General features: G+C 35.3%; 4 protein-coding genes across 4 annotated transcripts; 2 read left to right on the top strand and 2 right to left on the bottom strand.

The window, feature by feature from the left end:
- Positions 1–9867: 9867 nt before the first annotated feature.
- LOC139870635 (uncharacterized) lies at positions 9868–10501 on the bottom strand. The gene is made up of 2 exons (XM_071858416.1): positions 10443–10501; positions 9868–10291 (listed from the first exon to the last, which is right to left on the bottom strand). Exons 1-2 carry the CDS (start codon positions 10499–10501, stop codon positions 9868–9870), a joined length of 483 nt encoding a protein of 160 aa, XP_071714517.1.
- A 36275-nt stretch (positions 10502–46776) lies between these two features.
- LOC139870634 (uncharacterized) lies at positions 46777–47791 on the top strand. Its single transcript, XM_071858414.1, has 2 exons — positions 46777–46855; positions 46956–47791. Exons 1-2 carry the CDS (start codon positions 46777–46779, stop codon positions 47789–47791), a joined length of 915 nt encoding a protein of 304 aa, XP_071714515.1.
- Positions 47792–53275: 5484 nt separating this feature from the next.
- On the bottom strand, positions 53276–54669 carry LOC139872978 (extracellular ribonuclease LE-like). Its single transcript, XM_071860908.1, has 4 exons — positions 54559–54669; positions 54094–54249; positions 53624–53822; positions 53276–53511 (listed from the first exon to the last, which is right to left on the bottom strand). Exons 1-4 carry the CDS (start codon positions 54667–54669, stop codon positions 53288–53290), a joined length of 690 nt encoding a protein of 229 aa, XP_071717009.1. The 3' UTR covers positions 53276–53287.
- Positions 54670–63600: 8931 nt separating this feature from the next.
- On the top strand, positions 63601–65472 carry LOC139870633 (uncharacterized). Its single transcript, XM_071858413.1, has one exon. It carries the CDS (start codon positions 63601–63603, stop codon positions 65470–65472), a length of 1872 nt encoding a protein of 623 aa, XP_071714514.1.
- Positions 65473–72089: the final 6617 nt, after the last annotated feature.

Genomic DNA, 72089 nt, shown 5'->3' with positions numbered 1-72089 from the left:
TCTTTACAGCTGAGGAGATCTTCCATCCGAGGTTTCCACAGCGTGTAGTTTGTGGCTGTGAGCATAATTATAGCTCCAGAAGATGATGTTGACTCTTCTGTGGACATTATCACCTTACAATTGATTTTTCAACACTAACGGGGTTGAATTTTAGAAAACAGATATCACCGTTACGTCCGGAACGGTTGAAAATGGTGGAATAGACACTTCGCGGCTCAAATTTCACTTACGGGGCAAAATTATAATTTGTTATAAACTTCAGGGACCAAAAATGAAATTCTGAAAATTTCAGGGACCAAATTGTAAAATTTCAGAATTGCTACAGTACTACTACAGTACTTGCTACAGTACTGCTACATGAACTTGCTACAGTGCCGCCAGCTGCTACAGTGAATTGCTACATGACTGCTACAGTGAATTGCTACATGACTTTCTTCTCCGGCGAAAATTCCGGCACCGGTCGTCTTCTCCGGCGAGTTGACCAAACTTTGACCGCGTTTTCTGGGCTCGTTATAACTTCGTTTAAGTCACCGTTTTTTGCGTTGGACTCGGTTCGACGAGACGAATCCAATGGTACACTCAAAATTGGATTTTGAGGAAACTTCAGAAGACTCAAAAACTCAACCAATGTCTCTAGCCAAGCTCTTGATACCACTTGTTAGGAAGAGAGGATCGCCTGGACGTCGGGAGATACAAATTTGAGAGAAAATAACTCTATTACTCACAAGAATAGATTACACGAGTATTACAAAACTCTAAAAAAAAAACTCTCAAACTCACACACACTCTCTAGGTTGTGATTACACTTCTCTGAGTGATTTTGGGATGATTTACAACTGAGGTTTGCACCTCTATTTATTGCTAAGATCTTATAGCGGTAAATAGGTGTGAACGAGGAAGGTTGGCGGAAGTTGGCGGCCGTCATCGTGTTCAAGTTTGCTTCTTCTTCATGAGTTGTTCAAAGATGTCCTACTTTGAACATCTAGAAAGATTAGGCTGGAAACCACTGGAAACCATCAGTTTGTTCTTTTAAAATTGTTAGTTTTAGTTAGCAGGTACATAATAAAATTGAATAGCATAATGGCAAGTAAAAGATGCGAAGAAAACGTGTAATGATGAATGTGCTCGAGGTGATGCTTTTGTTGTAAACGATGTTGGTTTTGTACCAACCTCAAGGTTGCCGACAGAATTGGCTAGAAGAAAAGTGTTTTGAGGGATGTTAATTATCTGAACCGGGTACCTTCTTGCTCATGTCGCTTTTGAAACTTATGCAACATTCTCTACGAGTGTATTTTTTTTCACTTGAATATCAGTCGCCTACAAGAGGTACTTTTTTAGTGTGCCCTGCACCTGTGCTATAGATGTTGTGGGAGAAGCTATTGATTAGGAAGATGCGGGTATCTTTAAATATTATGTATATATATGCAATTTTATTGAGTTGTGTTCAACGCTGACATTAAATGGGTTTCTAAAATGATGAAGAGAAACTTTACAAGGTGATCTTGATGCAGTTAATGAGAGTGATGATGATGTTGATAACAACTATGTTGATGAAAATGTTGATGGAAAAATGTATGTTCAATTATTTGTTAACATTTAATCGTAGGTGTTTGAAGACGACATGCTTACTATAACTTTTGGTTTAGTATCATGATCATGCAGGCGTTTAAAAACGAAGATGGTGATACGAGTAAAGCTGAATAGCAGAGCTAGAAACAAAGAAAAATTGAAGCTGTAAGTAGAAGAAAAATAATGGAGTAATTAACTATATCTACTCTTACCCGTATTACTATCCCATGTGTGCTATTTATAAGAAGGTTTTTCCACTATGCTTTTCTCCAAGAATTTACTCGAAACGGATAACTTAGATCATTTTTTATTTTGTATGTACAGATTTACGAGATTCTACGTAAACAAGGAACCACGATTCATAAAGTTCTCGATTTGGCAATTGATGACCCCAAGGTTCCCGACATTGATGACGTAAGTAAGCTACAAATTTTGACATCTCACAAGGTTTAAAACCTCATATTGTAACAAAAGTATGCATGATTGTAAAGATGTTGAATTTAACAGAATACTGAACTATATGCAAGTGTTTTGAAAATGAATATACAATGTATATTAATGAACCATTAGATGCAATGCAGCAGCTTCCCTACAGAGGATCCCATTTGATGAGTTATGTCGGCAATCTTGTTAACAATTGATATGCGGAATATATTTGATTATTGATATTGGATGAATGTTTACTGATCTAATTAATAAATTAAAAGAAGATAAAAAGAGTACAAGAGACTTTAAACTTCAAGGACTACATTGTGACTAGATTGGTTAGTTTGTACATGAGATGGCTAAACTATTTATACAAACAAGTGTTAACAGCTACTTCTAAATCTAGCATGGAGCCTTTCATGAAATGTAAACAAAAGAGAATTATCTCTATTTTGAGTATGCCTTGTTTCTTGTGGCTGCCATTATATCCGTTGCTAAGTAAGTTGACATGTAATCTCCTATTTATGAAAATGATGAGGATTACTTTTCTCTGATCCTAGGTTGAGTTACCATTTAAGGTAATATTCCTTTGACTTTAATATTTATACTTTAACACTCCCCCTCAAGTTGAATAGTGGAATTTCCACAATTCAACTTGCACAACACATCGTTGAGGAGTCTTCTGTTGACAAATTTCCGGTCAATCGTGTTTAGTCTATTCTTGACTTGAACTTCTTTGATTTTCCTCCCGACATGAACCTAATTCAATCTTGAATCTTCACTGGTTCGCGTGGAGTATTCAACTTCCCGACATGAATCCAGTCCAACTTGGACCTTCACTGATTCGTCAAGGAATATTCAACTTTTCTAGACATGAACCCAGTCCAACTTGGACCTTTAATAGTTCGCCTATGAATATTTAAGTTTTTAGACATGAACCCAGTCTAACTTGGACCTTGTTTGGTTCGCCTGGGATATTTAGATTCCAAACATGAACCCGGTTTATTTTTAAACCTTGTTTGGTTCGCTTGGAATATTTAAGTTTTCTTTTCCTGACATGAATCCAGTTCAAGGTGACGTGAACCTTGTTTGGTTCACCAGAAGTATTTAAGTTTCCCGTCATGAACCCATCTCCACTTAAACCTTGTTTGGCTCGCCTGATATTAACCCAGTTCAACATAAGTCTTGTTTGGTTCGTCCGGAGTGTTTTGCTTTATTCCGTTAGATGTGGTAATCAACTCACGGTGTCGCTAGAATTAATCTCCCCCTCACCGTGTGTTGGATATGTACCGAAAACATCATAAAAGCAAAGATTAGTGACCTCGTCATCATATATTTTTTTTTTAACAACTCAATAGTGACATTCCACGAGTCCTCTTAATTTTTTTTTTTTTTCGATTTAAAATTTTTGTCAAAAAAGTTTGACACTTTAAAACCTTGGTGTGAGATTGTTTTTGACGTGAAACGTTTTGAAGGTTTATTATGAAACAAAAACATTTGATTGGTTCTACTTCTAACAGATTTTTATTTTAAAAACAAAACTTCTTGATTTTTACTTTTTATTACTCCGTATTTGACAAAAAAGAGTTTGGAATGGTTGTCCGACATATTAAAAACGTTTTTATTGGCCTGGTCCAATTTATTTTTCCTTTTAACCATGCTTGGCCCAACATCCCTTTTAATAATTTTCGACCCAATTTCCCTTCTAATAATATTCGGTCCTTTATTATAAACTATTAATTTTTCTGATCTGATGTTATTCCCCAGATTAAACCCGTGACCCTCTTTCCTGTTTCCCAGATTCATCTCGTGACTACCCTTCATCTTCCCTAGATTTGTCTTGGGAATTATCTTATTGGAGTAAGGTTCAGTCTTATCTTTCTTAAAGTTAAATAAATCTGCAAAAGAAATAGGAAAAAGGAGAAGTATCGTTACCAGTATCGTTTGCAGCTACTCCTCCAAACCCTAATTCGGTTTCGGTGGTGGTTGTTGGTGGTTCAGCTGCCACGGCCGCAGCTTTTCCTGGTTTACTCCATCATTCTTCGATGGCAGAACCCTTAAACCGACGTGATACCGCAAATTGAAGAAGGCTGGTTGGTATGACCGATGGTGGTTCGTTCGTTCGTTCGCAAATTGAACAGCCGCCGCCGCCGATTCCCAATTGCTGTTGCCGGTGACCTCGTCGTTGCCCACAGCCACCGCCACCGCCACTTGCAGTTTCCTTCACTGTCGTTCAGGTTGTTGATTTCTTTTCCCTTTTTCTGGTGCCAGGTAAACACCTATGGCCGCCATTAACTATTGATGGTTGGTGGTGGTCACTGTTGTTGGTAACTCTTGGTTACCCACGACTGCAAAAAACCCACTCTTTCTTTGTTCTAAAGCCGTAATATAATCACCACGGCAACCGCAACTATTCTTTGTTGCTTGGTGGCCGGTGATTTTGTGGCTTAAGTTGATTGTTGAGTCGAGCTACCGTCCTCGGACATGGCAGCTAGATTTATGAAGCTTATTTGCTTCGGTATTTCCAAGCTACAGTCAATTCTTTGACATGGCAGCTTGTTTCAGGCATTTTTGAGCTACCGTCACGTATATGACATATATGGTGGCTTAATTTCGGTAAATGATTGAAGCTAAATACGAGTGTCTTGATCCAAGATCGACACCGTTAGCTCTGATACCATGTTAACAATTGGTATGCGGAATATATTTGATTATTGATATTGGATGAATGTTTACTGATCTAATTAATAAATTAAAAGAAGATAAAAAGAGTACAAGAGACTTTAAACTTCAAGGACTACATTGTGACTAGATTGGTTAGTTTGTACATGAGATGGCTAAACTATTTATACAAACAAGTGTTAACAGCTACTTCTAAATCTGGCATGGAGCCTTTCATGAAATGTAAACAAAAGAGAATCATCTCTATTTTGAGTATGCCTTGTTTCTTGTGGCTGCCATTATATCCGTTGCTAAGTAAGTTGACATGTAATCTCCCATTTATGAAAATGATGAGGATTACTTTTCTCTGATCCAAGGTTGAGTTACCATTTAAGGTAATATTCCTTTGACTTTAATATTTATACTTTAACAAATCTATCCAAAAGCTTCATATTTTCCTAGGTGATCTCTTTTTTGCACACTCTTTAAATATGCTAATCATTTAGGACAGTCTGGCTTTGTATTGTATTAGTTTGGATACAAATTGTCCCATGGTAGCATGTATCACTATGCTGATCATATTGCAAGCAGTTTCCACCACCAGCTATCAATATATTTTCACCTTATATCATATAGTTGTGTACAAGGCAATCTAATGCTTTTCAAGGTGGCCGCCGCAACGCGCGGCTGGCCATCAGCTTGTTAGTATCGGTACAAACACCTAGCCGAGTCAACACAGGAACTTCACTCCTATTTACATGGTCAAGTTAGCATATTCTAGATCCACATTTATAGCTATAATTGTTGTAACTCAATCTCTATCTAATCGTATATATATACATGTACTGTAACATTATGAAATATAATTCAATTCTTTATCATCTTCACTGCTCTTATATGGTCAAGTTAGCATATTCTAGATCCACATTTATAGCTATAATTGTTGTAACTCAATTCTTTATCATCTTCAATTCTTTATGAACGAGGATGATCTCGTTCTACACATACTTCATGGTCTCGGGAATAGTTTTAAGGAAATATGTGCAGCGGTGCGTGCTCGAGCCACCTCAATTTCTTTCGATGAATTACATGACATGTTGGTTGACTATGAAATGCAACAAAAGAAAACTGTTCAGCCTGATGCACCGGTCATTCCCACCGCTAACTATACTCAACGTGGTTATCGGAATAATTCAAATCGTGGTCAACGCACTCATGCACACAACAACTCATATGGTCGAGGTCGTGGCAAATCAACACCTAGATACAACAATGCTCCAGTTTCATCTCGAGGTCAGGGAGTCTCGTCTTCCTTCAATGAAGATGCCTATTGCAACTTTTGTCTACGCAATGGTCATTTTATCAAGGAGTGTCGAACTTTTGCTCGTTTTCTAAAGGAAAATGAAATCAGTCCAGTGGCAAACTTTGCATCCACAAATAGGGCTGCCACTCCCTCATGGATACTAGACACGGGGGCATCCCATCACGTTGCATCGGATACGAGTCATCTACAACAATATTCTGACTATGGTGGCCCCGAAGAAATCGTTCTAGGTGATGGTTCAGGTTTACCGATTACTCACCTTGGACATACTACTATTAATACACCTAATCAGACTTTTAAATTACATGATATTTTATGTGTTCCAAATTCACGCAAAAATCTTATTTCCGTTGGTCGCTTTTGTCGTACTAACAAAGTTTCCATGGAATTTTTTCCATTTCATTTTCTTGTGAAGGATCTGAAAACGGGGGCACATCTACTTCGGGGTGCAAGCAGTAATGATCTTTATCACCTACATCAGCCAAGTCTTCCACAAATAAACTCTGTGACGATCAATAACATGTGGCATCACCGTTTAGGTCATCCGTCGTTACGTGTTTTAAATTATGTTCTTAAAAATTCTAAACTAGCATCCATTTCATCTACAGATGTTAGTTCCTTTTGTCATGCTTGTTTATGCAATAAAAGTACCAAGTTATCATTTGGTGAATCTTCACTTGTTAGTACGCGTCCATTACAGATTATTTATTCTGACGTATGGGGTCCTGTAACTGACTCGATTGACAAATCACGTTATTATGTAATATTTGTAGATCATTTTACTAAATACACTTGGCTATATCCAATTCAAAAAAAGTTTGATGTTGCTGCGCTTTTTCCTCAGTTTCACAAATTGGTGGAATCACTTTGTCAACAAAACCTATCAGCTATATACTCAGACAATGGTGGAGAGTTTATTGGCCTCACTAATTATCTCACAAAAAATGGTATTTCACATTATACCACTCCTCCGCATACGCCTGAACACAATGGTTTTGCGGAACGAAGACATCGGACTGTCATCACAACAGCCCTATCACTTTTGCAACATGCTGGCTTACCTCCTAAATTTTGGTCATATGCCGTTTCTACTGCGACTTATCTAATTAATCGGCTCCCTACACCAACACTAGATCACAAAACACCATTGGAGGTTCTCTTTAAACGGAAACCAAATTATAATCGGTTAAAAGTTTTTGGGTGTTTATGTTATCCGTGGCTTAAGCCTTACAATACGAGTAAACTTCAACCCCGTTCGAAGGCCTGCGTGTTTCTCGGCTATTCGCTATCTCAGTCAGCATACAAATGCTTTGATCCAACATCCAACAAATTATTTATTTCACGACATGTAAAATTTTGTGAGTCTGAGTTCCCTCACAAACAATCTCAAGTTGACTACACACCTCCTTTTCAATTAAGCTCTACCACTAGCCCATCTAGTGTCTCACAACCTGAAGCATTTGATCAGAACATTAATACCACCATTCCTACGCCAACTACTCTACCTACACCAACTACATCATCCCTTAATCCCACTTTAGAAACTTCCTCATCACCCTCCATACCGATCGATCCACATGTTCACATCCAACCTACTGCACAAGAACCCACTGTGCACGAAACAGGCACATCTGCCCCAACCTCAGCACTTGATCAGAATACATCCAACCCTACCTCTACATCTGATCAGAATACACCACCAGACCCATCCACCTCTCGCACCACTAGTAATCGTAAACCAAATGCCAAATACTTCAACTCTATGTACGTTAATCATGTGACAGTCCATCCGATTCCTTCTTCACTTGCACCAACGTGTGTATCTCAAGCACTCAAACACTCCGAATGGAGGGACGCTATGTCAGTTGAATTCAATGCTTTGCTACAAAATCGTACATGGGACTTAGTACCTCGAGAAAATCAAAATATTCTTGGGAACAAATGGGTTTTTCGCATCAAACGAAAACCCGATGGAACGATCCAAAAATACAAGGCACGATTAGTTGCCAAAGGGTTTCATCAGCAGCCCGGGATTGACTATCATGAAACATTTAGTCCCGTTACAAAGCCAGTCACGATTCGCGTCATCATGAGTCTTGCTCTCTCGAATAAATGGCCACTCAGACAGATCGACATTAACAATGCCTTTTTAAACGGCTCTCTAACCGAAGATGTTTACATGGAGCAACCTGTTGGTTTTATTCATCCCCAATATCCAACACATGTATGCAAACTCCGCAAAGCTCTCTACGGGCTTAAGCAAGCACCACGTGCTTGGTATTTAGAGCTAAAAAGATTTTTACTTGCAGCTGGTTTCACCAATTCGGTAGCTGACACATCACTATTCATTTACAAGTTGAATAATATCACTGTTTATTTTCTCGTGTATGTAGATGATATTATCATCACCGGTAACAACTCTGCCGTTATCGATAAGTTCGTCCAGCAGCTTTACGATAAGTTTGCACTAAAGGATCTGGGAGACTTACATCATTTCCTAGGTGTTGAGGTAATTTCCACATCACAAGGTATGTTTCTATCACAACAGCAACATATACATGACATTCTGCGCAATCATAAAATGGATGGTGCCAAAATTGTTTCTACTCCAATGAGCTCATCCACACCTCTCACTCCTAATGATACAGATAAACCAATAGACCCACAGTCCTTTCGCAGAGCAATAGGGCAGCTGCGATACTTGTCAATGACACGTCCCGACATTGCATTCGTCACAAATAAACTTTCTCAATACATGCACAATCCCTCTGAACTACATTGGCAAGCGTTAAAACGGTTGCTTCGATATCTCAAAGGCACAATACATCATGGTTTGTTTCTTAAACGTGGTCAATCCAATATTCTAAGTGTCTTTAGTGACTCCGATTGGGGAGGCACCAAAGAAAATGGTCGATCAACTACGGGATACCTTGTCTATCTTGGTGGAAATCTAGTTTCATGGAAATCCAGTAGGCAAAAATCAGTTTCACGATCCTCCACCGAGGCCGAATACAAGGCAGTGGCGAATGCAACTTCAGAACTCATTTGGTTGCGTAACCTGTTATCCGAGCTTGGTGTCTCATCTACTTCTCCACCTGTCCTACATTGTGACAATATTGGTGCGACTTACCTATGCGCAAACCCGGTCTTCCACAGCAAAATGAAACACATTGCTCTCGATTACCACTTCGTACGTGAGCAGATTCAAACTGGCATCCTTAAAGTGCAGCACATAAGTTCATCGGACCAACTGGCAGACACACTTACTAAACCATTGTCTCGGATTCCTTTTCTCAAATTTCGATCCAAGATTGGAGTCACAAATGGCGCCTCCATCTTGCGGGGGCATATCGGTACAAACACCTAGCCGAGTCAACACAGGAACTTCACTCCTATTTACATGGTCAAGTTAGCATATTCTAGATCCACATTTATAGCTATAATTGTTGTAACTCAATCTCTATCTAATCGTATATATATACATGTACTGTAACATTATGAAATATAATTCAATTCTTTATCATCTTCACTGCTCTTATAGTTAGGACTCAAACGCGAGATGAAAACATGAAACTAGAGATTACCAGCTGAAACTCGAAATCATTTTTTTTCTTTTTGCTCGCTTGTCGTTTGTCTTCGTCTCAATGTCGATTTTGCGTTAAATCCTAATAAATTCATGAGATTTTATCACATATACCCTTGTTAAACACTAAATTTACATATTTCCCCAACTAAGTACAATAATATCATATATCACCAAACTAAACTTTAAATCCCTCAAATTTACCCATTTTCTAATATTTTTTTTTGAACAACGAAATTTTATTAAACAACCACCTCGCTAGTGAGACCCACTAAGGAGTAAGGAGTGGCGCAAAAATAAAAAATTACAAAGGCTTAATTAGCCAATCGGTCCAAGAAATACAATCTTTTCCTCTATCTTTACACCAATTATAAGAGTATAATCGAATTAAATCATATAACTCTTGTTTCTTCATCTTGCCCGGATCGAAGAGGAACGCGTTCCGATATCTCCAAAGAATCCAAGATAAAGTCGCGACTATGGCATATAATCTCATCTTCTGTCTCGAAGAACCGGTCCATCCTTGATGCCAACTTAACCATTCGAGCCAATTTTCAAAAAAAGGGATTGGAATGTCAACCCAAATCCTAACCATGCTCCATATCTCCAATGCAATCTCACATGAAAAAAGAGTATGATTCAACGACTCCACGCGATACGAACATAAAAGGCACCTAATGTCATTAAGCTTCAAACCACGGGCCAACAAATTAAGATGAGAAGGTAACCTATTCAAAGTGGTTCCCCAAATAAAAACATCTACCTTACAGGGCAAAGATTTCTCCCATTTTCTAATTTGATTATAAAAGCTTTTTAATATTCTACTCTTTTTCTTTATAAATTAAAGAATCTAAAAATTAAACAGTACCTCTACTGAACTTTTCCCCATCTGGTTCCTCAATACGTATAGCAAAATGACATGAATTCATCCACGCCATTATTAGAATTTTCAACAATTAATAGTATTTAATCTAATTAAACGTGGATCTAAACAAGTTAAAATAACGAGTTTGACTTCGGAGTTTGACATCGCTTCCAATAATTCCTCGCTGGAGACGTACATTAGAATCACCGATCGTGCGCTGAACTTAAACGATGGTCACCTACATTCACGGTTGTATAAACTCAAGGTGTTTGTGGTGTATGAATTTTCAATTTATTAGGGGTGTTCATCGGTTCGGTTTTCGGTTTGTTCGGCATATTCGGTTCGGTGTATTCGGTTTTGAATTTTTTTTTAGCAAAACCGAAAACCGAACCGAAAATCGAATTCAAAGTTAAAACCGAATTCAAATTCGGATTCGGTCCAGTTTTCGGTTAAAACCGAATATTATGTAAAAAATGAGAACGACGGTAGTTAAATTGTGGCGTTACTGATGTCTTAGTTATTTATATCCCAAAACAATGACGTACTATTAAATTATCAAGAATTCGATAATTTATTAATATTTACAGCGTAATTATGACGTTTACCGCTTCTTTTATTAAGAAGAAGAACATAATAATTTGAATAACATAATTATAATTGAGTTACCAAATCGTCATATGGGTGAGAACATATTTTATTGATTAGATTCCAAATTATAATGACATTAAAACATAAATACACAAATTAAATATATAAAAATTTTGAATTCGGTTTTCGGTTAAACCGAATTCGGAATTTTCAAAACCGAAAACCGAACCGAAAACTGAATTCAAATTCGGTTTCGGTTTGACTCGATCCGAAAACCATTTTTCAAATTCGGTTTGGTTTTTTTCCGGTTTGATTTCGGTTCGGTTTTCGAGTTCCACGGTTTCAAATCAAATACTGACCACCCCTACAATTTATGAATATTAATGATGCTTGACACTGAATTTACAAAAATCATAGCGTTAAATCCATGCTTATTTAAATGAAGTTTAAATTTTTCCTCTTTTTCTTAACAATAACCAACAATTTAATTGCTGAAAATCAAATACTATTAATTGTTAGGGATTCTAATAATGGTATGATTGAATTCATGTGATTTTGCTCTACATTGACGAACCAGACGGATGGAGTTTAGTAGAGATATTGTTTAATTTTTGGATTTGTTAATTTATAAAGAAAAAAGGTAGAATCGTAAGAAGCTTTATTAATTGTATTATATTTATATAACTATTAATTTCAATTAAATTAAAAAATGGGTAAATTTGAGATATTTGAGTTTTAAATTGGGAAATATGATATTATGGAGTTTAGTTAAGGAAATATGAAATTTTAGTGTTTAGGAATGATATATATGATAAAAACTCAAATGATTATAATTAACTAGAAAATTATTTTTCTGAAAACCTTAAATCCCCAGCACAATTTACTGCACAACTTGACAACGACATTTGAAAGTAATTGGACGGTCGACGGTCAGTGGCGGATTTAGGAATTGTAGTCACTGGTATCACCGGTTAAAAATCCAAAACAATTTCTACTAAATAACTTATTTTAATGGTGTCACTCAAAAAAATTAACACTATCCAGTGATGTCACTAGTTAAAAATCTAAAAAAAAAAATTCACTACATCGCGTATTTTTGTGGTGTTCCGTGCAACCACTCCTTCCATATTAGATTCGCCCCTACTGCCGGTGGTTGCTCAGATCTGAAAATGAAGAACAAATCCAACTAGAAAACGAGATTTGAATGAAGGTATCGGAAGTTTAAACCACACGGAAACGGAATCTGATGATGTTGTTACGTCTAAAACGTTCGTCGGAAGGTTCGTCGAAAGGTTCGCCGGATGGTACTGAAATCTGCTGGTGTTGTTACGCCGAAGGTATGGAGTTTAAATTGAAATGTATGCTTGTTCACGTGCTGGTATTGTTGTTCCGATGTTGTTCTACGCTTGTTATTTTTGTTGATACAATGGAAATGAAGTTTCTAAAATCTAATGAGAACATTATTAGATACGAAAAGATTTGTGGTAGAAAGCGTTGCGGGGAATGAGTTCTACTTAGAGATTCAAGGTAAATGGTTTGGCACGGGGTTTGAATCAATAATTGTGAACGTTTACGGCCCTCATAATGATAATGATAAAAAGAGAATGTGGGAGCCTCTTGATAGTCTTATGGGAAACCATGATGTTGGTTGGGTTGTATGCGTTGATTTCAATGAGGTTAGAGAACAATCGGATCGTCTTAATTGTGTTTTCCATCAAAATCGAGCTAGAAGATTCAACGAATTCATCATTAGGAATAACTTGATTGAGATACCTATAAATGGAAGAAAATATACTCGGGTTAGTGATGATGGCTTAAAATTTAGTAAATTGGATCGTTTTCTTGTTTCGGATTCTTTCATTAATAAGTGGCAAGATCTCTCCATTTTGGCTTTGCATAGAAAGGAGTCGGATCATTGTCCTCTCATCCGTAGGGATAAGATAATTGACTTTGGTCTGAAAGCTTTCAAGGTTTTTGAGGAATGGCTTAATAAATACGGTATTGATCGGGTGATTCAAAAAGGTTGGGGTAAGGTTACTCATGGATCGAGAAAGGATCCTTAAAATTAAAAAACTTAAAAAGTGAATTGAAGATTTAGAGTAAAAAAGAATTTGGTGGCATTGATGAAGAAATAACTAATTTAAAAAATAGTGCAATGATTTGGGAAATTAAGGCCAAGAATGGTGGGTTAACGGAGGCAGAACGATTATGTTGGTTGGAGGAACGAAAGAATTGGATGTTGAAAGAAAAAAACAAAGCGAATATGTTGAAACAAAAAGCCCTTATACGGTGGATTTTAGAAGGTGATGAGAACTCCAAATATTTTCATGCATCCTTGAAGCGGAGGTACAACAAATGTAATATACGGGGTTTGAATATCAATGGAAGTTGGTGTAATGACCCATCAAAATCACCATTGACGCGGTACGTTATTCATTGATTTCATAGTGAGGTTTTGTCCTCTACATGATACGTTTTGTAAACATTGCATTCTTTTGAAAAGGCACACCATAAATGAATATCTAATTTCAAGGTTTTTGACATCTGATAATTTCTACATATAGACAATCACCGTAAATAATAGTTTACAATAATACATCCGTTGACAATGCAGTCAAAATAAGATACATGGTGATAATTTTGTGAATGCAAAGTTTTCTCGAATAAAGCATGTATGACTCCATGCACATAGCTTGTATGACATATAAGCAAACAGCGGAAGACTTCTAGGGACCTGAGAATAAACATGCTTAAAAGTGTCAACACAAAGGTTGGTGAGTTCGTAGTTTTAATATTGCGCATACTCTGTATATAAAGGTGGATCACAAGATTTCAATTACTTCATCCAAAACGTTTATCAAAATATCCTACGAAATTGAGCACTTGGTAACTAAACTTAACGTATATATAATAAGTACCCCTGTTTTAACATACATACAACCAACATGTACAATACACGCAAACCAACGTGTACTAAACTCAAATAGCATACGTCCGCTTTATAGTTCAGACTAGGGTCTCTATACCTGGAACGGACGGGGATGTCAAGCCCTATAGATCCATAAACAACTACTCGCGCCCACCAGTTCTTATAACTGGCAGTTACTAGTTACCAAAGCTAAGGGATTTTCGGTTCAAACTCAGTGTAGAATTTAGTATGTACTTGTGTCCACTGCGTTTAAAATAAAGTGCATGTATTCTCAGCCCAAAAATATTTAAAGTATTTAAAAAAGGATCTATAAACTTACGTATCAATATTGTGGTTCAATATTGTAGGAAAAGCATGCAGACGCAACGGAGATGATTAGACTCACGATCATAACCCCTGAGCAATACCCATAACCTCCTTCGTTATAACCCATAATTTTCTTAGCTCTATCCCGCTCGAAAAACCCGTTTTGAAATAACTTGCTCGTGACCTCATCGTAGTATTTTATGTATAATACTAATTATAATAATACTAATAATAATACTTCTTATAATACGATTAATAATAATAGTATTAATCTTAATAATATATATATATATATATATATATATATATATATATATATATATATATATATATATATATATTATTAAGATTAATATTATTATTATTAATATATATATATATATTATTAATATTATATATATATATATATATATATATATATATATATATATATATATATATATATTATTAAGATTAATATTATTATTATTAATATATATATATATTATTAATATTATATATATATATATATATATATATATATTGAGAACTCGAGAGAAAGATAGATGAATTCGTCGATCGAAAAAGTTGAGCTTTATAGGCCAGGTCTGGAATCCCAAGCTCCGCGATCGCGGAGTGTTTGTGAGTACCTGGGCCGCGATCGCGGCACTCTAGCCTCCCGCTCTCACTTGTTTTGTTATTTAGTTTGTCGACATAATATTATAATTATATATAATATATATAATTTATATTAATTAATTATATATTATATTATATTCTCGTGCATAGTTGATTTATAATTTTTGTTCTGATGACTTGTACATTGTCACTCGACTTATGTCCCGGTTCCGGTTTTTCGAACGTTACTTCGTAAGCTTTAATAACTTGCATTCTACGTTTCGTGACTCGTACCTTTGTCAAAATATAGACTTACATTACAAATAACTATATTACCCGAAGTGTATCTTGTACGTTTGAGTGTTTTGGTCATATGCTTCTTTAAATTACCTTCTCGTTATTTATTAAAATATAATTAATAGTATTTTTAAATCAAGACGTTTTATATCTAAGTTATTATTATATTTTATAACATTGTAAAAATATACATATATATTCGTTTAGAAATATATTAATTTGTACATCTTATGATATATATATATATATATATATATATATATATATATATATATATATATATATATATATATATATATATATATATTTTATTGAAATCTTTATTTAATGATATAATATTTAGTTTTTCAAAACTAATTATATTCGAAGTTCATTATATATAATTAAAAATCATTTTAAATAATAGAAATTTATTATATCATATAACGTTTATATTTTTAAACTTAAAATTGATATAATCCATTTATGTACCAATGTTTATTTTTAATATTATATAAGTTCAGATTGCTTATTTAAATATCAATCGAATCATTAAACGAATGTTACTATCGTTTATAAAATATACGTTTTATTTTAATGCAAATTATTTATATTAACAATAAATATTCTGACTTATTGTACAAATATACATCCATATATTTATATACATGTTTATTTACAAATAATTTTTCGTGAATCGTCGAGAACAGTCGAAGTTAAATGAATGTATGAAAACATTTCAAAAATTTTGAGACACAACATTACAGTCTTTGCTTATCGTGTCGAAATCATATAAAGATTAAGTTTAAATTTGATCGGAAATTTCTGGGTCATCACAGGCGGAATGAAGATCCGAAAGTTATTAAGGATACTGTGTTTGATTATTATAAAAAGGTATTTAGTGAAAATGTCAGTAGCAGGCCACAATTAAAAAATTACTCCACAAGTGGGCCTGCTGTTATTCTTACTGGGCCTGCTGATGGTAACAGTGTTAACTGCACTGTTTCTGCCCCATCATCGCAGTCCAGACCCACTGTTTCTTCTAATCCTAGCCCAAATCTGTATACTAGGCTTGATGCTAATGGGCTTGGAATTACGAGGGGTTCTTGTATCAGTTATTTATCTAACGAGGAGGCGATTAAACTAGAATCTCCTTTCCCTGAATCCGAGGTATGGGATGCGATAAAAGATTGTGGAAGTTCCAAAGCCCCTGGACCGGATGGGTGCAATATGAGGTACTACAAAAAATTTTGGTATGTTATTAAGGATGACTTGTTGAAAGCAATTGAGGAATTTTGGTTCTCGGGTACGATTGCGAATAGGTGTGCTTCTTTTATCACCTTGGTCTCTAAAAAATCGGATCCACTTTGCTTAAGTGACTATCGCCCAATTAGCTTAATTGGTAGTTACTACAAAGTGGTTTCGAAATTAATATCCAATAGATTAGAGAAGGTGATTCCGAATCTTGTGGGATATGAACAAAGCGCTTTCATCAAAGGGCGAAATATTCTTGATGGTGCGCTTATCGCGAATGAAACTTTGGATTACTTGAAGCATAAAAAGATCAAAAGTTTAATTTTCAAGGTAGATTTTGAGAAAGCATTTGATTGTCTAAATTGGGACTTCCAAATGGAAATTATGGAGATTATGGGGTTTGGCTCAAAATGGAGGAAATGGATTCTCTCTTTCCTTCAATCGGCCTCCATTTCTGTTCTTTTCAATGGTTCTCCAACAAATGAATTTAAATTGAAAAGGGGTGTTAGCCAAGTAGACATGCTTTCGGATTTTTTGTTCATTTTGGCGGTCGAAGGGTTAAATGTGATTACTAAAGGGCCGTGAGTTGTAATATGTTTAAGCGGTGGAAGTAGGATCCGAGAAAATTCCTATTTCAAATCTTCAATATGTGGATGATACTATCTTCTTTGGTGAATGGAGTAAGAGTAATCTATGAAATCTTATGAAACTTTTAAAATGCTTCGAGTTAACTTCGGGCCTTAACGTAAACTACAACAAAATCAATCTTTTTGGCGTTGGTGTGGAAAACTGGGTAATGGAGAATATGGCCCATTTGTATAAATGTAAGGTGGGCTCTTTCCCGTTTATATATCTCGGGCTCCCGCTTGGTGGAAGGATGAATAAGTTGGAGAATTGGAACCCGGTAATTGATAAATTCATGAAACGACTCTCGGATTGGAAGGCTAGATCGATGTCTTTTGGTGGGCGCTTGACTTTTGTTAAATCGGTGTTAAATAGTCTTCCATTGTACTACTCCTCGCTCTTCCGTGCTCTGTCATGTGTGGTAAAAAATCTTGAGTGTGTAAGACGTTTTTTTTTTTGGGTGGGTCAGGAAATAATCATAAAATTGCTTAGGTAAAGTTGGATGAGACCCTTCTTCCTTTCAAGAATGGAGGGTTAAATATTGGCTCTTTAACATGTAAAAACTTAGCTTTTTATCGGCAAGTGGTGGTGGAGGTTTAAAACCGAAACTAACTCCTTGTGGGTCAAGGTCATATCGAGTATTTATGGTCATATGGGTGGGCTTTGTGTTGAAAACTTCTATGCAAAGTTCCCTTATAGTTCGGTTTGGTCTAACATTATAAAAACGGAAAAAAGTATTGATGCACTTGGTGTAAATTTTAGAAGCTCCTCTGTCAAACAAATTGGCGATGGTGCTTCTACGTCTTTTTGGAATGATGTTTGGCTTGGTTCTTCTTCTTTAAAAAAGAGGTTCAAGAGACTTTATCATTTAGAGACGGATGCGGATGCCACAGTTAGAGATATGGTCATTTGGAATGGGTCAAATTGGGTTGGGAATTGGGAGTGGTCTCGCGATATTCTGGGCCGTGCAAAGGGTGAGCTGGACGATCTTATTGGGCTGCTGTCACACGCGAAATTCAGCCCAGATTCAAATGATAGCTGGCCCTGGTCTCCAGGCTCGATGGGGTATTATACAGTGAAGAAAATGACAGAGCTGCTGGAGGTAAAAACTCTGCCTTCTATTACGGTTAACTGTGGTACTATACGTAACAATTTAGTGCCAAAAAAGGTGGAAATATTTGTGTGGTGAGCGAGAAACGGTAGGCTTCCGACGCTACCCGAACTTGACAAAAAATGGATTGATTTAAACTCGAAGTGTTGTCCGATTTGCAATGATGACATCGCGTCTTTAGATCATTTCCTCCTCTCGTGAAATCTTACAATGGGCATTTGGGTTGAAATCTTTGATTGGTTGGGTTTGGGAAACGTTAACTACATTAGTGTTCGAGATCTTCTAAAGGTGGATTCGGGTCAAAACTTTTCGGATTTGGGAAAAAGCATATTTCAAGGGGTAGTTTGGACGAGTGCGTACTTGATGTGAAAAAATCGCAACGACAAAGTATTCAAAGGAAAATGTTGGAACGTTCCCGTTGCGGTTAGTGACATTCAAGTGAAAAGCTATGAATGGATTGCGAAGAGATGCAAAATGAAGAATATCGAGTGGCATAATTGGTTATATAATCCGACACTTTATTTTACCTAGTTTGTTTGTTGAGTTGCTACCTTGGCATGTTAACAAATCTTAGTTTCTTGTATGTTTTTGTCGATTATTGAGTTGTATCCTTCAGATTGTAATACTTGTGAGTTATTAATAAAATCCTTATTGCTTTAAAAAAATGAAAACATTATTAAATCTGTAGAAATTTATACACTGAAATGTTTGATCAAGGTTTGATGGTGAAACTAAACTAATACTATTTCAACATCGATTTGTTATAAATTGTAAAGAGCAATTTAAGTGAATTAGTAAAGTGGACATGTTTTAGTTGATTGAAATTCTCGTTTGCTTTACTTGCTAGTTGCAAGATTAGCTGAATATCAAAATTATCACAAAACCTCCATTTTCTTAGGATAATTATTAGTTTTCATAATCCATCAAAACACGCTCTCTGTGGAACGAACTTATTTGAATGCTTACTACTTCTATGATGATCGGTTAAATGTTTCCCATGATTTGTGTGTCTAATTGTTTAAGTATTCAATTCAGGTTAAGTTTTAAATCAAATCCATCAACATGTTAAATCGCAATTCCTTTAAAAAAATCATCTTCGTAACAATGTGCATATTGATGAAATCGAACATTTAATAAGACTACTCATGCATTACGTACGTCTTCACAACTACACTGTGTCACATTATCGTAATATGACGACCCAGAAATTTCCGATCAAATTTAAACTTAAATCTTATATGATTTCGACAAGATAAGCAAAGTCTATTATATTGAGTTACAAAATTTTGAAACTGTTTACATGATTTCATTTAACCTTTGACTATTCCCGACAACTCACGATACGATTTCTTGTAAATGGATATGCATATATTTAAAATATAAATATATTTGTATATAATAATATGAAATAGTATATATAGTAATTGTTATAATTAATTTTGTAAAAATAATAATAATATATAAAAAGTATCTATATATAAATAAAATATATATATATATATATATATATATATATATATATATATATATATATATATATATATTTTGTAATTTCGAAGTTATATAGTAAGCAAAGGTAAAGCTCAATTTTCATTCGATTGATAGTAAGCGAGTTAAAAAGGAACTTATGTGATTTTAAAATAAACGGTGATCCAAAAATGAGTTTTATAAATTATAAGCTTATTAATAATACATTTAGAAGTTATTTGATAAATTTTAAAATTTTTTATATTTTACATGGGGTTGGGAGTGAATAATTAATGTAAAATTTATTTAATAATTAATGATCAAATTTTATACCATAATAACCAAAATAAATAAATATAGTTAATTTAAAAAGATGGGATTTTTCTGAACACTTTTATCCGCCACAAATTTCGCACGATACACAGTCCGTAAAAATTGTCGGCAGATAATTACAATATATGAGGTTGCTTTACTGTTTTTAAAGTTTAATACCATTTGCACATTTCAATCATTTACTTTATTCTATTACGATATGAATTAGTAAGATTAATATTGATTTACTGTGTTCGTTTTCTTCCTCTCACATATTAAACTTACGGAGTAATATATATATCCTTAGACCCACATAAATGGAAGATACACTAACAATTAATCTTCCTTCTTCTTCTCCAAACCATTATGATCAGACGCCACCATCTTTGAAGACCACCCTCACTTCCACCACCACTCGCCACTCCAACACTGTCTTTATCGTTGCTTCCCATCGATCACCAACAAGGGACCACATCATTACATGCTAACTTACAGCTGCCACTGATCTGTTTCGGTTCTCCACAAACACCAAACGCCATCAGCTTGTCACCATCAATACACTATTAACCTTGTTAGTTGCTGTATATGTTTTTGCTATTGAACCGTAAACACCCTACCCATCAAACCATATTAGCCACTGCAATTTGAGTTGTAACTCCTTCTTGTTCGTCACTTCTACCCACCACCAAGACCGTCATGAACATCCCTACCATATTTGTTCAAATAGTCACGTAAACCACCTGCGTCTTTTCTTCTGTCCCGTTCGAACCACAAACCCACAATTAATCCACCACTTCACCAACTAAATATTTCTAACTTCCTGTTTCTTTTCGATCTATCCCCATCGAACACCATCAAATAACCATCACTATCCCCACAATTTGTTTTTTCGTCAATGTATTGCTACAAATGCTACTGCTATCCGTCGTGAAAACCAACCACAAATCACCATTTAATTCTGTTCGATTAAACCCTTTATCACCATCACTGGCTGCTGCTGCTACACTATTAACTGCCATACTATTTCTACTTCAATCGAAACCACCAAACAAATTGTCACCGCTACCGTAGTGTTCCTATTACGATTGTCTTCATGTATCTGTTACAGTCACGATTGAAGATGATGATGATGTCTGTTAAATATGATGACCGAGGATGATGAAGAGAGTGGTTTGTTCCAGTTATAACCAAACTAGTATCTGGTTTTGTATACTTCTATTATGGCCGACATTTACCAACCATAACCCCATTTGTTTATAAAAAAAATAATAAAAAGAGAAAAGAAAAGAGACTGTCATATTCAGTTTTTAATATGGGCCGTACACTAGTTGCACTATTGGGCTCGTGAACTGATTGGGCTGATTAAGTGAAGTTGGGCCGAAGACCCAACTAAATTAAGGTTGGGCTGAAACAGTTACTGATGAGTAATATGGGTTAAATAAATTAAAACGTGATATCGTTTAGAAAAGCAGGAACAAAGAGACTGGTTAAGGTGTTTGTGGGTATTTGAGAGGTCTTGGGTTCCAGCCCGGTCTCTGCCATTTTTTTTAGGAAAGCTTTAAGGTAGTTTTATCTATTATTATTATTATTATTATTATTATTATTATTATTATTATTATTATTATTATTATTATTATTATTATTATTATTATTATTATTATTATTATTATTACTAATTATTGTTATTACTATGATAATTGTTATTATTTCCTAGCATTTAAAAAAAATATGATTTAATAGTATTATCATTATTGTTATTACTAATATTATCATTAAGAATTAATTTTTTTTTAATATTACTAGTTATTATGATTATAATTGTTAATTTTATTATAATTATTATTATGATTGTTATTGTTATTATTAGCATTCTAACCATTATTATTAATATTATTATAAATTTTATCATTTTAGTATTATTATTATAATTACTAATATGATAATAATTATTAGTATTATAATTTTTATTATAAGTAACATAATTATTATTATTATTATTATTATTATTATCATAATTATAAGTATTATATCTATTATTATTATTATTATTATTATTATTATTATTATTATTATTATTATTATTATGAGTATTAGTTATGATATTATTAATAATTTTAAAAATTTAATATTATTATCATTATGATGAAAAGGTTTATTATCATTATCATTATGAAAATAATACAAATTATTATTATTTTCTTAAATATTAGTATTAGTATCTTTTTACAAATAATAGAATTGTTATTATTAACATAAGTATTATTATTTATATTATCACGGGTATTATTATTATTATGTAATTACTAAAAATCAATATCATAACTATCATCAACAGTAAAATTAATATTTTTACAAGTATTATTATTAATATCATTGTTATTATCACTAATAGAGTTATTACTAAAATAAGTATATTATTAATGTTATTATCATTATTTTTACTAATATTAACTTAGTATAATTTGAAATACTGTTTTGATAAACAAATGAAATACATAAATATATATATTTAGCACATATAACATAACAAAATATTTTATTATATGAAATGAATATATGAAATATAAATATATTATTAATGTAAAAATAATAACATAAAAGGTTATATATATAAACTTATTCGATTACGATTATGTGTATTAATATATATACACAAATGATATAGGTTCGTGAATCCGAGGCCAACCCTGCATTGTTCAATGTTGTCATATGTATTTTTACTACAAAATACATTATTGTGAGTTTCATTACTACCTTTTTATATATATTTTTGGGACTGAGAATACATGCGCTGATTTTACTAATGTTTTACGAAATAGACACAAGTGATCAAAAACTACATTCTATGGCTGGATTATGAATATTGAATATCACCCCTTTTTAGCTTGGTAACCTAATAATTAGGAAACGGGTATGGCCCCTAATTGACGCGAATCCTAAAGATAGATCTATGGACCTCGACAAGTCTCATCCGGGGTACGGATGCTTTAGTACTTCGAGATTATTATTATTATACAGACGAGAGGTTCTGTTTGGGGATATTCTATGCATTAAAGTTAAGTCGGTTATCAAGCGTTCACCATATAAATGATTTTTAATTCGCGGGTTACGCGTGTTATTTTGTACTCGGGTTACGTGTACAATTAAATATCTGAAATCTTGTGGTCTATTAAAATGATGAAAATGAATGTTTTTGATAAACTAATGAACTCACCAACCTTTTGGTTGACACTTGAAAGCATGTTTATTCTCAGGTATGAAAGAAATCTTCCACTGTGCATTTGCTCATTTTAGAGATATTACTTGGAGTCATTCATGACATATTTTAAAAGACGTTGCATTTGAGTCATTGAGTTCATCAAGATTATTATTAAGTCAATTATAGTTGGATGTATTATGAAATGGTATGCATGCCGTCAACTTTCATTGTAATGAAAGTTTGTCTTTTAAAAATGAATGCAATGTTTGTAAAATGTATCATATAGAGGTTAAGTACCTCACGATGTAACCAAATGTAATGTATTCATCCAGATGGATTAGGACGGGTCATCACATGTGGTATCAGAGCGGTGGTCTTAGCGAACCAGGTCTTGCATTAGTGTGTCTAACTGATAGTTGTTTAGATTCATTAGTGGGTCTGGACTTCGACCGTGTCTGCATGTCAAAAGTTTTGCTTATCATTTAGTGTCAAAAGTTATTTGCTTATCATCCTTAAAGTCTAGACACGTCTTACTGCCTCTATTGCATAGACAGTGTATAGATAAATTTATATCTTAGCGTATCTGTTATTGTTAACTTTTCCTGAAAGCTTCCGTAGATTCCTCCGTAACTTATGGGATTTTAGTATTATATATGCATATGTAAATTATGTATTGCAGGGTACTAATCTACATCCTATAATCTATTTCTTATCGAAAATCTTTCATCTGATCGTACGAGATGAATCCCTCAACCAGTTCGAATTCCTCGGATTTCGACAGCTATTCCGATATGGAGTTTCACCTAAGCTCCGAAAGCAGTGTCACCAGAATAAATCAACCATTTCATCTGATGGGTTCGTAGCCTACTTAATCATTGGAGACAAAAAGAAGGTGATCCCTTCCACCAACCGAAATTACCTCTTGGCAATGAACCTGAAGCACTTACCGGCGTACCTATCTGAAACACCATTTTCAGCCTCATTTCCAGGGTAGCTCGACACGATTATATTCTGTCCACTATTCTAAACCTTATTCATCCGCTCGTTCCGACCGACAATCATCCCGAAATAATAGAAGAAGTCAACGAACTTCACGCTCGAGTAATCAATTTGGAGAATATGGTGCAAAATTTACCAGCCTCAGCAACATCACCGACACCAACAGTACCATCAGTAACAGCACCAGTACCATCAACAATCCATGCCTCAACATCTCATTCTGTACCTCATGTATAATCATCGTTCTACGTATCGTTCTACATCAATTATCTTCGTTCTACATGACGATTATGTAAATTCTAATGTTTTAGAGATTATGTATCATAGTTCTAATCTTAAATCTGATGAGTTTAATATCACATTGACTCATTAAATCCATGATTACGTCTGAAGAAAATATATATGTATATATGTTTTCATAAAGATTGTAATTAAAATTCTTTTGTACAAACTGTTAATGGTGAAAATATTTTAACGGGTAGGTAATACCCGAGGAATATTTAGATTTCACATTAATAAGTTACACTATACATTCTTTCAATCTGATTCAACAGTCATTTACTATACTACTTACATCCACAGATATACGAATCCGTTCACCGCAGAATAACTATTTTCATTCAATTTCATATTTGGATTTTGACCTATCAGAATCCAACAAGTGGCATAATGAAGAAAATATTGGACAAAAATAAAATTTGTTAGAAACAAACAAATTAACTATGAGAAATTTTGTTAAGAATTCACGCTAACAAAATCCTAGCTAACTATTCCTAGCTACCTGTTAATTCCCTATTACATTATCGCAATTTTAATTATCACAATTTAATTATAGCAATTTATTATCGCAATTTTTATTCTCGCAATTTATTTATCGTCATTTAATTTCTATTATTTATTTTACGCACTTTAAATATCGGGACACGTATACAAGGTTTTGACATATCACATCAACGCATCTATATATATTATTTGGAATAACCATAGACACTCTATATGCAGTAATGCTAGAGTTAGCTATACAGGGTTGAGGTTGATTCTAAATAATATATATACTTTGAGTTGTGATCGAGTCTGAGACATGTATATAATGGGTCACGACACGTATTAATTAATTCGAATATTATATATTAAACTATATATGAATTATTGAACTACTAATTGTGGACTGCTAACTGTGGACTAATAACATTAGACAATTAAAATGAATTAAAATATTGATTATAACATATGAAACTAAACATTTCTTCAAGTTTGACACTTGATTTCATCTTAAACTTCAATTGTATCTTGATGATTACCATCTGCGTTCAAACCTTTCATGATTCTTGAAAACACCCCAATCTAGATGATGATCCAACCACATGTTACCCACAGTTATGTACCTGAAAAACTCTTGAAATCAAAGTCATAGTTCAACCCGTATCCGTGTCAGAACCTTTGGCATTTATTAGCTAAAATAACTTTTCAATTCCCTTCCAAAGTAGACAGTTTTGTCACAGCTCCAACAAGTCAACTTCGACTTCTCAGTCGAAACTGTCTTATTATAACCTCAATATAAACGTTGCCCTTTCGCCAACGTTACCGGGGAACCATTTATGTCCACCACATTAGCAATAAACTTACCAACAACTCCACTGATCTTTGACTTTCCGAAAAATCATTATTTTAACCCCATCATTTACTCATCCGTATCTTGTAACAAGAATGGTCATACCAATTACTGAGAATCAGCAATCAGTATTTTGAAATCTCGCAGCATGTCTATGCCAACAGTTATAGGTGTACATATAACATCTATCTCCTAGACTTACATACTTCGAATGTGAAGTTTCTGAAAAACACCCTAATCTACAATTTAATTCTCTGAAGTTTTGGAAAAGCTGAATGAAGCAGCAGAAACTGTAGACAACCGTAATAGTCATAAGTTTGATGATAAAGAATAGTGTGTTGGCAAAGCCTAAAAAAAGAAGGTTTGGAACTGGAAAACGGATTGAGCAAACTATGAAGGAGGCTGTGGACAAGTCACAAGGACTAAATCTGCCTTCAAAGAATCCAAATGATTCAGTATCTGCTGAAGTCATTAACGAATACCTTGCTCCTGACTCTAAACCCCTGCGGACAATGTTCTTCATCATCCTCTGATATTAGAAATTCTAAGATATCATCGTATCTTTCATTATAAATATCCTCCATATTTCTGAAGATATTTCCATAATTATTCTTATCTGAAATCATTTACCTCTTCGCGTTATCGATATTACATCATAAAAGAAACTATTTTAGTTTCTAAGTTCTGAAACCTTCGAGTTTAAAATAAGAATGTTTTTGAAGTAGTGTTGGGAACTGAAGCATGAGTTAGTATAATATAATGACACTTGATCAACGTGATTATATTACAGTAAGTCATGTTGAGTTTCTAATGAAACATGATGATTCACAGACCATAACGTCATCATGTGCCATATTACACGACTCTTACATTCTATCTAATCTATAAACATATCAAGAACATATTTTCTTGATAGTCCTATCTTTTCCCTTGAATTCTGATAATCTGACAAGTCAAATTGTGCTATTACCGTTTCTTTCTTAGAACATTAGTCATGTTCATTCGAAACTTCATATCTACGAATTCTGGACCATTATTCGCTTGACTTAAAATCGAGAAGAGGAAACAAAAGTATGAATTGAGGGAGAAAGAATAAAAAGTGTGAGTTGTGGGAATAAGGAAACGAAGAGGGTGGATATATAGTAAAAATATCCGACAGAGCAATCGTGACAGATCATCGCATTTAATCAAAGAAGATCCTAATTTCCTTAATATTCGAAGAATCAAATCTTTTATAGATTTCAAATATTTTCTCTAAATTCCTTGAATTCTGGAAATCAACCATATCTACGTCAAATATTAAGACGAACTTTTATTACCTCATCTCACTCTTTTGAGATAGCTTCACTCGTACTCTTCACATAGACAAATTATTTTATCCATATTACTCGTTGATGATAAAACTCTAATTTTCAGCTCGTATTCGTCATGAAACATACTTATTGTCAGCTATGACCATCCCAATCAAATTTTGGGACTAAATTTCTTTAACGGGTAGGTACTGTGACGACCCGGAAATTTTCGGTCAAATTTAAACTTAAATCTTATATGATTTCGACAAGATAAGCAAAGTCTATAATATTGAGTTACAAAACTTTGGAACTTTTTACATGAATTCATTTAACCTTTGACTATTCCCGAAGACTCACGATACGATTGCTTGTAAATTGATATGCATATATTTAAAATATAAATATATTTGTATATAATAATATGAAATAGTATATATAGTAATTGTTATAATTAATATTGTAAAAATAATAATAATATATAAAAAGTATCTATATATAAATAAAATATATATAATATATATATTTTGTAATTTCGAAGTTATTTAGTAAGCAAAGGTAACGCTCAATTTTCATTCGATTGATAGTAAGCGAGTTAAAAAGGAACTTATGTGATTTTAAAATAATCGGTGATCCAAAAATGAGTTTTATAAATTATAAGCTTATTAATAATACATTTAAAAGTTATTTGATAAATTTCAAAATTTTTTATATTTTACGTGGGGTTGGGAGTGAATAATTAATGTAAAATTTATTTAATAATTATTGATCGAATTTTATACCATAATAACCAAAATAAATAAATATAGTTAATTTAAAAAGATGGGATTTTTCTGAACACTTTTATCCGCCACAAATTTCGCACGATACACAGTCCGTAAAAATTGTAAGCAGATAATTACAATATATGAGGTTGCTTTACTGTTTTTAAAGTTTAATATCATTTGCACATTTCAATCATTTACTTTATTCTATTATGATATGAATTAGTGAGATTCATATTGATTTACTGTGTTCGTTTTCTTCCTCTCACATATTAAACTTACGGAGTAATATATATATCCTTAGACCCACATAAATGGAAGATACACTAACAATTAATCTTCCTTCTTCTTCTCCAAACCATTATGATCAGACGCCACCATCTTTGAAGACCACCCTCACTTCCACCACCACTCGCCACTCCAATACTGTCTTTATCGTTGCTTCCCGTCAATCACCAACAAGGGACCACATCATTACATGCTAACTTACAGCTGCCACTGATCTGTTTCGGTTCTCTACGAACACCAAACGCCATCAGCTTGTCACCATCAATACACTATTAACCTTGTTAGTTGCTGCATATGTTTTTGCTATTGAACCGTAAACACCCTACCCATCAAACCATATTAACCAACTGCAATTTGAGTTGTAACTCCTTCTTGTTCGTCACTTCTACCCACCACCGAGACCGTCATGAATATCCCTACCATATTTGTTCAAATAGTCACGTAAACCACCTGCGTCTTTTCTTCTGTCCCGTTCGAACCACAAACCCACCATTAATCCCCCACTTCACCAACTAAATATTTCAAACTTCCTGTTTCTTTTCGATCTATCCCCATCGAACACCATCAAATAACCATCACTATCCCCACAATTTTTTTTTGTCAATGTATTGCTATAACTACTACTGCTATCCGCCGTGAAAACCAACCACAAATCACCATTTAATTTTGTTCGATTAAACCCTTTATCACCATCACCGGCTGCTGCTGCTACACTATTAACTGCCATACTATTTCTATTTCAATCGAAACCACCAAACAAACTGTCATCGCTGTCGTAGTGTTCCTATTACGATTGTCTTCATGTATCTGTTACAGTCACGAATGAAGATGATGATGATGTCTGTTAAATATGATGACCAAGGATGATGAAGAGAGTGGTTTGTTCCAGTTATAACCGAACTAGTATCTGCTTTTGTATACTTCTATTATGGCTGACATTTACCAACCATAACCCCATTTGTTTATAAAAAAAATTATAAAAAGAGAAAAGAAAAGAGACTGCCATATTCAGTATTGTAATCTGGGCCATACACTAGTTGCACTATTGGGCTAGTAGTAGTGACCCGAAATTTTCCATGATTATATATTAAATGAAAACTATATTTGCATGATTAAATGTTTCCAACATGTTAAGCAATCAAACTTGTTAAGACTTGATTATTTGAAATGAGTTTCATGTAGACAATTGACCACCCAAGTTGACCGGCGATTCACGAACGTTAAAACTTGTAAAACCGACATGATGATATATATATATGGAAATATATATGGTTAACATGAGATTATGATAAGTAAGTATCTCACTAAGTATATTAACAATGTGTGATATACATGAAAAATGAGAATATTGAATTATGAAGCTCGAAACGATATACATAACGATTATCGTTATAACAACGTCTTACTAAATACATATGTATTGTATTAATATATTGATATACTATATTTAACATGATAAAATGATAATTAAGTATATCATTGAGTGTATTAACAATGAACTATACAAGTAAGATGAGACTACTAACTTAAGGATTTCGAAACAATATATATATGTAACGATTATCGTTGTAATAGTATTTTAACATATATATATATGATGTTAAGATATATTCATACACCATGTTATCATGTTAACATAACAATTTAACATCTCATTTAAGTATAATAACAATGAATTAATTACATTTAACAAGATCGTTAACTTAAAGGTTTCAAAACAACACTTACATGTAACGACTAACGATGACTTAACGACTCAGTTAAAATGTATATACATGTAGTGTATTTAGATGTATTAGTACACTTTTGAAAGACTTCAAGAAATGTATCAAAGTACTTCTACTTAACAAAAATGCTTACAATTACATCCTCATTCATTTTCATCAACAATTCTACTCATATGTAACCGTATTCGTACTCGTACAATACCCAACTCCTAGATGTACACACTATTGGTATATACACATATAAATCTGCTCCTTAGCAGCCTTAAATAATTAAGGAACATGTGGAACCAACCATTTGTCAACTTGCATGAATTATTTAGCAACAAAAACAAACTTAAGAATCTTTTCTTTCTTTATAATGAGTAAAAACATTTTTATGATTTCACCTCATTTTTTCATTCCATTTTCTCATACTTACACTCCAAATTCTCTCTCAAAATACTCCTAACATCATACTTGATCATCTCCAAGCATTTTCAACATCTTTTATCTTCAATTACAAGCTTTAATCATCATAAAAACAACCATTCAAGAACACTTCAATAAATCTTTCAAACTTGCTAGATTACTTCCAAGCTTTCAAATCCATTCCAAGTAATCATCCAAGATCAAGAAACTTTTGTTAATCTCAGTAGGTTTTCATCCTAAATCAAAGGTAAGAATCATATTCAAGCTTTGGTTCAATTTCTATAAACATAACTATCTTAATTCAAGTAGTAATCTTACTTGAACTTATTTTCGTGTCATGATTCTACTTCAAGAACTTCCAAGCCATCGAAGATCCTTTGAAGCTCAAGTTTATTTTTCATCATTTCTAGTAGGTTTACCTACTACACTCGAGTTAGTAATGATGTTCATAACATCATTCGATTCATATATATAAAACTATCTTATTCGAAGATTTGAACATGTAATCACTAGAACATAGTTTAGTTAATTCTAAACTTGTTCGCAAACAAAGTTAATCCTTCTAACTTGACTTTTAAAATCAACTAAACACATTTTATATATCTATATGATATGCTAACTTAATGATTTAAAACCTGGAAACACGAAAAACACCGTAAAACCGGACATACGCCGTCGTAGTGAAACCGGGGGCTGTTTTGGGTTAGAAAAATAAAAACTATCTTAATCTTTGAATTGGAAGTTTGTTTTCTGGAAAAATAATATTTCATATGAATATGATACTATATCCAAAAATCATGGTTAAACACAAAGTTGAAGTATGTTTTTCAATATGGTCATCAAGATGTCGTTTTTTTCGACGGAAATGACTACCTGTTTAAAAAATGACTTGTAACCTGTATTTTCGACTATAAACTTATACTTTTTCTGTTTAGTTTCATAAATTTCAGTTCATTATGAAACCATAGCAACTTGAATCACTCAAAACGGATTTGAAACGAAGAAATGACGGGTAATGGATAAATTTGCTAGTTTTAGCTACGAATTTTTTTTTAACAAATCTAGACTAACCATAACTTAAATAACTTATATATTATTATACATATATTCTAACATATATTATGTAATCTTGGGATACCATAGACACGAATACAATGTTTTGACATATCATATCGACCCATCTATATATATATTTCGGAACAACTATAGACACTTTATATGCAGTAATGCTTGAGTTAGCTATACAGGGTTGAGGTTGATTCCAAAATAATATATATACTTTGAGTTGTGATCGAGTCTGAGACTTGTAGACACTGGGTCGTGGATTGATTCGAGATAATATATATTGCTTTATTTCTGTACATCTAACTGTGGACAACTAGTTGTAGGTTACTAACGAGGACTGCTGACTTAACAAACTCAAATCATTAAAACGTAATAAAAATATTGTAAATATATTTTGAACATACTTTGATATATATGTACATATTTGTTATATGTTCGTGAATCGACCAGTGGCCAAGTCTTATTTTCGGCAAAGTAAAAATCTGTGAAAGTGAGTTATAGTCCCACTTTTAAAATCTAATATTTTTGGGATGAGAATACATGCAGTTTTATAAATGTTTTACAAAATACACACAAGTACGCGAAACTACATTTTATGGTTGAATGATCAAAATCGAATATGCCCCTTTTAGCTTGTTAGCCTAAGAATCAGGGAACTGGCCCCTAATTGACGCGAATCCTAAAGGTAGATTTACGGGAACTAACAACCCCCATTCTGGAATTTGGAATGCTTTAGTACTTCGAGTTTATCATGTCCGATGGGTGTCCCTGAATGATGGGGATATTCTATATGCATCTTGTTAATGTCGGTTACCAGGTGTTCACCATATGAATGATTTTTATGCAGATTGCATGTTATTGAAAAATAAAAATGAAAATCTTGTGGTCTATTATTATGATTTGATAAATATATAGATTAAACCTATAACTCACCAACATTTTTGTTGACGTTTAAATCATGTTTATTCTCAGGTGATTATTAAGAACTTCCGCTGTTGCATGCTAATTTATGGACAAGAGTTGGAGTCAGCATGCTTTGTATAATATTGTTTAAAAACTGCATTCGAAGACTTAAATTGATGTGTAATATTATTGTAAACCATTATGTAATAATCGTGTGAAAACACTATATTTTAGATTATCATTATTTGATAATCGTCGTAATATTTTTAAACCTTTATCGATAAAATAAAGGTTATGGTTTGTTTTAAAATCGAATGCAGTCTTTGAAAAACGTCTCATATAGAGGTCAAAACCTCGCAACGAAATCAATTAATATGGAACGTTTATAATAGATATGAATAATAGATATGAACGGGACATTTCATTTGGTATCCGAGCGTTGGTCTTAGAGAACCAGAAATTTACATTAGTGTGTCTTATCGAGTTTGTAGGATGCATTAGTGAGTCTGGACTTCGACCGTATATTTTTCTTTAAAAACGATTGCTTAACACTTTTTGTTGAAAACTATATATTATTAACATATAAATATTATGTGATATATTAATCTCTTAATGTGTTTGATATTGTGTGATAGATGTCTACCTCTAGTACAAATCTCATTGACTCACCTAATAATAATGAAGAGTCGAATATATATTGGGAAGATTCACAAATTCCCGAAGAGGAACCGGAAGAAGAGGAACCCGAAGAAGAAGAGGTTCCGGGGGAGGAAATATTAGAAACCACTGAAAAACAGATAAATAAAAGAAAACCCTCAACCAATGGACCAAAATTAATAATGGTCAATGGTGTTTCCGTCGAGGAAGCAAAATATTGGGAAGATTATCAATTTTCCGATGAATCGGATCCCGATGAGGATTCCGATGATGTTATAGAAATTACCCCGACACAATTTGAAAAGGCATAAGAAAATAATAAAGGAAAAGGCATAAAAATAGGAAAACCCGAGTCCAACCCCGATGACCTCTATGTTAACATGAAATGTCCCGATGGAAAATACCGTCAACACCCGTATTTCTTAAGTTTTAGCTATAACCCGGGAACATCTAAGCCACCAGGTTTTTCTAGACAATTTGTGAAAAGAGTGGCTCATATTAGGGGAGCACCATATATCCCTAGAAAATTAGTGAAACAAAGCAAGTCCGAAGAAGAAGAAACAAGTGAGTCGGAATAAAGAGTTGTAATCATGCGATGTAATATATGTAATATAGTGTGCTTGTGCTTTTATGATAAATGTAAAAATTGCTTGTATTGTTTGTTAAGTATCTTTTATAAATCTAACCCTCGTCTATTATTACAGTATAAAAACACAAAATGGATGTTAAGGATAGACAACCAAAAATTTTAGAAGACCTACCTGGGGACATGATTGATGAAATATTGTATAGAGTTGGTCAGAATTCGTCGGCACAATTGTTTACGGCAAAATTAGTTTGTAGAACATTTGAAGAATGTTCCAGGCATGCCTTATTTATAAAAGGCTTTCTTTTGAAAGATGGGGTATATCACATTGGGGAGACCTTAAGTTACGCCGTATTTTCTTTAAAGCGTTAAATGTGGGGAACCCAAGTGCAATTTTACGCTACGGGTTAAGAACCTATTTTGACTCAACATATCCCAACATAGGACTTCGTACTTTAGAAAGAGCTTCTAACATGCAACATAAAGAAGCATGTTATGCTTACGGGTTAGTGATGTTTGCTTCTCACCAAAGTGAAAAAAGAACATCGGATTACAACTTTTAAATAAAACCTTTCCACAAGTGACGGATTCGGTAGTTGGGGTGAGAAACAAGGTTTTTAGATTGTTACGGGGCTGTTGGGCATTACGAAACCCTCGTCCTTTTGACGACGTTACAACATGCTGCCTAGCTAACTGTCACAATGGTTATCTGCCACATAACCAAGGATGGGAAATAATATTAGTACAACCAGAATGCATGACTTGTTTCTGGACTTATGAATTACGTGTTTTTATTGCCTTTGTTGAACAACTTGCGTATTAACTAGGATTATTGTCACAACTGTTTTGTATCAAAGTTATTGTGTACTATATTTTATGCTATATGTAAAATAGCGGTAATGTAAATTTGTAAAATACTGTAAAAAAGTTTGAACGTGAAATTTATTGTAATCAGTTTTTCATATAGAATTGTAGTAGTTGAATTGTATGTTAGCTACTAAGTATGAACTTAACGGGTAGGTACTACCCAAATTAAAACTTATAAAACGCTAATATGAAGAAAAAGCTTTTATAAATAAGTTCATATTATGCTACGAAATACTATTGACTACTCTTAATATTCTATATGGTTAACTTAATTCTTTTGACTATTTTTGAAGGAAATGGCACCGACTACTCGTCAGAACTTGAACATGAGCGAGGAAGACTTCCGTGTTTTCCTTGCTGCGAACATAGCCGCAGTGCAGGACGCAATGCAAAATAACAACAATAACTCTGGTTCTAGCAGTGAAACTAATTCCACAAGAAATCGTGTAGGATGCTCCTACAAAGAATTCACTGCCTACAAACCTTTGAAATTTGATGGAACCGGGGGTCCAATCGGATTGAAACGGTGGACCGAGAAGGTTGAATCGGTGTTTGCCATAAGTAAATGTACTGAAGAAGACAAAGTAAAGTACGCTACGCATACCTTCACAGGTACTGCGTTAACATGGTGGAATACCTATCTCGAGCAGGTAGGACAAGATGCTGCTTACGCACTACCGTGGTCAGCATTCAAGCACTTGATGAACGAGTAGTATCGTCCCAGAAACGAGGTCAATAAGCTCAAGGTAGAGCTTAGAGGATTACAAATGCAAGGTTTTGATATCACCACGTACGAACAATGATTCACAGAGTTGTGCCTATTGTGTCCCAGAACGTTCGAAGACGAAGAAGAGAAGATCGACGCATTTATAAAAGGGTTACCGGAAAGGATTCAAGAAGATGTGAGTTCACACGAGCCCGCATCCATACAAAAGGCAAGCCGTATGGCTCACAAACTAGTAAACCAGATTGAGGGAAGGATTAAGGAGCAGGCGGTCGAAGAGGCCAACATGAAACAGGTCAAGAGAAAGTGGGAAGAAACCAGAGACAAGGGTCACCAATACAACAACAATAATCACAACAACAATCACAATAACAATCATAACAACCGCAACAACAATCGTAACAATAACCGCAATCCTAACAATAACTTCAACAAATGTCCCAACAACAACAACAACTACAACAATCATTTCAACAACAATAAAAATCCCAACAACCATCTCAACAACAAGAATGGCAACAAAAACCAAAAATGCCAAAAGTGTGAAGAGTACCACCAGAATGAGTTCTGCACGACATTTTGTACCAAGTGTAAAAGAACTGGCCATAGTGCGAGAAAGTGTGAGGTCTACGGCCCAATAAATAACATAAATAAAAGAACAGATAATGTCGAAACAAGTAATGCTGCCTTTGTTTTTATGGATGTGGAAAACCGGGTCATATTAGGAGTAATTGCCTGAACCCAGGGAAAAATAATGGGCAAAGTCGTGGAAGAGTTTTCAATATTAATGCGGCAGAAGCGCAAGAAGACCCGGAGCTTGTTACGGTACGTTTCTCATTGACAATAAATCTGCTTATGTTTTATTTGATTCGGGTGCGAATAGAAGCTATATGAGTAGAGATTTTTGTGCTAAATTAAGTTGTCCATTGACGCCTTTGGATAGTAAATTTTTACTCGAATTAACAAACGGTAAATTAACTTCAGCAGATAATATATGTCAGAATCGAGAAATTAAACTGGTTAGCGAAACGTTTAAGATTGATTTGATACCAGTAGAGTTAGGGAGTTTTGATATGATAATCGGCATGGACTGGTTGAAAGAGGTGAAAGCAGAGATCGTTTGTTATAAAAATGCGATTCGCATCATGCGCGAAAAAGGAAAACCCTTAATGGTGTACGGAGAAAAGAGCAACGCGAAGTTAAATCTTATTAGTAACCCGAAGGCACAAAAACTAATAAGAAAAGGTTGCTATGCCATTCTAGCACACGTCGAGAAAGTTAATACCGAAGAAAAGAACATCAATGATGTTCCCGTCACAAAAGAATTTCCCGATGTATTTCCGAAAGAATTACCGGGACTACCTCCACACCGATCTGTTGAATTTCAAATAGATCTTGTGCCAGGAGCTGCACTAATAGCTCGTGCTCCATACAGACTCGCACCTAGCAAAATGAAGGAACTCCAAAGCCAATTACAAGAACTTTTAGAGCGTGGTTTCATATGACCAAGCACATCACCATGGGGAGCTCCTGTTTTGTTTGTCAAAAAGAAGGATGGTACATTCAGGTTGTGTATCGACTACTGAGAGTTGAACAAACTTACCATCAAGAACCGTTACCCACTACCGAGAATCGATGACTTATTTGATCAACTACAAGGCTCGTCGGTTTATTCGAAGATCGATTTACGTTCTGAATATCATCAAATGCGGGTGAAGGAGGATGATATTCCGAAAATAGCTTTTAGGACGCGTTACGGTCATTACGAGTTTATGGTTATGCCATTTGGTTTGACTAACGCACCAGCTGTGTTCATGGACCTTATAAACCGAGTGTGTGGACCATATCTTAACAAGTTTGTCATTATTTTCATTGATGATATACTTATCTACTCAAAGAATGATCAAGAGCACGAAGAACATTTGAGAAAAGTGCTAGATTTGTTGAGGAAAGAAAAACTGTACGCTAAGTTTTCAAAGTGTGCATTTTGGTTGGAAGAAGTTCAATTCCTCGGACACATAGTGAACAAAGAAGGTATTCAGGTGGATCCAGCAAATATTGAAACTGTTGAAAAGTGGGAAACCCCGTAAACTCTGAAGCATATACGCCAATTTTTAGGACTGGCTGGTTACTACAGAAGGTTCATCTAAGATTTTTCCAAAATAGCAAAACCCTTGACTGCATTAACGCATAAAGGGAAGAAATTTGAATGGAAGGATGAGCAAGAGAAAGCGTTTCAATTATTGAAGAAAAAGTTAACTACGGCACCTATATTGTCATTGCCTAAAGGGAATGATGATTTTGTGATATATTGTGACGCCTCAAAGCAAGGCCTCAGCTGTGTATTAATGCAACGAATGAAGGTAATTGCTTATGCGTCCAGACAATTGAAGATTCACGAGCAAAATTATACGACTCATGATTTGGAATTGGGCGCTGTTGTTTTTGCATTAAAGACTTGGAGGCACTACTTATATGGGGTCAAAAGTATTATATATACCGACCACAAAAGTCTCCAACATATATTTAATCAGAAACAACTGAACATGAGACAGCGTAGGTGGATTGAACTGTTGAATGATTACGACTTTTAGATTCGTTACCACCCGGGGAAGGCAAATGTGGTAGCCGACGCCTTGAGCAGAAAGGATAGAGAACCTATACAAGTAAAAGCTATGAATATAATTATTCATACTAACCTTACTACCCAAATAAAGGAGGAGCAACAGGGAGTTTTAAAAGAGGGAAATTTGAAGAATGAAATACCCAAAGGATCGAAGAAACATCTTAATATTCGGGAAGATGGAACCCGGTATAGGGCTGAAAGAATTTGGGTACCAAAGTTTGGAGATGTGAGAGAAATGGTACTTAAGGAAGCACATAAAACCATATACTCAATACATCCCGGAGCGGGAAAGATGTACAAAGATCTCAAGAAGCACTTTTGGTGGCCAGGTATGAAAGCCGGTATTGCTAGATATGTGGGATAATGTTTGACGTGTTCTAAGGTCAAAGCTGAACATCAAAAACCATCAGGTCTACTTCAACAACCTGAAATCCCGGAATGGAAATGGGAAAACATTACCATGGATTTCATTACTAAATTGCCAAGGACTGCAAGTGGTTATGATACTATTTGGGTAACACTCAATCGTCTCACCAAATGAGCACATTTTCTGTCAATGAGAGAAGATGACAAAATGGAGAAGTTGGTACGATTATACTTGAAAGAAGTTGTCTCCAGACATGGAATACCAATCTCTATTATCTCTAATAGGGATGGCAGATTTGTTTCAAGGTTTTGGCAGACATTACAACAAGCATTAGGAACTCGTCTAGACATGAGTACTGTCTATCATCCATAGACTGATGGGCAGAGCAAAAGGACGATACAAACGCTTGAAGACATGCTACGAGCATGTGTTATTGATTTTGGAAACAGTTAGGATCGACACCTACCGTTAGCAGAGTTTTCCTACAACAACAGTTACCACTCGAGTATTGAGATCGCACCGTTTGAGGCACTTTATGGTATAAAGTGCAGGTCTCCGATTTGTTGGAGTGAAGTTGGAGATAGACAAATTACAGGTCCGGAGATAATTCAAGAAACTACCAAGAAGATCATCCAGATTCAACAACGGTTAAAAACCGCCCAAAGTCGACAAAAGAGCTACGCGGACATTAAAAGAAAAGATATAGAATTTGAAATTGGAGAGATGGTCATGCTTAAGGTTTCACCTTGGAAAGGTGTTGTTCGATTTGGTAAACGGGGGAAACTAAATCCAAGATACATAGGGCCATTCAAGATTATAGATCGTGTCGGACCAGTAGCTTACCGACTTGAGTTACCTCAACAACTCGCGGCTGTACATAACACTTTCCACGTCTCGAATTTGAAGAAATGTTTTGCTAAAGAAGATCTCACTATTCCGCTAGACGAAATCCAAATCAATGAAAAACTTCAATTCATCGAAGAACCCGTCGAAATAATGGATCGTAAGGTTAAAAGGCTTAAATAAAACAAGATACCAATTGTTAAGGTTCGATGGAATACTCGTAGAGGACCTGATTTCACCCGGGAACATGAAGACCAGATAAAGAAGAAATACCTGCACTTATTTCCAGAAGATGTGTCAACACCTTCAACCGCTTAAAATTTCGGGCCTAAATTTATTTAACGGCTAGGTACTGTAGTGACCCGAACTTTTCCATGATTATTCCATGATTATATATTAAATGAAAACTATATTTGCATGATTAAATGTTTCTAACATGTTAACCAATCAAACTTGTTAAGACATGATTATTTGAAATGAGTTTCATGTAGACAATTGACCACCCAAGTTGACCAGCGATTCACGAACGTTAAAACTTGTAAAAACGACATGATGATATATATATATGGACATATATATGGTTAACATAAGATTATGATAAGTAAGTATCTCACTAAGTATATTAACAATGTGTGATATACATAAAAAATGAGAATATTGAATTATGAAGCTCGAAACGATATACATAACGATTATCGTTATAACAACGTCTTACTAAATACATATGTATTGTATTAAGATATTGATATACTATATTTAACATGATAAAATGATAATTAAGTATATCATTGAGTGTATTAACAATGAACTATACAAGTAAGATGAGACTACTAACTTAAGGATTTCGAAACAATATATATATGTAACGATTATCGTTGTAATAGTATTTTAACATATATATATATATGATGTTAAGATATATTCATACACCATGTTATCATGTTAACATAACAATTTAACATCTCATTTAAGTATAATAACAATGAATTAATTACATTTAACAAGATCGTTAACTTAAAGGTTTCAAAACAACACTTACATGTAACGACTAACGATGACTTAACGACTCAGTTAAAATGTATATACATGTAGTGTATTTAGATGTATTAGTACACTTTTGAAGGACTTCAAGACACATATCAAAGTACTTCTACTTAACAAAAATGCTTACAATTACATCCTCATTCATTTTCATCAACAATTCTACTCATATGCAACCGTATTAGTACTCGTACAATACCCAACTCCTAGATGTACACACTATTGGTATATACACATACAAATCTGCTCCTTTGTAGCCTTAAATGATTAAGGAACATGTGGAACCAACCATTTGTCAACTTGCATGAATTATTTAGCAAGAAAACAAACTTAATAATCTTTTCTTTCTTTATAATGAGTAAAAACGTTTTTATGATTTCACCTCATTTTTCCATTCCATTTTCTCATACTTACACTCCAAATTCTCTCTCAAAATACTCCTAACATCATACTTGATCATCTCCAAACATTTTCACCATCTTTTATCTTCAATTACAAGCTTTAATCATCATAAAAACAACCATTCAAGAACACTTCAATAAATCTTTCAAACTTGCTAGATTACTTCCAAGCTTTCAAATCCATTCCAAGTAATCATCCAAGATCAAGAAACTTTTGTTAATCTTAGTAGGTTTTCATTCTAAATCAAAGGTAATAATCATATTCAAGCTTTGGTTCAATTTCTATAAACATAACTATCTTAATTCAAGTAGTAATCTTACTTGAACTTGTTTTCGTGTCATGATTCTACTTCAAGAACTTCCAAGCCATCGAAGATCCTTTGAAGCTCAAGTTTATTTTTCATCATTTCCAGTAGGTTTACCTACTACAATTGAGGTATTAATGATGTTCATAACATCATTCGATTCATATATATAAAACTATCCTATTCGAAGATTTGAACATGTAATCACTAGAACATAGTTTAGTTAATTCTAAACTTGTTCGCAAACAAAGTTAATCTTCTAACTTGACTTTTAAAATCAACTAAACACATGTTATATATCTATATGATATGCTAACTTAATGATTTAAAACCTGGAAACACAAAAAACACCGTAAAACCGGACATACGCCTTCGTAGTGAAACCGGGGGCTGTTTTGGGTTAGAAAAATAAAAACTATCTTAATCTTTGAATTGGAAGTTTGTTTTCTAGAAAAATAATATTTCATATGAATATGATACTATATCCAAAAATCATGGTTAAACACAAAGTTGAAGTATGTTTTTCAATATTGTCATCAAGATGTCGTTTTTTTCGACGGAAATGACTACCTCTTTAAAAAATGACTTGTAACATGTATTTCTGACTATAAACTTATACTTTTTCTGTTTAGTTTCATAAATTTCAGTTCATTGTGAAACCATAGCAACTTGAATCACTCAAAACGGATTTGAAATGAAGAAATGACGGGTAAAACAAAATTGGATAAATTTGCTAATTTTAGCTTCGAAAATTTTGTAACAAATCTAGACTAACCATAACTTAACTAACTTATATATTATTATACATGTATTCTAACATATATTATGTAATCTTGGGATACCATAGACACGAATACAATGTTTTAACATATCATATCGACCTATATATATATATATATATATATATATATATATATATATATATATATATATTTCAGAACAACCATAGACACTCTATATGCAGTAATGCTTGAGTTAGGTATACAGGGTTGAGGTTGATTCCAAAATAATATATATATTTTGAGTTGTGATCGAGTCTGAGACTTGTAGACACTGGGTCGTGGATTGATTCGAGATAATATATATTGCTTTATTTATGTACATCTAACTTTGGACAACTAGTTGTAGGTTACTAATGAGGACTCCTGACTTAACAAACTCAAATCATTAAAACGTAATAAAAATGTTGTAAATATATTTTAAACATACTTTGATATATTTGTACATATTTGTTATAGGTTCGTGAATCGACCAGTGGTCAAGTCTTATTTCCGGCAAAGTAAAAATCTGTGAAAGTGAGTTATAGTCTCACTTTTAAAATCTAATATTTTTGGGATGAGAATACATGCAGTTTTATAAATGTTTTACAAAATAGACACAAGTACGTGAAACTACATTTTATGGTTGAATGTTCGAAATCGAATATGCCCCTTTTAGCTTGGTAGCCTAAGAATTAGGGAACTGGCCCCTAATTGACGCGAATCCTAAAGGTAGATTTACGGGAACTAACAACCCCCATTCTGATTTCCGACAAAAATGAGAAACAATGTGTGAGAGAGAAACTAGAGAGAGAAACAACTTCAAGAAAGAGAGGAATGAGAGGGTAGGTGCGGCTAGAACTCGGGAGAGGTACAACGGCAGAGACTATGGGCATCAACACAAGTGGTCAAACCGAAACGATCTCACATCGTTCATGTTATTCAACTTCCCAGAAGATTGGAGGGTCGTCTATCTTTGGAGAACTTTCAAACCCTATGGGGCTGTGCGTGACGTATACATCGCAGGTAAAAAACTTCGTAACGGTGCAAGATTTGCGTTCGTAAGATTTGCGGAAGTTAGAGATGGTGACAGAATGTTGAAGAAACTCGAAAGCATCAAGTTTAATGATAACCCCATTAGGGTTTTTAAGGCTACGGTGCGTAAACCTATTGGTGATGAAGGGGAAAAAGGGTTATCGAAGGCAAGAATGCAGGATCCCTGGCCTTCTTTGGGCGGACATGTGGGAAACAAATTCCAGGATAGAAGATGCTTCAGCGACGTGGTGGGTAACAAGAAAGGGACAGAAGACCTATGGTCTAAATTGAAAAACAACAATAATATGAAGGGTAACAATGTGGATGTCAACATGGATAAACCAAAGGAAAAAATTGTGGTGGTCGACAAATACAACAATGAAGATTTACTCAAGAGTGCGATTATTTGTGAAGCTCGTAATAAGGATATCCTAAAAAACTTTGATTTGATTTGCAAAGAAGAGGGGTTTTATGATCTGCAGGTTAAACTTCTTGGTGTTCTTAGTATCTTGATCGTCTTCGACTCACAGGAGGTGGCTAGTAACGTGGTCAACCAAGCCAATCACCCTCTAAAGAAGTGGTTACACAAGGTATGCATGTGGGACGCAAAAAGTTGGCCTGACGGTAGGATGGCATGGCTTAGGATTACGGGGGTGCCGGTACACTGCTGGACTGAACAAACATTCAGTTCAATTGCTGAGTGGTGGGGCACGATTTATGAGCTTGACAATTGTACTCTAATCGGAAACCAAAAATTATCACACGCCAAGGACTTTGTCAAGTTAATCAATCCAGACATTGTGGATGACTCGCTAAAACTCAATCACAAATCAAATACCTATTTTGTAAATGTCAAAGAAGAGGAAAAGACTTTTCCTGTTTTTGGAATGGAGGAGATTGAGAGTGATGACGAATCCGCTAGCTCATATTACGGATCCGACATGATGGATTCAGATGATGTTTCGTGTAGTGACGACTTTCTTGGGTCCTCTTTTGAAGACAAAGTTGATTATGATGATTTTGAAAACTGTAAGATTCCTGAAACAAATCCTGGGATGAAAGATAATTCGGATTCAGTTAAAATTTTGTTGAAGGATGATACCGGAAAAATCTCCGGTACACCGGGCAGGAACATTCCAGTCGTCCAAGAAGATCAAGAGTCAGGATGTGTTGGGCTCAACAACCTTTTTGGGGAAGATGAAGAAGTTGTTGCAGAAACAATGAGTAGTAGCAGTCCTAACCCTAGTCCCAAGATTCATAATGATGTGGAAAAAACGGCGCGTGGGGCAGGTGGTCAGTGGGCCACGGATAGGTGTAACCCATCTAATCTGGCAAATAATAAGATGATGGTGAATATTAATTCGATGGATATGGGGGTTAATGGGCCTATTAATTTAGGGCCACAAGGCCCAATAGAAAAACACGCTTGTGGGCTTGAATTTATGGATACTGGTAAAACTAAAATTGGGCTTAATAACGAGGTCATTGAGAACAAAGGAATTAAACCCTCTTCTCGAAATAGCTCTCGTTCAGTATCTGGAGATATCTCGATCTGTAATGGCTGCTACCTAAATGCATTGGGGAATCTAAAGGCATCGACTAGAATTAAAAAAAATGAAGATTTTCGCGAAAGAGGGTAATGGTTCGGCAGGCGATACTCGACAGAAGTGTAGAACATGTGCGAAAAAAATTGAAGAACAGGAAGCAGCATTCGAAGACTAATTCGACAATTGGGTTGGACAATTCAAGGGGTAACTCGGTCAGCAATACGAGCTAAGAGAATTTGGGGAGCAAATTGGGTTGAGGTGGTCCAACCTCAACCCTCAGTAAGTTTCTCACGATTCTGTCTCATTTTTTAATTGTCAATTATGAAGATTTTATCAATAAACGTTCGTGGTTTTGGGGTTAAGGGCAAGTTCGGGTGGGTAAAGGGCATTTGTTTCAATGAAAAACCTAGCATCGCGGCTTTTCAAGAAACCAAGTGTAGAAACTTGAATGATAGTTGGATTCAGGCACTTTGAGGTAGTGAAAATTGTAGTTACATTCAAAAGGAAGCTGTAGGAAACTCAGGAGGTCTACTTTTGATTTGGGATACTAGTTGTTTCACGGCTACAAGTGCATTGTGTAATGAGTTTTTTTTAGCAATTCGAGGTAATTGGCGTGGCTCCGGACATGAAATGATAATTGTTAATGTCTATGGTCCACACAATGATGGGAAAAAGAAGGAAATATGGCACTCCTTAGACGGCATCATAGGCAACATCAACTCGGCTTGGATTTTATGTGGTGACTTCAATGAAGTTAGGGATCAATCGGAATGGTTAAACTGCACCTTCCACCAATCTCGTGCAGCATGCTTTAATGAGTTCATTCTAAGAAATAATCTTATCGAGATACCTATCAACGAGAGAAAGTTCACACGTATTAGCGACGATGGCACAAAATTTAGCAAGTTAGACCGTTTCCTTGTGAACGATTAATTTATTGGCTTGTGGTTAGATTTCTAGGTTATCTCATTAGATAGACGGGAATCGGATCGTTGTCCTCTAATCCTAAAGGATAAGGTGATTGATTATGGTCCGAAACCATTTAAAGTTTTTGACGAGTGGTTTAATAAAATGGGTGTAGATTGTGTTGTTCAAGAAGCATGGGATAAACCGGTTAAGGGATCGCGAAAAGATTGTTTGTTTAGAGATAAGCTAAAAAATGTTAAGCAAGATTTTAAGTGTTGGAGTAAGAAAGAGTTTGGGGGGCTAGATAGTGTAATTGGGGACTTAAAAGTGAAAGCGACTAACTATGAATTGCTTGCTGAAAATGGTCTCCTAAGTGATGAGGATCGTAAATATTGGTTGGAGACACGTAAACTTTGGATTGAAAAAGAAAAAATAAAATCAAGCATGTTGAAGCAGAAGGCTCGGATTCGGTGGGTATTGGAAGGGGATGAGAACACGCGTTACTTCCACGCGTCCATTCGACGAAAATACAATAAATGCAATATCCGAGGTTTGAACATAAACGACGAATGGAATGAAACTCCATGTGTGGTGAAGGATACGGTGTACACTCACTACTGCGAAATCTTTAAACAGAAAAATGGCAGAAGGCCTTCGCTGTTGGGTTGGGCCGAAACTTTTGAAAATGGGCCTGCTGTCCAGCAGATCACTGTTACCGAATCTATTATGCTTGAAGAAAAATTCAGTGAGTCTGAAATTTGGGACTCGGTGCGGGAATGTGGAAGCTCAAAAGCTCCTGGGCCGGACGGAATCAATATGGGTTTCTACAAAAAGTTTTGGAACATTATTAAGGCGGACTTATTTGAAGCAATTAATGGGTTTTGGGAATGTGGCAAAATTTCAAAAGGGTGCAACACTTCTTTCATCACTCTTGTCCCTAAGAAGACGGATCCAACGTGCTTAAATGAGTATCGCCCGATAAGTCTTATCGGTAGTTACTACAAGGTCATCGCCAAGCTCCTTTCTAATCATCTTAGGAAAGTGGTTCCAAACCTCGTCGGATATGAGCAAAGTGCATTTATAAGGGGTAGAAATATTATAGATGGTGCGTTAATTGCAAATGAGACACTTCAATTCTTAAAACACAAAAAATTGAAAAGTCTCATTTTCAAAGTCGATTTCGAGAAGGCGTTCGATTGCCTAAATTAGGATTTTTTAATGGAGATCATGAGCTTAATGGGTTTTGGGGCAAAGTGGAAAAAGTGGATTCTTTCTTGTTTCATGTCGGCATCACTATCAGTCCTTGTAAATGGATCACCCAAGAAAGAATTCAATCTTGAACGGGGGGTAAGGCAAGGGGATCCGTTATCTCCCTTCCTCTTCTTATTAGCGGCGGAAGGTCTAAATGCTCTTGCCAAATCGGCCGTGAAAAATGGCTTGTTTTCGGGTGTGGAGGTGGGATGTGACAAAATTTCAATATCACACCTCCAATATGCGGATGATACAATCTTTTTTGGTATATGAAGTAAGGGCAATTTTCAAAATCTAATGAAGCTTCTCAAGTGTTTTGAGCAAACTTCCGGGCTTACGGTTAACTATCACAAAAGCAACTTGTTCGGGGTTGGGGTTGACAATAATGAAGTCGAGATCATGGCAAGTTCTTACGGTTGCAATGTTGGTTCACTACCATTTATCTACTTAGGCCTTCCCGTTGGTGCGAATATGAAGAAGTTGGAAAGTTGGAAACCGGTAATCAATAAATTCGAGAAAAGACTTTTGGATTGGAGGGCTAGATCGGTGTCATTTGGTGGACGTTTAACCCTTGTGAAATTGGTTCTCAATAGTCTCCCGTTGTACTACTTTTAGCTCTTCCGCGCCCCGCCATGTGTTTTAAAAAAACTCGAGAGTGTAAGACGTTCCTTTTTTTGGGGTGGGTCGGGTAATAAATCTAAAATTTCTTGGGTCAAATGGGTCGGGAAAAACATGGGTTTGATCGGCAAGTGGTGGTGGAGGTTCAATATCGAAACTACCTCATTGTAGGTCAAGGTTATTTCTAGCATCTATGGCCACTCCGGTGGTCTCTTCTCTAATAACGTTTCATGTAGTGCTTCTTATAGATCATTATGGATGAGCATAATAAAAGCAGGGGGTGAGATCGAAGAATTGGGTGTTCCTTTCAAAAGTTACTTCATCAAAGAAATTGGTGATGGTGCATCGACATATTTTTGGAACGACCTATGGATCGGTAATGAGGTGCTGAAATCCAAGTTCAAACGGTTGGCGAGACTAGATAATAATTTGCAGGTGTCGGTTAAAGATAGGGTGCGAATGGAGGGTGCAAAATGGGTTGGTGATTGGGCGTGCGTGAGGAATCCTAGTCGTAGAGCAAGTGGGGAATTGGAAAAGTTAAACAAGCTTATGGATTCGGTCAGGTTACAGCCTCAAAAAGCCGACGGTTGGAGGTGGTCTTTGTGCAGCAACGGGGCATTCACGACAGGTTCACTAACAAGTCAAATCAACACGAAACTTTTGAGTCCGGGGCAGGGAAACGTGGAGACACTTCGCAACTATTTGGTTCTGGAAAAGATCGAGGTCTTTGTATGGAGAGCGAGGAGAAAACGCCTCACGGTCATGACGGAATTGGATAAGAGAGGTGTTGACCTCAATTCGGTGCGCTGTCCTCTATGTGATGATGCAATAGAATCGGTCGACCATTCCCTTATGTCGTGCAAACACTCTCATGATGTATGGCATAAGATCTTCGAATGGTGGGGTCGAAGTTGGGTACCTTTCACAAATTTCGAAGACCTCTTCATTGATACGGGGCAAGCTAGCTCGGATTTAGGAAAATACATTTGGCAGGCATTACTTTGGACGTGTAATTACCTAATTTGGAAAAACCGAAACCAAAAAGTTTTTTCAAACAAGAGTTGGACTGCTCCGATAGCTCTGAATGAGATCCAAGTTAAAAGCTTTGATTAGATTGCGAAGAGGTGCAAGAAGAAGATAATCGACTGGCATAATTGGTTACATAACCCGCAAGTTTTTCTTTCATAACTAAGTTCGAGCGAAATGTTAGGTTGCTAGCTTAGCATCTTAATATCTTGTAAAAATTATGAATGAACACTATGTGAGTTGTATTCATGCCCACAATGGGCGTCTGCTACTATTTGTGTACCATATATGTTTATATATGAAATAAAATGTTCTGCTTTTCAAAAAAAAAAAAAAAAACAACCCCCATTCTGGAATTTGGAATGCTTTAGTACTTCGAGTTTATCATGTCCGATGGGTGTCCCGGAATGATGGGGATATTCTATATGCATCTTGTATATGCCGGTTACCAGGTGTTCACCATATGAATGATTTTTATGCAGATTGCATGTTATTGAAAAATGGAAATAAAAATCTTGTGGTCTATTATTATGATTTGATAAATATATAGATTAAACCTATAACTCACCAATATTTTTATTGATGTTTAAAGCATGTTTATTCTCAGGTGATTATTAAGAACTTCCGCTGTTGCATGCTAATTTATGGACAAGAGTAGGAGTCAGCATGCTTGTATAATATTGTTTAAAAACTGCATTCGAAGACTTAAATTGATGTGTAATATTATTGTAAACCATTATGTAATAATCGTGTGAAAACGCTATATTTTAGATTATCATTATTTGATAATCTTCGTAATATTTTTAAACCTTTATCGATAAAACAAAGGTTATGGTTTGTTTTAAAATCGAATGCAGTATTTGAAAAACGTCTCATATAGAGGTCAAAATCTCGCAACGAAATCAATTAATATGGAACGTTTATAATAGATATGAACGGGACATTTCACTCGTGAACTGATTGGGCTGATTAAGTGAAGTTGGGCCGAAGACCCAACTAAATTAAGGTTGGGCTGAAACAGTTACTAATGAGTAATATGGGTTAAATAAATTAAAACGTGATATCGTTTAGAAAAGCAGGAACAGAGGGACTGGTTAAGGTGTTTGTGGGTATTTTAGAGGTCTTGGGTTCGAGCCCGGTCTCTGCCATTTCTTTTTAGGAAAGCTTTAAGGTAGTTTTATCTATTATCTATTATTATTATTATTATTATTATTATTATTATTATTATTATTATTATTATTATTATTATTATTATTATTATTATTATTATTATTATTATTATTATTATTATTATTATTATTATTATTATTATTATTATTATTATTATTATTATTATTATTATTATTATTATTGTTATTATTATTATTACTAATTATTGTTATTACTATGATAATTGTTATTATTTCCTAACATTTAAAAAAATATGATTAAATAGTATTATCATTATTGTTATTACTAATATTATCATTAAGAATTATTATTTTTATTATTATCACTAGTTATTTTGATTATAATTGTTAATTTTATTATAATTATTATTATGATTGTTATTGTTATTATTAGTATTCTAACCATTATTATTAATATTATTATAAATTTTATCATTTTAGTATTATTATTATTATAATTACTAATATTATAATAATTATTAGTATTATAATTTTTATTATAAGTAACATAATTATTATTATTATTATTATCATAATTATAAGTATTATATCTATTATTATTATTATTATTATGAGTATTAGTTATGATATTATTAATAATTTTAAAACTTTAATATTATTATCATTATGATGAAAAGGTTTATTATCATTATCATTATGAAAATAATACAAATTATTATTATTTTCTTAAATATTTGTATTAGTATCTTTTTACAAATAACAGAATTGTTATTATTAACATAAGTATTATTATTTATATTATCACGGGTATTATTATTATGTAATTACTAAAAATCAATATCATAACTATTATCAACAGTAAAATTAATATTTTTACAAGTATTATTATTAATATCATTGTTATTATCACTAATAGAGTTATTACTAACATAAGTATATTATTAATGTTATTATCATTATTTTTACTAATATTAACTTAGTATAATTTGAACTACTGTTTTGATAAACAAATGAAATACATAAATATATATATTTAACACATATAACATAACAAAATATTTTATTATATGAAAGGAATATATGAAATATAAATATATTATTAATATAAAAATAATAACATAATAGGTTATATATATAAACTTATTCGATTACGATTATGTGTATTAATATATATACACAAATGATATAGGTTCGTGAATCCGAGGCCAACCCTGCATTGTTCAATGTCGTCATATGTATTTTTACTACAAAATACATTATTGTGGGTTTCATTACTCCTTTTTAATATATATTTTTGGGACTGAAAATACATGCGCTGATTTTACTTATGTTTTACGAAATAGACACACGTGATCAAAAACTACATTCGATGGCTGGATTATGAATATTGAATATCACCCCTTTTAGCTTGGTAACCTAATAATTAGGAAACGGGTATGACCCCTAATTGACGCGAATCCTAAAGATAGATCTATGGACCTCGACAAGTCCCATCCGGGGTACGGATGCTTTAGTACTTCGAGATTATTATTATTATACAGACGAGAGGTTCTGTTTGGGGATATTATATGCTTTAAAGTTAAGTCGGTTATCAAGCGTTCACCATATGAATGATTTTTAATTCGCGGGTTACGCGTGTTATTTTGTACTCGGGTTACGTGTACAATTAAATATTTGAAATCTTGTGATCTATTAAAATGATGAAAATGAATGTTTTTGATAAACTAATGAACTCACCAACCTTTTGGTTGACACTTGAAAGCATGTTTATTCTCAGGTATGAAAGAAATCTTCCGCTGTGCATTTGCTCATTTTAGAGATATTACTTGGAGTCATTCTTGACATATTTCAAAAGACGTTGCATTCGAGTCGTTGAGTTCATCAAGATTATTATTAAGTCAATTATAGTTAGATGTATTATGAAATGGTATGCATGCCGTCAACTTTCATTGTAATGAAAGTTTGCCTTTTAAAAAAGAATGCAATGTTTGTAAAATGTATCATATAGAGGTCAAGTACCTCGCGATGTAACCAAATGTAATGTATTCGTCCAGATGGATTAGGACGGGTCATCACACGTCACGTCATCACTTCTTTCCTATTACTAACTCATCACACTACACTAGTATCCATTACATATATTTTCACACTCACATTGACCCCACTTCTATTATATTATTATTATATGTAATATTATTTATTTATATTATGTATAAATAATTTATTATTATTATTTATATTATGTATGCGAGATTAAGTATTGTTATTGTTGTTGTATATAATAAATGGATTATAATATTAATTATAATACAGTTATTAAACATTAAAATATTTCATTACTTAATTCAAAATAATATAACATTAAAGTTAAAAACAATACAACTAAATTAAATTAAAAATACAATTATATAAACATAATTAAAAATATAAAAACTACTGTTCGTCGTCGTTTTCATCTCCGCCGGCTTTTTCATCTTTATCCTCTTCTTCATTTTCATCTCCATCTTCTTCTTAATCTACGTCTTCATCATTGACATGTTCCGAAATGTTTGAAAGTCCCAATGATGGATTATATCGAATACAGTGGTTCGGTGAAAGACTCCAAATATGTTCGATAAGCATTTCTCGGAGAAAATGATGAATGGATGAATCTCATAGTTCATTGTCCTTTCGCATATTATTACAACCCTTTCTTGAAAGTTTGATTGTGGCAGATGACGAGCCGGTGAGTAATCTTCCTCCAGTCCACAAAATGCACGTCCGTTGTCTTCGATTGTCATATTGTGTAGGAGGACGCAAGTATACATTTGTTTTGATTTTTGCTGATATAGAATTCTCTATCAGGATCTTTTACAATTTAAAAAACGACCTTGAAGTATAACACCGAAAGTTCGTTCACTATCTTTTCTTGCTGACTCTTGGAATCTTTTGTTTTTCTCTTCCTTTGGGACAAACGTACTTTTAAACGATTTAGCAAGTGTTGTGCATTTCGGATAAATTTCATCAGCTAAATAATACCCTTTAGTGAATTGTGACACATTTTGTAATAATATATTAATTAAATAAATTCGACCGAGTTAGTACGTTGATGTCGTTGTTTGAACCTGCGGGGCCAAAAGAGCGTGCCAAATCCATTTATCAGACGAGGCCACTCTCTTAAACGTTATTGTTGGGTGACCATGATCACCTTGCGTATATTGTCCTTTCCAAGCACATGAACAAGTTCTTCAAGCCCAATGTATACAAACAATACCTTCGAGCATTCCCGAAAGACTATGTATCTCTTCATGTTTTGAAATTAAATGCTCGACATCTTGTGTATTTGGCTTTCTCATGTACTCGATCGAGTATAAGTGTAACACCTTTTGCAAAAGTTGTCAAAACATTTATAAGATGTTGATTCGCCCATTTGTAAATACCTATAAAATAAATCGGGTGTAACGTACGCTAAGTGTCGTATAGCGGACGTGCGTTTTTTAAAAACATTAAAACCATATAAACCGGTAGCATCCCGCTTTTGGAAAAAATAACGAATATAATCACGAATACGTTTTTGATTAAAATTTAGTATACCTCGACATATATGGATAAACAAAGACTTGCTCATTCGGAAGTGTCTCCAGAAACGATCATGCGGGAAAGTGGGTGTGCCGGAAAAATAATCATCAAACAGTCGTTTAGCCGTTCCTTGACTATCTCTTGGGAAATGACTTCTAGGAGCTCTGGGTATAGACTCAACTGCATTATTGTCATCATCTTCTTCTAAAAAATAGATAGCAACAAGAGCTTGTAAAGGATTATAAGCATTTGCAAGTGCTACACTTTCTTCATATTTTGAATCGTAGTTATTCAGTTACGAACGTATATAAAATAGAACTTTTTTATCGATAATTTGAGTGATAGTAAATGTATGAAATAAAGTTGTATATATTGGAAAAATATTGTATTTTGAAAAGAAAAAAAATAGTTAAATTAAAATTATAACCATTGAAGGATACAACGGTTATATTTGATTTTTATTTCTTTTAATTTATTTTTTTAATTTTAATGTTTAATCTGATTTTTCATCGTCCTTCAATGTTCTGAAAAATGACATGTTGGATGGCGTTGATCAACCGTGGGGCAAAGGGCGATCGTTAGTATCGGTGGCTTACAACGGTGGTGGCAATGGCTCTCTAACCGTGCCACCGATACAGTAGCTAACGAACTCATCAATAACAACCGAAATGAAGCACATTAAGCCAATCGAGTTCAAATTATTGATCGTGATTCATGTCAAAATAAGGATTGAACACTTAAAAAATAAGATAAAATAATAAGTTGCAAATATCGTATCTCTAATACTCCGTAACAGAGTTTATAGTGCATTACAAACTGGAAAACCACATAGATACAATACAATAAGTGAAAGAAACAAACATCTTTTGGTGTTACAGTCAAGAAAAATTGTAGGTTAGAACTTAGGAAACTCGACAGAGGAACCACAAGTTCCTTTTGGGAAAATCGGACACTGAATAAAACGTGAAGCCGATGAGTTCACACACAAGTAGATTTGATATAATTGACTGTTACCGGATGAATCATTATTACACTCGATCCATGGAGTGTAACCACTAGCTTGAGTAATCGCGCTCTTTATGCTACTAAGACTATACTTTTGCCCATTTGGTTGAATTCCTGCATCCGTATAGTTAATTAGTCATCACATATATATGCAACAAAGCTCATAACGACAATAGCATGAAAATGTAAATGTCACAACATTTATTAGTGTATAAATATTTTGTACCGGCACTTTGAAGAGCTTGGAGGAGATTTAGTTCATTTTTGAGACTAAGTGTTGTTGCAAAATAATCATGTTGATTCAGAACGGATTCAGAGCAAGTTCCATGTTTGTCCCACTCGTGACCCCAAAACGTTAGCCCGTTGTTAGTTGGGCATGATAGTGTTGGCCATTCGGACTGCATTTGACTTGTAAGGTCTGAAATCTGTAATTTAGATGATCCAATACTTAATCTCTCATTGAATAATATCATACCAAAGGTATTAAATTTTTTTTTTTTGAAAAAGCAACCCTCAAATTGTAGATCATGGGATTCAATCTAGATTGTCAATAATACATATTCTCAAATCTCAACCAGCAGTCTACTACTTTGGGCTATTAAAACTATTAGATGGCTGATAAAATATTTAAAGTATCACCTTTGATACATTATTAAAACTATTAGTAGATAGATGATAAAATATTTTAAGTATCACCTTTGATACATCGAAAGGGTTCGTAGAGTCACAATTGGAAGGATATGATCCATCGTTTCTGTTAGGCCAAAGTCCATGAATCCCGAAATCGGATGGAGGCTTTCCGGTACTCGGGTAGCAGCAACCTTGTTTTGTATCACAATATGATCCTGGCCACTAAAAACACGCACATTTGAATCATATGTTTACGATCAAGGCAATGGCGAAGCTTGAGCGCAAATTTTGAGGGTCAAAATTATCTCATGTTTAAGGTGTAATCAACTTTAAACTGACTTTGTCTATTTTATACACGGTTTATACTGATATTCCGTGAGATTATCGATCATAATCGCACATCATCTAAGTTGATTTCGTAAACTGCAATACTTATTTAGTTTGAAATTGATCTTAGGTAAAAATGTTGTAACTCAAAAGGTGTAGTACATAAATGAAGTTATGATTTATGAATCGAAATGAGATATATACCTGTTGAACGAAGTAGAAGAAATCGAAATCTTGTGAAGCAGAGAGTACAAGTAGGGAATGCATGGTCATGAACTTGATCAAGAACAACACATTGTTAAATTGCATCTTCATGTTTGTAAGTGGTGTGGATGATGGTTTGATTAGTGTACGTGTGTATTTATAGAAGATATATTGTGTGTATGAAAAGGTATGAACTCAAATTGAGCAATTATCGTGTTTATTGTTATCAACTACCGATAGAGATTGAAATATAATCAATGATTGAATGCAATCAGTTTTGTTACTAAAATTAACGTATGTTATGTTATACGGATAATTTGGTTTTCATATTCATTTTAATAATGTACAAGTATTAATTAAGTATTATATAAATTTTTTTCTTTTGAAATGAAAAGTCACACACCCGATGTATATAATTTTGTCCAGCACGGGACTTGAAACTACAACCTCAAGGTTGGAGGAGTCACTTCGATACGGTCAGGTCAAATGCCCTTTACTGTATGTCTACCACAAGACTTGAAACTATAACCTCAAGGTACTACCAACATCGTCGCGAATTGGGTTTGATCTTAACGTGTATGTGAGTGGCATATGATTGCGTAGGTGGTTAAGTCCTTCATGATGCCGATATCGCCATTCGAAAAACAGAAAATACTTGTAATATATAAACACGATAGTATAAAGATATGAGAACGGTTATAACGAAAAAGCAAGTTGGCAACTATGTTTAAACTATCAACAACGTTTTTGGACAAACAACCAAAATATATAATCCAGTGCTTCTCTATTAAAAACTGAAATAATACTATATAAATAATACAGTATTAATTGAAACATACATGTATATTTGTTTCTGGTACATGTATAGACGGATCTAATATTCATCGAACAACATGTTAATTTGGATGATCTACAAAATTCTTTAATATGGTTAGCATACAATGAATAATGATAAACTTAAATCAACTTCATATAGATAATTCCAAAATATACTTGATATTTTTTTTATGTCAAATGTTACTAAAAATGTAAGTCGATCTAACGTTCAATTAACATAAATATTTAGGCATTTCAAGAATTAACAAATTACTCCGTATTGATTTGATAGGAGCAAACTTATCTTCTATTTATAGCTTATAACAAGAGGTGCGTAAGGGTTCAGTATTAGGCCCATATCCGTTTCGCACAAACTAAAATTGTTAGTTGTCTAGTTGTAGCTCAACTTGTTGAAGTGATTCATGATACCTTTTTTTTTTTTTCTTTTCATTTTTTGTCGTAATCATTGTAATAACTTAAGGTATATTTAATGATTCATAATACGATATACTCCTAATTGTATTAGTTGTCAACAAGTTGACTATCTTAGTTAAAGTGTTCATGTTGACTCAGTTTAGACTTTGGAGTAAGTGTTTGGGTGATGGATAAGAAGCCATGATAAGTTAATAATTAGAAGGTTAGAACTTTAATAATTTGTTGAAAAAGTTCATAATTGGTACTTTGCTTTGTTCTACCTAAACTTGTAGGAAGAAATATTCATTTTGCTTTGTTCATTAGGATGTCGACAAAGGTTTTGTTTTATCTGTTTATGTACTTTTTAACATTGTTTTTCCTATTGGCAACTCGCATTTTCAAACTTCATTTCACACCTGAGTTTAGAACCGATTTATTTGATGGGTTTACATATATTGGACGTATCTCTCTTAACAATTAGTCCCTCTGTGCTAGAAAAATTGTCACAAATGTATTGTATCTTATTCAAAATAAAATAAAAAGTCATTAAAGTTCTGTTTTTTCTTATTAGAAGTTTTCTAATTACAGCCTTTAGAGATGTCATTAAAAGAAAAAAAATTGATGCATCAAGAAGTTATACAATTTGTTAATTGCGGTTGGTTATCTCCATGAACTAGACGGTTATCTTTTATGTGGGGCGCGGGCAATTTCTCTAATTTCAGCCTATTCGAAGTTTTTTAACGGTAATGGGCGTAATATGATGTCGGGTTTTGGTAAAAAGTTATGGCAAGCCGTGCTATGGATTAGTGCGTATCTCATTTGGAAAAATCGCAATAGCAAAGTTTTTCAAGGTAAAAACAAAAGTGCTCCAGTGGTGATCAATGAGATTCAAGCTCTATCCTTCGAGTGGAATTCTAATAGAGCTCGAGGAAGAAAGTTCGATTGGCTCACGTGGATATCAAGACCGTCTTCTTACCTTGCCTCTTCATAGTTAGTTTTTGTAGTTGCTCTCTTAGCAACGCTCAGTGTTTGTTTAAGTAGTTAGTCTCTCGTGTATGTTATCTATTCTCGTGTATTTTCTGCCTCATTTCGTGCAGTCTGTAATAGGTTCATAGTTTCAATGCTATGAACATGTATCTCCTGGTTTTTGTTTAATAAAAAGTTCCTACTGTTCAAAAAAAAAAAAAAAAAAAAGAAGCGTGTTTGATTCTCTTAAAAAGAGCTTTAAGGCTATCACTAGATAATTTTTTTTTATTATTGAAAATTTAACATTAAATATAGTAACTAATTAATTAATTATTATTCTTTATAATAATATTAAATGAAGGATAAATTAAATAATTCATTAATATATCTTAAACTCAATAAAAGTGAACAATTTTTATGGACCAACCTTAAAAAGTATACATAAATGCTTTACCAAATATAAGGTTTTCTAAACTATATATACTATCCCTTCCTAAAAATATTCTTATAGACATGATAAACTATTCCAACTTATCATTGTTCGAACATATGCGGAGTAATTTACGCATGTAATTAAGATGAATAATTTACCGTTGTATTAGAATCGCGTCAACAAAACAGAAAAAATCGATAATGATAATTCACTACCTATCAAATTCAAAATTCAAATAATGTTAACCGAATAATGATACGCATACCCGATTAGCTCGTGTAGCGCATCACACTTACACCATGCGTGCATAGCCCTAGCGCTTAGGCACGCCAGGCGCAAGTAAACGTGCGCTAGGTACGGCCAGAGCGCACCGAATGGAGCCAACGTGTCATGTACAAACCACGATCCCTGCAAAAAGGTGGAAGGTATAGACAGCTAGCATAAAAGTAACATGTACTGTTCCCTGGTCCCCTCCTCTAAGTATTTAGGAGTTACAGAGAAGAAAGTAATAAGGTACACGTGCCACCAATAGGTAGATGGTGCTATGGCTATAAATAACGGTCTCGAATCACAAGGCAGTAGACATGATCCATTGGGATTCACATCTATACTATTTTTAGTATTAAGGTACGAACTAACTGCGCTACCTACAGAGCGCCATTCTACCCGCACTACCAGACTCATAGCACTTCACTAGACACTCGATTTACAGGTAACGTTCTATGAACATAAACCCTACAACCTAGCGTGATCCATCTGAAACCGGGCAACCCGTCGATGGTGGGTCTATATTTAACCACCTCTGCTGAGATCCTCATCTCATAGGGGTTATTCACGGTATTTCAGACCGGAGAGTTAAACTCAATTGACCCTTAAATCCCCCTCATTGAATACAAGTATGGACCGAACCCGACACATTTATTCTATGATTGATCATTTGGCGCCATCCGTGGGACACCAAATTAAAAGGTTTTGATAAACCTTTTCTCTTTATGTCCACTACTCACTTATTTTTTCTCTATAAGTATCTGTTAAGAAAGAATAAAGTGCGCTCAATGGCCATCTGCCAACAGCAACAAGGAACCAAGCGCAAATCGAGCGCTGGCGGAAGTATAGAGAAAACAAAGATATCCTTCCCTGCCGTCCGAGCGTTCAACACTTCCTGAGCACCTATTGTGGTACAGGGATACTTACCTGAGTCTGGTCATGGAGTGAAGCGCCTTCAGATGGATAATGGCAGTAGTGTTGACATCATTTACGAACATTTCTTCCAACAATTGCCCACACCGATTAGGCAAACCATCAAACCCCCGACCACAGCCTTATCTGGGTTCTTAGGAGAGTTGACATGGCCTATCAGAATTTTAGACCTAAGGTTGGAGCTGAGAGACAGTAAAAATAAGCTAAGAAAGCGCACTGAGAGCGTAGAATTCTGCGTCGTGTGCTCGTATTCCAAGTACAACGCTATAATAGGTGGAACTTCCATTCAAAAGTTTGGCGCTATACCTTCCACCATTCATGGGATGGTCTGTTTCCAACAGAACGAGGAATCACCACCCTCGAATTGATGCCGCTAAATGCTTTGTGCGCATCTGTTACTGACAAAAAGGACATTCCTCCCGAAGAGAGAGGGTGTGAAAGAATGGTGGGTTGTAGTTAACCATGTGTACCCATAACAAAAGGTGAAGATTGGGGGAAGTCTCACGCAGGAAACTAAAGAGAAACTAAGAAATATCCCCATCTCTAATTCAGATGTATTCTGTTGGCGCGACGCAGACATGACTGGAGTGCCTCGGGAGATAGCGCAGCATCACCTCAATGCTAGCACGAATCTGACTCCTATCAAGCAGAAGAAGAGGCTAATGGCGCTCGACAGAAGTGAGTGGTCGCGCAGAGAAGTCGACAAGCTGGTTAAAGCTAACATCCTTCGCAAAGAAAACTACTAAACATGGGTAGCCAACCCCGTCTTGGTGGCGATGTCCGATGGGACATGGCGACTCTGTATCGATTTTAAATATATTAACAAGGCGTGCCCCAAAGATAAATACCCATTACCAGAGATAGAATGGAAAGTAGAGTCACTTGCTGGTTTCAGTTTTAAGTGTTTTTTGGATGCTTAGAAAGGATATCACCAAAATCAAATGGCTGAAGAAGATGAAGAGAAAACTCCATTCCTCACAGACCAAGGGATATATTGCTACACCAAGATGCCCTTCGGATTGAAGAATGCAGGTGCTACCTATCAGCGCACCATTTATACAGCGTTCGCTAAGCAAATTGGGCGCAACCTGGAGGCATACGTTGACGACCTTTTCATCAAAAGCAATAGTGAGGAACAGTTGTTGGCCGATATCCTCGAAACATTTAACACACTCAGAAGTATCAATATGAAGTTTAAACCCACCAAGTGCAGCTTTGGGGAAGAAGAAGGAAACTTCTTAGGGCACATCGTGACTCCGCAAGGAATCAAGGCGAATCCAAAGAAAATAGAGGCAATTGAAAAGATGTCCTCTCCTAGAACAAAAAAGAAATTTCAAAGCCTTAATGGGAAGTTAGCCACGTTAACGAGATTCCTATCCAAGGCCGCAGAAAGGTCGCTTTTGTTCTTTCACTGACGGCACCCATCGCAAAAATCAAAAATCTCCCTACACTGACGGCACCCATCGCAGGCTAAACTTTGATATATTACCTTGCTGTATCCAAAGGCGCTCCTAAAAAATCTCCCTACACTGACGGCACCCATCGCAGGCTAAACTTTGATATATTACCTTGCTGTATCTAAAGAAGCCGTTAGTTCCGTCCTTGTCGTTGAACAGGGGGACGCTCAAATGCCCATATACTTCGTCAGTAAAGCACTGTCGGGAAGTGAGTTAAACTACCTCCCCATAGAAAAGCTGGTATATGCGCTCGTCATCACCCCCCGCCGCTTACGCAGGTATTTTTAAGCGTACCCGATTACGGTGCTCACCGACCAACCTATTCGGAAACTGCTCTATAAGCCAGAAATATTGGGGAAATTGACCAAATGGGCAATAGAGCTAGGAGAGCATGAAATCGCGTATTGCGCTAGAAACGCTATTAAGGGTCAGGTAATGGCAGACTATCTGGCCGAGATAGCCGCTGATATGCCAGCAATCTATGATCCTGAACAACTCCCCGCGCCCTCCCCTGAATTATGGGAGCTATATACCAACGGCGCAGCAAGCTCTGAGGGCGCGGGAGCAGGTTTAATCCTCACAGGCCTGCATCAAGATAAGCACATGTATGCACTGCGATTCAACTTTAAAGTAACAAACAATGAGGCAGAATATGAAGCGCTACTAGCAGGAAAGCGGATAGCCAAAGAAATCAGAGTAAAGAAGCTACAAGCTTATGTGGACTTGCAATTAGTCACTAATCAGATAAATGGCACGTTCGATGCTAACGACAAATCCATGCAGTCATACTTGGCTTTGGTTCACTCCCTGGCAGATGCATTCACCGACTTCAAGATCAGTCAAATACCTAGAAGTCAAAACAAACAAGCGGATGTACTCGGTAAGTTGGCGGCTCTTACATTCAATCATTTGGAAAAGAAGATATTGGTAGAACATATTATCAAGAAATCTACTGAGACCGAGATAACGGTTGCATCAGTTGAAGAAGAAGAAAAGACTTGGATGATGGATATTACAGAGTTCCTGTGAACTGGGTCCCTGCCAGAAAACGAGAAAGAAGCAACAAAGATCAGGGTGAAAGCACCAAACTATGAACTACGAAGAGACATCTTGTACCGAAAATCCTATATGGGCACGACCCTACGATGCGTGGGACCCAAGGAAGCTGCAACGATCATTGATGAGATTCATAAAGGGGTCTTGTGGGTTGCATTCCGGATTCAGGATAGTCACTGAGAGTATTAAGCGGCTGGGATATTATTGGCCGAGGATGTACGTTGACACAGCCGAGAGAATAAGGATTTTCCAAGAAAGTCAATTGCACACGCCAGTTAGTAGGGCGCCTCAACGTCCCATGATACCTATCACTTAGCCATGACCATTTTGTAAATGGGCTATTGCCATATCGTGACCTTTCCCAAAAGGCGCTGGGAACACAGAATATTTGGTTGTCTCTATCGACTTCTTCACCAAATGGGTGAAAGCAAAACCCCTGTGTACCATAACCAGTAAGCGAATCCGAGACTTTTTCTGGGAAAGTATTGTATGTAGATTTGGAATACCCTTCGAAATTTTCAGCGACAACGCCACACAATTTGAGGGTAACCCTTTCCACAGCTGGTGCCAAGACTTGAACATCAAGCAGAATTTCACCTCTGTTGCGCACCCTTAAGCTAACGGTCAATGTGAGGTTACAAACCAAGATATTGTGCATGCCATCAAAGCAAGGTTGGGAATGAAGCCTAAAGGATGGGTAGATGAATTGCCCAAAGTCTTGTGGGCACACAGAACAACGCACAAGAACAGCACAGGAGAAACGCCGTTTAGCTTGGTGTACGGTTCTGAGGCAGTAATCCCAGTGGAGATTACTATTCCAACCGAGAGAGTGCTATCATACAGCAAAGAGGAAAATGACGAAAGGCTGCGCACCAATTTGGATTACGCGAAAGAGCGCAGAGTGATCGATCATTGTTTGACACGATCGGTTGTACTTAAACATGATAAAAGTGATTACATTTAAGTGAAAAATAAGTTACTTTGATATAGTTTCGTATATTTCAGGTTTGTGGAGAAAAGAAGATAAAAGATGCTGAAAATGCTGAAAAAGTTGTCTCATTCGCGCTGTTACGGTTTTGGCCATAACTTGAGCATACGAGCTCCGATCGAGGTGATTCAAATGCCCAGACGTCCATATTTTAGCAGGCTACAACTTTGGTTTTTATGGCTTGGCTTAAAATACGCCACCCTTGGCATAAAATACGCCATCTCTCAGGTCCTTTCAGTGCAAAAGTCATTTTCTGGCGTAAAAATACGCCCAAGCTGAAATTACACTGGCGTAAAATACGCCAGGATTGGCGTAAAATACGCCAATACAAATATTTTGGTGCCGGAAAATACGAATTTTAGCTTTGTGATCAAGTTATCCAACCCCTATATAAAGGAAGCATTAGGGTTACGAAAAGGGGGACTTTTCCATCAGTTTTTGCACCAGAGATCACTCCCAAGCACATCAAAACACTCTCCAATCATCATTTTTCAAGGATTCAAGTTAGGATTAAGGTGTTGTTCATCATGCAATCTTCAAGAAACTCCATGATCATCATCACCAACATGCTTGGCTAGTTTTCTTAACTTTATCCTTTCCATGAACAATTAAAATATGTATGATTTCATTCAAGATTATGTGGTTTGTGATGTTTTAATACTTTTGGATTATGATATTGTGAACCAAATCAATTGTTGATTAATGCAAGTTTTATGTTTTGTTATTGCAAGTTAAATTATTGTGATTTAACAGTGTGTTCTTGATACAATTTAGTGTTAATTAGATTAGGGATAAAGACATATTGTCTAGGTTGCATAGTTTAATCCCAAGATAATGGAAGTAATGAATTTAAGAAGTCTTGTCTATGAGATTTAATCAACATTTGGTAAACATAACGCTTGTTTGAATGAATATATGTTAAATTGGGATTGTGAAAGGATAAAGGTTTTACTCTCATTGTTTATATTTCAATATTCTCAATTGCACTTTAGTTTAGGTTTTAAGTTTTAAGTAGTTGATTAATCTTAGTAGTTTTTAGTCAAACAAACAAACCAATCTTGAAATTGCTTGCTAGTTAACCATAACTTCCGGTGGAACGAATCCTGCTTACCCTATCTAAAGTAGAGTAATTAGGCTATTTTTGGTTGACCCTTTTTGGCGCCGCTGCCGGGGAGGTGTGCGCTTGATTGCAAGCTCTTATTTTATTGCTTTCGTGTTAAATTAGAAAAAACCATAAAAATTATAAAACCAATAAAAAACCAAAAATAGTGTTTTGTTTATTTTGTTTTTGTCAGTTTTACGCTTGGTGTTCTTGTTTTTGTTGAAGTGCAGGTTAGTGTATGCAAACTCGGAGTTCGGGAGATCAAAATCTTAAGCCTTTAGACTCGGAAATTGAGAAATCCGCAAAAGCTAATCGAAAAGCTACAAGAATCTTAAAGGGCTCGACAGTGTTTTCAGCATCCACTCAACTACAGCTAGAGCCACATCCGATTGTTCCGCCAAACTCTCCTAAATCAGATTCCGATATTGAAGAGGAAGTTTTTGATCAACGAAACGAGATGGCCAAACAACAAAGAGAGGTAGATACCTACTACCAACCGGGTGATTTTGAGGATCACTCACCCATTGTTTTTCCTGCACCGGCAGAAGGAAACACACAACGATTTGAGGTCTGACCTCAACTCATTTCGATCTTGCCAACCTACCGGGGTATGGCTAATGAGGAACCATATGAACACATCACTGAGCTTAACGAGATATGTGCTACTAATCAGGTAAATGGTTTCACTGATGATGAGGTATGTCTGCGATTATTTCCTTACTCACTTAAAGATAAGGCAAAACGATGGTTTCTCTCTTTACCCGCCCGGAGTATTAGTACTTGGGCGGAAATGAAAAAACGGTTTTTAGAGGAATTTTATCCCATAAGTAAAACTTCGGATATGCGTATACAAATAAAATCTTTTAGGCAATTGCCAGGTGAACTTTTTCATGAAGCATACGAATGTCTGAAGGAATTCCTTAGATCTTGTCCCCACCACGAAATACCGAAATGGGAACTTGTCAAAGTTTTTTATGATGGTCTTGACTCGCAAAATAGACAATTCCTATTAGCGGCTATTGGTGGTGTGTTTATGACTCGAAGTAGTGAGGATGAATGGGCAATTTTTGAGCAATTGAGCAAGGGTTCAAAAACCCAAGCTTCGGTTGCACGGCAAACTCACAATCCTTCCCATGTTAAACACGTGTCTAACTCGGGAGGGTCGACTAGGAATTTAGAAAAGGAATTAGATGAGATAAAGATGTTCCTTCCAATGTTTAACAACCCGAACCAGGGTGGTAGTGTTAATTTTGTGCAGGTTCAGGATGTGTGCTCGATATGTGGTGATGCTTCTCATTATGCAAACGGTTGCAAAAAGGGGATACCCTTAGGGATAGAAGAGCAAGTGAACGAGGTTCAAGGGCGGAAGTATGATCCATATTCTAACACCTATAACCCAGGGTGGAGAAGTCATCCAAACTTTAGCTGGGACAACAACAACACAATGAATGCACCAAACCAACACCATAACCATTACTCGAATCAAAACAACAACCAATACAAAAGGCAAAACCAAAACCAAAACCATAACTATCAAAACCAAAACTTGTCTCAAAATAATCAACTAAATCAATCCTCAAGCACAAATGCTAGGATGGAGTCATTCATGGAAGAGATGAAGAAGACTTTGGAAATTCAAAATAAGTCAATTACGGCATTGGGTAAGCAAATTGGTCAAGTGGCGGAGGAAAAGGCAACACGAGAATCAGATATAATTCCGAGTTATACATTGCTTAACCCAAATCATGAATCACAAAGAAGAGGACATGAAGTGAACATGGTGGGCAATTTAAGAAATGGAAAGGCATATGATAACAAGGTAAAAATTCCCAGGAAATCAGAAATCGAGTATGGTCCAGGTAAGTCTCCTATTTTACATGATTTGAGTAATAATGTAAATGAAGTTCCGGTGAATTTTGGGGTTGGGTTAAATGTTGAAAAACCGGTAGTTGAAAAGTTTGAGGAAACGAATATGGAGACTAATAGTATTCCATTTCCCAAGGCTTTAGAGTCCCCAAACCAATTTCCTTATGGGAAAAAGGGACCAAAAATAGATGATATGTGGGAAACATTTAAACAAGTAAAAATCAATATCCCACTTCTTGATGCAATCAAACAAATCCCTGCATATGCTAAATTTTTAAAAGATTTGCGTGTTCAAAAATGGAAACTAAATGCATCATTGCCCAAAAAGGTAAAATTAACTGAAAAAGTGAGTGCGGTCATTTCTGGTTCACTTCCACCGAAGTTTAAGGACCCGGGGACACCATTAATTTCGGTTACGGTGGGTAATGTTAATGTCAAAAAGGCTTTATTGGATTTGGGGGCTAGTTTTAACATACTTCCATCGAGTCTTGTTGAACGGTACGAGTTGGGAACTTTAAAACAAACTGATATTCTCATCCAACTTGCGGACCGGTCATTTAGAACTCCAAGGGGTATGTTAGAAAACATGATTGTGAAAGTTGAAGATTTTTATTAACCCGTAGATTTTATAGTCATGGACATTGAGACCACTTTTAGGGAGACCCAACCGATGATCATTTTTGGTCGTCCATTTTTGGTTACAATTGATGCTCTTATCAATTGTAGAACTGGGGTTATGGACATTTCTTTTGGTAATAAGAGATCAACGATTAATATTTTTAATTCATTACATACACCAAATGTCGAGGATTGTTTTGTGTTGGATACTAACTATGAACAGGTTCAAAAGTATGCACTGGATATGAAAGAGAAAGAGGATGTAAGGAAATTTAGTGAAGAGGGCATGACGAGTGAATTCATGAAATCTCAAATAAGAACTAATGCAGAAATTTTGATGAGTCAACAAGAATCGATACAAAATCTTGAGCGGGAATTGAAAAATCTGAGTCAAATTCTTGAAACCAAGTTGAGTTCATCAATTACCACCACGTGTTCATTGCCGGTGAAAGAAACCGTGATGGCAGTATCTGTATTTGTTGGGGTGGATGAAAAAGTTTCTAAATGCGAAGAGAACAAACAATTGGATACTCCGAAGACGATTGAGCATGTATTTAGTGATAACAAAATGGCGAATATGTGTGTTAGTAATGTGTCTGATGCTACACTTGAAAAATCTAAACAATCCGATGGAAAGGTAGTCGAAATAATGGGGGGAACCGTAGAAAAACTTGTTGAAAGGTTTGAAGGTCACAAGATCAACGTGAATAAGAATGTGAAGTTGAATTCTCAAGTTAATTATGAGGTGTCTTCAAATTTAGAGGATCTTGAGGAGCCTAAGTGTGGGGGAGATGAGAAAAATCCACCACGTATTTTTGTGAGATCGCATGATAAGGTAGAGGAAGATAAGGATGACCCGGTGCTTGATCGTTCCATGAGGAAATTACATAGACGGGTCCACGATGCTAGGAGTAGAGGAGATGAAAGTTTGAGTAGCCGTCTTGTGTGTAACTTGTCTCCTAAAGAAAAAGATAAATTATTTGAGTTAATGCAAGTCGCAAAGGAAGATGATGCATGGTTGGAGTCTAAGTTGAGAAAAGTTAGAGTTAATGAAGATTCTCACAAAGCGAGAGAAGGAGGAATCTTCTACAGTCCCGAAATTAGCTGAAGTAGAGAACGATTCGTGTGCACGACTCAGAAATAAAAACTGCACGAACTATGTGTAGAGTTTTTTTGTAAGAATAAAGTTGGATGGAAGGAAACATGTTGTGTGATGAAATGGGAGTTGGTGTACTTATCACAATTATATTGGGAAGTTGATTTTAATCCCAGGTAATATTGTTCTTTTTCTTCTTTCTCTTTGTTTAATTTCCTCACTTTTGTCTAAAATAATTTCTAAACATGCATACAAGGACGTAGCATGACTTAAGTGTGTGGGGAGGAAGGAAATTTGCACATTTGGCTTATCTTGAAAATGTTAGTTGGTCAAAGATTTTATGGAGTAAATGGTTTTTAATCGCCTAGGTGGTCAAATTTTTAATTTTAAGGCTATAATTGAGATGTTGACCAATGAGAGTATCCACAGTGATTGAGAATTAGCTTGAAAGTTTGGACTTGGCCAGTGAGGAATGATAGTGATAAGCATTTGACCTTGCTGACCTTGACTAGTTAACTTTAAGGAAATATACTCTTATGGAGAAAAGAAAGGTTGAAAATGAGATCCCATTGTTGTATGCTAGGTAACATGAATGATAAAGAAACACCTTAGGATTTTCTTTTTAAACCATTTTTTTTATTTTGCAGCCAGTCTACCCAGGTCGTTAGTACACAATTGTGTACTAGAATTAATTAGTGACCATTAGCAGCCTAAGCCTTAGTAAAAAAAAAAAAAGAAAGAGAAAAACCCAATTTCCCATTCCTACCCTTATTTTTGGTTATTGATGTCGAATTTAATCTTACTTTATCCTGTTTAGATTTGGTAACATTAAGTGGCAACGCAACTCATTTTTACTAAGACATAATTGGTTTAAATTAACATGGCAATTATAACTAGCTATTATGCTATAGTGTTTGTGGCTTTTTAATTAGCTTGACTTAGAGTGGTTTTCTAGGTTCCACAATGGATTCCACGATTTACTCGCTAGTATGAAAGTGCATAATAATGATGATGGTCACCAATGCGACACTTGTAGAGTTTACTCTTCCCTAGGCAAAGGTCGAAAGGGAGTACTTTATATCACAAGCTATGACAATGATATTTACCATCACCACGCATCCACCGTTACATCCTAAATGTTCTTAATATGTTAAATGCTGTGTGCTATCATGAAAAGAGAAAACGAAAAAAAAGGAGGAAGTGAAAGAGACGAATTTAAAAATATATGCCAAAAATTGTGAAACGATTGCCCTAAAAAGCATGGACCACTGAGGCATAGGAAAAAATGAATGATGAAAAAGAGAGTAGAAGAAGAGTATGCCAAAAAAATGTGAAACGAGTGCCTTATAAAGCATGGACCACTGAGGCATAAAATTCGTTCTCATTGAAATGTCAAGGCAGAATTGCAAGACTCCTTATAAATTCACGAAAGTACCTACACCTTTCATGTGATGCCTCGTACAAATGGACAATGTAACCAAAATCCACTTCACTGAGCTTGTGGTATGGGGTATTTCCAATTAGACTTAGGGGGTTCATTGGTGTCGGGACTTTGAAGCTATGCACTTAGTACTAGTGTAGACAAGGGCATGAGTTTGGCTACTTGAAAATTTAAGGAAGAGAAAAACACAAACATATGCATGATTCTAGTTATAGTTAACATTCCGATTTAAATTAATTTATCTTTGTGCGAATGAGGGTCACGTTAAAATTTCTAAACCTTATAAAGTTTGATTGGTTCGACATTCGTAATCGTTTTACACCCATTTTTTTATTTGAGTCATGGCTAACCCAATGAAATCACTCCGGATGTAATTTAACCCATTTTGTGTTTCTTTTGACATGCTACTTAGATACATTTATATTGTTGTTAAAAGATTAAGTATGGATCATGAAAAGTTGTGAAGGATATTTGTTTAATTTAGTTCTAAGTGTTAATTAAGTTATAGTTTTTGGGAAATGATTGAGGTTTATAATGTTATGAATAGCGTTGGAATTATTGAGTTAAGAAAATGTTCTATGAGGAAAAGTTTTATGATTGACGCGTTAGAGGTTGAAAATTGTTTGAGGTTTTGAGTGATTGTCCCGTATTGTCCTTACATCTCGATTAATAGTTAATGTTGTTTGTGAAAATTTATTTGAATTAATACCACCTAAGTGTTGTTGTCTTAAAGTTAAAAACAGATTTGCTTGAGGACAAGCAAAAGCCAAGTGTGGGGGGTTTGACCAGTCATTGTTTGACACGATCGGTTGTACTTAAACATGATAAAAGTGATTACATTTAAGTGGAAAATAAGTTACTTTGATATAGTTTCGTATATTTCAGGTTTGTGGAGAAAAGAAGATAAAAGATGCTGAAAATGCTAAAAAAGTTATCTCATGCGCGTTGTTACGGTTTTAGCCATAACTTGAGCATACGACCTCCGATCGAGGTGATTCAAAAGCCCAGACGTCCGTATTTTAGAGGGCTACAACTTTGGTTTTTATGACTTGGCGTAAGATACGACACCCTTAGCTTAAAATACACCAACTTTGGTTTTTATGGCTTGGCGTAAAATACAACACCCTTAGCATAAAATACGCCATCTCTCAGGTCCTTTCAGTGCAAAAGTCATTTTCTGGCGTAAAAATACGCCCAAGCTAAAATTACACTGGCATAAAATACGACAGGATTGGCGTAAAATACGCCAATACAAATATTTTGGTGCCGGAAAATATGAATTTTATTCAGTCAATTATTTCTCGTACCTTTAAAAGCAGAATAGCTATTTGGCTTAAGCTGCACGCGCACGGTAATATACTAGCGCGTTCTTGCCTTTTTAAGGGATGGCTTTTCCAAGCTCCCACGTGGCAGAAGTCTATTTGCCGATAGACTAGACTATATTACCGGAGAGCGACGGTCATTAGGTTGACCTAGTTCCACCCGAGCAGACCTAGGGATCTGCAAGTCATGACTATAAGAAAAAAGCGTTGGTCGCGCTTGACTACAATCCCAAACTAACGTTTGGCAAAATCTTAGACGCGATTACGAACACGCGGTCTAAGTGTGTATTGAGTGCACATCAATGCACACAAAGACTTGCGATGACATGCCAAGAGTACAAATAACAAATCAAGTTATCAATAACAAAATAATAATAGAGCAATCAGTATCACAAATTTACATTACAATGGTATCATTTTATTTCAAAACACACGTTACAAAATATTACATGCACCATGACGCATTATTACATTACAAGAGCCTACAACTTAGAATTCACTAAATCTTGCGCCACCACTCGCGGATCACGCGACAACTCCTCCAAGCGGGGAATAGAAATCTGGCGCAAGGCTCTACAAGCCTCCCTGGCTGCCTCGCGCGCCTCGTGTATAAGACAATATTGGATAACCTTAAGGAGAACAGCAGGTATCCGAATGTGCTCCTTTATGATATCCCAAAAAATGAAGATGTTCGACATCCTGTATAGCCTTTAAAGCGTCTTTATAACGGTCATTCACGGCATCGCTATTTAAAACATTTCCCAATATACGGGGGAGTCCTGCCTTCAGAACCTCAAACTCGTGAACAGATGACTTCGTTCGCTGCTCTAGATCGGCATACCGAGCCTTCAGCGCACAGATAATTTCCTCATGATCATTGTTCCGAGGATTAGCGCTATCTAGTTGCGCCCGTATCCCTTTATTGGCCTGTTGCACCTTTTTGAGTTTACCGCGAAGACTCATCAGTGTGTCCCTCATTATGGACATCTCATCACCGGAATATCCATCGCTTGGGCCAGGGCTTTGAACACTCTTATCGTTAGCAGAACCCCCAGGATTGGCGCGCTCTTCTTCCGTGGAAGAATCGTTGTCCGCTTGGATAGGGGATGGGTGAGGTCCATCCATGCCTCCTTTCATGCCCGTCATCTGCTTGAAAAATGAGGATTAGTAACACGAAGACTTAAGCAGCTACGTGAGGAAAAATACGCAAAATATACCAGTACGAGTTCATTTTGAAGAAGAAGGAGTAGTTGATCCCTTTCGCTTCATTTGAACAGGCATGTCATCACACAAGGGAAAAAATTTCCCATGAGGACACCGTTTCGGCAGATCAGCGTACTGCGCCGAAACCTTTTTACTTTTCTTCTTGCGCGAAGATCTAGAAGAGGAAGCCGCCACAACAGGGCGCTTGGCCGAAAAGCCTTTCCCCAATGGCATACGATCCACGGCCAAAGACGCGAAAGACGAAAACTGCAGATACTCAGTGAAAGATATTGCTGCCAAAATAAACGAAACTGTTAAAAGAAAGAATCGAAAGAGAAATAAAGTAAAAATTTTGTATACCTTGAAGGTGGCGGCTAAAGTGAGGGTAGTAATTAGGATCCGGCCAATGCTTAGATATACCACCAGCATATAAAGCGTTATTACTATACACATGCAATGACAACGCACGGCCCACACACTTATCCATCATCGACTGTTCGCTAGAACTTAAAGGTGGTGCAGAGTTTAAACTCTCATCATAGCCATATTGCCAGGAGCCCACATTTGAAAACTCCAGAGGGATAAATGAGTTATCTACAAAGAAATAGCATTCTTTCCAATCTGGCGGAGTCTCCTCCACCGAACCATCGGTAAAGCGGACATTATCACAAAAATCGAACCAGCCAATATCAAGTCGCTCAAAAAGAAAGATGCTCTTGAATAAATTTACTGTGGGAATAAAATCGCGCGCTTTACACCACATCTGGAAAGCAATAAGACGGCAGGCGCTATCAGGATCTAACTGACCCATGCCTTTATTTAAATGGGACAGAACGCGCGTAAAGAAATTTGTAAGCGGGATGCGCAGATTCCCCCATTCAAAAACTGCGCTGTATACATCTACTTTCCCGCCAGGACACCGATTGGCTCGGTCTAAACGACCAGGAACAATGGGTGACAATAACCCCATTGGAGGATAGCGCTTCGCAAGATGCACCACATACTGAGGGGTGATGGATGAAGGAATATAACCAACATTGGAAAGATCCACGCAAAACATATTGAAAGTTGAATGTGAAGGAAAATTAAAAAATGTAAGGGAGAGGTCTATTTATAGAAGGAGAAAGGACGGCTGTAAATGATCCTGGTCGTACACGTGTCAGAATATGTGTAAGAAGGAAAGCCAGAACTCAATGCAAAAAAGCAGGTGATGTGACGGCTATCACGTCACATCTACTATAGAATTAAGACAGTAGTTGAGTGCGACACCATGCGCAATCCTTGCGCATAATACTGAACTGGGGGACTTAATGATACGCATACCCGATTAGCTCGTGTAGCGCATCACACTTTCACCATGCGTGCACAGCCCTAGCGCTTAGGTACGCCAGGCGCAAGTAAACGTGCGATAGGTACAGCCAGAATGCACTGAATGGAGCCAACGTGTCCTGTACAAACCACGATCCATGCGAAAAGGTGGAAGGTGCAGACAGCTAGCATAAAAGTAACAAGTACTGTTCCCTGGTCCCCTCCTCTAAGCATTTAGGCGGTAC

The sequence above is a fragment of the Rutidosis leptorrhynchoides genome, chromosome 10 (assembly GCF_046630445.1).
Source record: "Rutidosis leptorrhynchoides isolate AG116_Rl617_1_P2 chromosome 10, CSIRO_AGI_Rlap_v1, whole genome shotgun sequence".
NCBI lineage: Eukaryota > Viridiplantae > Streptophyta > Magnoliopsida > Asterales > Asteraceae > Rutidosis > Rutidosis leptorrhynchoides.
The sequence above is the reverse complement of the archived record's forward strand: the minus strand, read 5'-3'. Positions and strand labels throughout refer to the sequence as shown.

Bases quoted from the DNA above. Each gene is read 5' to 3' on its own strand.
- LOC139870635 (XM_071858416.1), bottom strand. From the start codon at position 10,501: ATGGCGTGGATGAATTCATGTCATTTTGCTATACGTATTGAGGAACCA. The intron at 10,292-10,442 runs GTTCAGTAGAGG...CACTTTGAATAG, and splicing joins GAGGAACCAGATGGGGAAAA to GTTACCTTCTCATCTTAATT.
- LOC139870634 (XM_071858414.1), top strand. From the start codon at position 46,777: ATGGGTCGGGAAAAACATGGGTTTGATCGGCAAGTGGTGGTGGAGGTT. The intron at 46,856-46,955 runs GTTATTTCTAGC...TAATAAAAGCAG, and splicing joins CTACCTCATTGTAGGTCAAG to GGGGTGAGATCGAAGAATTG.
- LOC139872978 (XM_071860908.1), bottom strand. From the start codon at position 54,669: ATGAAGATGCAATTTAACAATGTGTTGTTCTTGATCAAGTTCATGACC. The intron at 54,250-54,558 runs GTATATATCTCA...GCGTGTTTTTAG, and splicing joins TCTTCTACTTCGTTCAACAG to TGGCCAGGATCATATTGTGA. The intron at 53,823-54,093 runs GTGATACTTAAA...TCTAAATTACAG, and splicing joins ACCCTTTCGATGTATCAAAG to ATTTCAGACCTTACAAGTCA.
- LOC139870633 (XM_071858413.1), top strand. From the start codon at position 63,601: ATGGCTAATGAGGAACCATATGAACACATCACTGAGCTTAACGAGATA.